Source organism: Helianthus annuus, chromosome 4 (genome assembly GCF_002127325.2).
Source record: "Helianthus annuus cultivar XRQ/B chromosome 4, HanXRQr2.0-SUNRISE, whole genome shotgun sequence".
Lineage (NCBI taxonomy): Eukaryota > Viridiplantae > Streptophyta > Magnoliopsida > Asterales > Asteraceae > Helianthus > Helianthus annuus.
The window spans coordinates 201,377,191-201,431,840 of record NC_035436.2 but is presented as its reverse complement, the minus strand read 5'-3'; the positions used below and the strand labels follow the sequence as shown (position 1 = coordinate 201,431,840).

The window sequence follows — 54,650 nt, the reverse complement described above, 5'->3', positions numbered from 1 at the left end:
GATTAATGATATATATGACATGCAACCTGATTGATCATTAAAAATAACTTGTAACACATATAAGAATGTGTTTTAATCATCATCAACTCGACATTCTATAGTATAGACACGAATCGGAACCGAAAGTCTTGTAAAACGATTATTTCGTAGACTATCGATTCGGATTCGTACATGCATGTTCAAGATCTGTATTGGAAAGTATTTTTGACTATTTTTATTTTAGTTAAACTTTCTGGAATTTTCTTTGATTGAGTCTATGCTTAGCCTATTCGAATGCATGTTTCCGGTTTATACATAAAGTTGACTATTTTGCCCTTTTTGAGTTAAAACGGGATTTTTGGAAAAGTAAAAGGATAGAAATCTTTATTTTTATTATATAAACTTGCACCGAAAGTTTCGGATCAGTTGGTGGTCCAGATTGTGAGTTATGGCCATTAGCGTAAAACTATATTATAAATTTACATAAACGGTCCTTTTCGCGTAGAACCCGTTTCTGGCCACATTTTGACACGAAACTTTTTACCAACTGATGTATTATAATATTCTGGGAATTTTGATGATTTTTAATTAATTTTTGGCTGAACGGATCCTAGGTCGCCTAGTCATTTCGGCTTATGTCGGTTTTGACCGTTTTAGCCATAAAATGAGTTTTACACCTCCTTTTGACCCGAAACCTTTTTCCACTGATTTTATATGATGAATAAATTATTTTAAGTATTCTGGAAATATAAAAATCTCAGATTTACTGCGAAAACCCGAAAACGCCCTTAAATCGTATTTTTAGCGTTTTAACGCATAGTAAGCGTTATACTTATTTTTAAACCTACAAGACTTATACCTACTGATGTAAATTACATATTTTCATATAATAACAGTAAGTATAATATTTTGAACTCAGGTTTCCAGTTTTGGCATTTTTAGCCCTTGTGAATTTACTAAAATACCCCTACGGTGCATAGTTTGGTTTTAAATGATATATTTGGTATATGGGTCATACCCTACTGATATAATATGTTATATTAAGTATATTTGCTGTATGATCCAGACCCGAAACTCAGATTTCAAATTTTATCCTTTTATTATATTTTAAATGACCAAAATGCCCTTCTAAGGCATAAATTGAGTTTAAAATTATCCCGGGCAATATAGAACATAACTTACTGATATAATATCATATTTTAAGCATATTATCTCAGGGAACTTGCATTTGAATCATTTGTCTACCCGTATCGCCCTTTTCGCGTTCGGTTCGGTTTACGTAACTAGTTTGCGTAAATTGACCAAAACGGGTCAAACGATATCGTTTTTACCTCAAAATCCAGAATGTATTTAGTATACCCATATTATACAAGTATTCAAACTTGTCGGGTCTAAATCACATTCTATCCGGTCTTTCGCTTAATCGTGCGTAAACCGTATCACTCCTAAAACTAACCGGTCAAAGCTTAGGCTTAAATAAAAGACCCGTTAGGAATCTAATAGGTTAATTATAAACCTTTGTTCCAGATTAGGAAGCCCGGTAAAAGCTATCAACACTTATCGTTTGTGACTTATACTTGCTCAGGTAAATACATTTTGACTTATTTTCCCTATACGGGCTTGGGGTACGGTATTTAAATTACCGCTTGATCGGGCGCACAAGTCCTGCTCCTTATAGGTGTTCAGTCTTGAATAGCTTGTGCGACTTCGTTTAAACAGTTTTGTCTTACTTAAAAGGCTTTGGGGGGTTGTTGACCGTGTCCCGGATATCCTTGGCATTTTCTTACGAGATGGCCACGACCAGAGCACGGGGTGTAGGCGTACACCCGTCGTGTATAACTCTTTAATGTGGTGTGTCAATTAAATCTCTAGCCCGGACAGTAGATCCCGGGCCACCAGAGATATAAGTGCATGTAATTCGTTCACAAGTTCATATTTTATGATTATCCCAAGTTAATAAAAATATTTATGCCTGGTGCATTTAAATAAATTTTCAATCATTTTCAAAATGAGTCAGTCGATTTGTATTTACCAGTGTAAACTGACGTATTTTTCCCAAAAGATTAAGTGCAGGTACTATACGGAAATAGGCTGGCTGTTTCCTAGAGAGCGTCCACAATAGTCTCGCAAACTCGGACGACATTTATCTGTTGAACTGTTTATTTCTATTTTATTTGATCCGCCTGTGGATCCATTTCAACTACTGTGATATTTATTATTACACTTTATTTAAAAGTTGAAATGTTTCTATTCTGCTTCCGTTGTGCATTATTATATTGTGTTGATTGTCTATGACGATGCCAACTACGTCACTGTACCCCACACCGGGCCCACCGGTGACACGTGGAATTGGGGGTGTGACAGGTTGGTATCAGAGCCAACGCTGAGTGAATTAAACACTATCCTAATGTGTTTAATCTCAGTTACACAATTGCACATTCCTCGATTTTCGAGTCTAGACAAAGAACTTAGGAAATGTTCAACATTTCGTTTAATTTATTTCTATTTATTATTGCATTGTCTTACATATATTGTTGTGCAACTTGTTTGATTTTTGACAGGATCACTATGCCGCCAAGAATGAGAGGTCGAGGAGGATTTGCTACTACCCACGACCATGAGGCAGGGCCCTCGCATAGGCGGGCTCCATCCGCTACACACCACACAGCCGCCAACGACCTTTGGAGGTCTATTGCCGAGCCTGCTAGGCATTCGGTTTCCGCGAGCACTTCTCCGTCATTACCCCACTCGTTCGGGCCCCATTCGGAGAACGGGCCCCATGGTTCGCATGGATCATACATACCATTGCACCAGTCACCGCACCAGTATCCAGCGCCAGCCTACCAGGGTTTGTATAACCCTAATGCTTATGTGGAGGAGCCAGTGGGCCACAACCCACTCGGGCCGGAGGACCATTTTCCGGGAGGGCACGAGATGGACGTAGACGAGGATACGGACCCCTCGCTACCTCCATCAGGTACGCCTAACCATCCGATTGAGATATCGGATGGGTCACCATACACAGGATCACCATTTAATGGTGTGGATAGTTACGAGGAGAGGTTTCGGCAGTATGATTGGTACCACACTCCTAGCCACAACTCTCCGATGCTTCAATCACTCCATGGTACTCCGATGCTCCAGTCGCTCCATGGTTCACCGGTGCACTCGCAGCACCACTCGCAGCAGCTTCAGCAGCAGCCGCCACTACCGCAGGACCTATCTGAGGCCCTGTGGCGTGACGTGATCACTCCGTCACCACCGCCGCCACCAGTCTTACCTCCTCCGCCTCAGAGGCCAAGGAGGAACGCGCGCATGTCTACGCGCGGAGGGATTCGCATAGGCACCCCTCCACGTGTTAGTAGCAGCCGCTACACGTCTCTACCCGGGGAGTCTGAGACAGGGGAGTCTCAGCATCCCGTATCGGAGGTTACTTCTGTTCCGATCCCGCCTCTGCCGCCGCAGAATTTCGGGGAGCCGATTCCAGCCTTCGCCAGCTCAGCGCCATTCGACCCATTCGCCCAGCTCTATCCTCAGGGCTACGACTACACGGGAGACCCTTATTGGCAAGCTGCCAACTTCAGCTCACTCCCACATAGTGGTCCACTTGGAGACCCTTGGGCTGCTGGCCCATCTACTTTTGGTTACCCTCCGGGTTACCAACAGCCACCGCAGCCGCAGCCTTACCAGCCGCCGCAGCCGCAGCACTACCAGCCACCACCACCGGCGCCTATGATGTCGCCGCCGCAGGTTCAGGAGATCCTGCAGGGGATTGATAGCATGCGACGCGAGTTTCAGCACAATATGCGAGAGGATCGCCGACGCACCAGTGGCATGTTTAAGAAGGTATTTGATTTGCTCAAGGGTAAGAGCAAGAAGGATCGTTGAATCCTTCGATTATCATTTCATGTACTCATGTCCCTGCGTGGACATTTATTCCAGTACTCTACCCCTGCGTGGGTATATCTATCTTTCTCCACCCCTGTGTGGGTATGTTATCCTGTTAACCCCTGCGTGGGTTTGTTTTATTTTATTTTGTTATTGTTGTACTTGTTTAGCCCCTGCGCGGGCATGTTATTCATGCTAGTTATGTTATTTCAAAGTCCCGTTTAGGGCAATTATGTACTGGTATTTTATTGGAAATTTAAATGGTTAATTTGAATTTATCATTTTATTTATATGCATGAATAATATTAAAATAATGGAAAATATCAATTTTTATTTGATTTGCCATTTTATAAGAATCTTAGTAAGGTATAACCTAGCCTGAATGCCTTATTAACAGGCCTGGCCCTGATGGTAAAACCTGGTTGAAAAGATTCAACTCCCTGTTAACATCTGAGAACATGTTAACATTCTGGGCTAAGCGTGATCTGTAGAATCACACGACCCACCTTTTAATAAATTATCTACAGATTTTATCTGTATACAAGTCTATTAATGACTTGATACCTACGGGTTATGACTATGTCATATGATGGCAGTTGTGGTCTATGACTCCCTGCCTAGTAAAGAATTATCTACAGATTTTATCTGTATACAAGTCTATTAATGACTTGATACCTACGGGTTATGACTATGTCATATGATGGCAGTTGTGGTCTATGACTCCCTGCCTAGTAAAGAATTATCTACAGATTTTATCTGTATACAAGTCTATTAATGACTTGATACCTACGGGTTATGACTATGTCATATAGTGGCAGTTGTGGTCTATGACTCCCTGCCTAGTAAAGAAATATCTACAGATTTTATCTGTACACAAGTCTATTAATGACTTGATACCTACGGGTTATGACTATGTCATATAGTGGCAGTTGTGGTCTATGACTCCCTGCCTAGTAAAGAAATATCTACAGATTTTATCTGTACACAAGTCTATTAATGGCTTGATACCTACGGGTTATAACTATGTTATATAGTGACAGTTGTGGTTTATGACTCTCTGTCTAGTAAAGGATTATTTGTTTAATTATACAATTTATAATCCTATAAAAATCTAAATTTATAATTTAGTGATTGTCCTTGTGACTAGGCCTATGGTGTCAATATATATATATTTTCATTCCTTGATTGCTAATAAGAGCCTGAATGAAATTTATTAAATTAACTGCTAAGGTTTTTGATACCATGGTTAATAAATCGTCTAGAACGATAATACTGTTAGGTTCTAAATAAGACCTTGTCCTTTATTGTAGCTTAAAGCTACGATGGCCAAATCGGAAGAAACCAACAGTCATTCTGGGGAACGCTCAGATAATGCAAAGATTCACGTTACCGGTGCAGAATTACAAGCACTGATTGATAATGCTGTCGCCAAGGCTATGGATAGGCAGTTCAAAGAATCTAGTGGTACTCAGAGTAGAACCCGCTCAGTGACGCATGTCAAGGCTAAGACTCATTCTGGGGCTCATAGTAAGCCGCCGTCTAAAAAGAGTGAGCCGAAGAAAGCTGAGGATGATAATCATTCCTCCAACCACAGCAGCGTCCCAAAGCAGGAGATTGAACTGAAACGTGACACGTACAGCAGGTCCTGTACGTACAAATACTTTGTATCTTGCAAGCCCAGAGATTTCACTGGGGAAAAAGGAGCCGTCGACTGCATGACGTGGATTGACGAAATGGACACTGTAGTTGATATCAGCGGGTGTGCTGATAGGGACGTCGTGAAGTACGTGTCCCAGTCATTCAAAGGAGATGCGTTAGCCTGGTGGAAGTCACTCCTACAAGCTGCCGGTAAGGCCACACTGTACGGTTTGTCATGGGAACAGTTTGTGGCCCTGATTAAAGAGAACTTCTGTCCGCAGCACGAGGTCGAGCGAATTGAATCGGACTTTGTATCCTTAGTCATGAAGAACCTCGATTGTCAAGCGTATCTTACTACGTTCAACACGCTGTCTCGTTTAGTGCCTTACTTGGTGACCCCAGAGCCGCGTAGGATTGCTCGATTCATTGGGGGTCTGGCACCGGAGATTAAAGCCAGCGTCAAAGCTTCAAGACCTACTACATTTAGATCCGTAGCGGATCTATCCCTCTCCCTCACTCAAGACGTGGTTAGATTGAGAGCTATGAAGAGCTCTGAGGAGAACAAACGGAAACGTGAGGATGACACCTCACGAAGATCTGAAAAGCGACATAGAGGGAACAACGACCACCGGAAAGGGTCGGGGTCTAGGAGGAGTGATCATCAGTCGGGTGAAAAACCCAGATGCAAGATCTGCAGGAGACACCACTTCGGGAGGTGTCGGTTGGAAACTAAATCCCAGTCTTTCGAGAAACGTTGTGGAATCTGCAAGTCCACAGATCATAAAGCTGTGGATTGCAAGAAGATGAAGGATGCAACGTGTTTTGGTTGCAACGAGAAAGGGCACATTCGGCCCAACTGCCCAAAGTTTGCAAAGAAGGCCGAGGAAGGGAAGAAGACTAATGCGAGAGTCTTCAAAATGGACGCAAAGGAAGCAGTCCTTGATGATAACGTCATTACCGGTACGTTTCTTGTAAATGATGTTTTTGCTAGAGTCTTGTTTGATTCGGGGGCTGATAAGTCGTTTGTAGATGATAAGTTTTGTAAACTGTTGAACCTTCTTGTTAAAACCTTAAGCGTGAAATATGAGGTGGAACTAGCCGATGGAACCATAGAAACCGCCTCGACTGTTCTAGATGGATGTGTTATATCCATTAGGAATCATTCCTTCCCGTTATCCTTGCTTCCCTTTAAGTTAGCTGGATTCGACATAGTAATAGGCATGGATTGGTTGTCAAGTAACCAAGCCCAGATTCTGTGCAATAGAAAACAAGTAATAGTTAAGACTCCGTCTGGTGAGTCGCTTACTATTCAAGGAGATACCCAGCATGGATTGCCCGAGCAAGTGTCCATGCTCAAAGCATCCAGATGCATGCAGAAGGGATGTGTCATTTATATGGCACAAGTTACCATAGATGAGCCAAAGCCGAAGATTGAAGATATTCCTGTTATCTCGGAATATCCTGAAGTGTTTCCTGAAGAACTACCCGGATTGCCACCGGATAGACAAGTAGAGTTTCGAATAGATATCATTCCAGGCACAACACCTGTAGCAAGAGCACCATACAGATTGGCACCAACAGAGATGAAGGAGTTGAGGACGCAGTTGGATGAGCTTTTAGCCAAAGGTTTTATTAGACCTAGCTCGTCTCCTTGGGGAGCGCCAATCTTGTTCGTTAAAAAGAAGGATGGTTCGATGCGTCTGTGCATCGATTACCGTGAGCTTAACAAAGTCACTATCAAGAATCGGTATCCGTTACCCAGGATCGACGATCTGTTCGATCAGTTACAAGGAGCAAGTTATTTCTCCAAGATTGACCTGAGGTCAGGTTATCATCAGTTGAAGGTCAAGGAGGAAGACGTACACAAGACCGCGTTTAGGACTCGTTATGGACATTACGAGTTCCTAGTGATGCCGTTTGGACTCACTAACGCACCAGCCGCGTTCATGGATCTCATGAATCGCGTCTGCAAACCTTATTTAGATAAGTTCGTTATCGTCTTTATTGACGACATTCTTATCTACTCGAAGAGCCAAGCTGACCATGAGAAACACCTTCGTTGTATTCTCAAACTTCTGTATCAAGAGAAGCTTTATGCCAAATTCTCGAAGTGTGAATTTTGGCTTCGGGAAGTCCAATTTCTTGGACATGTTGTAAGCGAGCGTGGTATCCAAGTAGATCCCGCTAAAGTCGAAGCAGTCATGAATTGGCAGGAGCCGAAGACGCCTACCGAGATTCGCAGTTTCCTCGGATTGGCAGGATATTATAGGAGATTCATCGAGAACTTCTCAAGGATTGCTGCGCCCCTAACCTCATTGACCCGTAAGAAGATTAAGTTTGATTGGGGCCCTAAGCAGCAGGAATCCTTTGACATTCTGAAGCAGAAGCTGAGCAATGCGCCAGTGTTGACATTGCCCGATGGTATAGATGAATTTGTGGTGTATTGTGATGCATCACATACTGGCATGGGCTGTGTACTCATGCAGAAAGGCAAAGTCATTGCCTACGCTTCTCGCCAGCTAAAGGTGCACGAGAAGAACTACACCACCCACGATTTGGAATTGGGTGCGGTTGTATTTGCATTGAAGCTATGGAGACATTACTTGTATGGAACCAAGTGTATCATTTATTCGGATCACAAGAGTCTTCAGCACTTGTTCAATCAGAAGGAATTGAACATGCGTCAAAGGCGATGGATGGAAACTCTCAATGACTATGATTGCGAGATACGATACCATCCAGGCAAGGCAAATGTGGTTGCCGACGCCTTAAGTAGAAAGGAAAGGGTTAAACCGATCAGAATCAATGCCAAGCGCATTGAAATAAGAAATAATTTGAATGAAAGGGTGTTAGCTGCACAGAAGGAAGCTGTGCTGGAAGCTAACTATCCTGCAGAAAAGTTGGGAGTAACTGAGGAGCAGTTATCCCACGACAAAGATGGAATGTTACGACTAAACGGACGAATATGGGTTCCAGTATATGGAGGACTTCGGGATGTTATCCTCCAGGAAGCCCACAGCTCTAAATATTCCGTTCATCCTGGGGCTGATAAGATGTACCAGGATTTGAAATCAAACTACTGGTGGATTGGTTTGAAAAAGTCCGTGGCCGAGTATGTGGCCAAATGTTTGACTTGTGCGCAAGTCAAGGCTGAGCATCAGAAGCCGTCAGGTTTGCTTCAACAACCTGAAATTCCCAAATGGAAGTGGGAAATGGTGACAATGGATTTTATCACCAAGTTGCCGAAGACGAAAAAGGGGAATGATACCATATGGGTCATAGTAGACAGACTGACTAAGTCAGCTCATTTTCTACCCATCAAAGAGACGTATAGCTCAGATATGTTGGCTCAATTATACGTCGATAAGATAGTAGCGCTACATGGTATACCTATATCTATTATCTCTGATAGGGATACTAGATATACGTCACATTTTTGGAAGAGTTTCCAACAGTCGTTGGGCACTCGTTTGAATTTTAGTACGGCTTACCATCCTCAGACTGATGGTCAGAGTGAGCGTACTATTCAAACCTTGGAAGACATGCTTCGTGCATGTGCGATCGACTTAGGTGGTAGTTGGGATAAGCACCTACCACTGATTGAATTCTCCTACAACAATAGCTACCATTCCAGCATAAAGGCTGCGCCTTTTGAGGCCCTATACGGTAGGAAGTGTAGATCGCCCATTTGTTGGGCAGAAGTTGGAGATGTCCAGTTGTCTGGACCAGATATCGTCTTTGAGACGACAGACAAGATCGTTCAGATCCGTGATCGTTTGAAAGCTGCCAGGGATAGGCAGAAAAGTTATGCGGATCCTAAGCGCAAAGATTTTCACTTTGATGTGGGTGAAAAAGTATTGCTAAAGGTATCACCTTGGAAAGGTGTAATGCGATTTGGAAAGAAAGGCAAGCTGAGCCCGAGATACATAGGACCTTTCGAGATAATCGAACGTGTCGGGGCAGTCGCTTACAAGTTAAACTTGCCTGAAGAGCTTAGTGCCATTCATAATGTGTTCCATATCTGTAACTTGAAGAGGTGTTTCGCTGACGATTCACTGGTTATACCACATACAGATATACACATAGACGAAAGTCTAAAATTTGTGGAATAACCTTTGTCGATCGAGGATCGACAGGTAAAGAAGCTTCGACGGAAGCACGTGCCTATTGTTAAGGTCAAGTGGGATGCCCGTAGAGGTCCCGAATACACGTGGGAAGTGGAATCCACGATGAAAGAAAAATATCCCCATTTGTTTGAATAAATCTCGGGGTCGAGATTTCTTTTAAGGGGGTGAGGATGTAACACCTCGAAAAATTTCGTCCAATAATGTCTTGACACGTGTCATAAGGTTCCGTTATGTGAAACAACACGTTTCTTTGTGTTCTTAGTCCATTGCGTTGTAGAAACAACATATTTTGTGTTTTTTGTCAATTGCGTTTTAAAAATAAGACATTTCTTTGTGTTTTTAATCCATTGCATTTTAGAAAAAATACATTTTTTTTGTTTTTAGTCCATTGCGTTTTATAAACAACATATATATATATATATATATATATATATATATATATATATATATATATATATATATATATATATATATATATATATATATATATATATATATTTGTGTTTTTAGTCCGTTGCGTTTCAGAAGCAACATATTTCTTTGTGTATATGTCCATCACGTTTTAGAAACAACGTATTTCTTTGTGTTTTTTTGTCCATTGCGTTTTAGAAACAAGACATTTTTTGTGTTTTTAGTCCATTACGTTTTAGAAAAAAAAACATTTCTTTGTGTTTTTAGTCCATTAAGTTCTAGAAACAACATATTTCTTTGTGTTTTTTTGTCCATTGAGTTTTAGAAACAACATATTTTTGTGTTTTTAGTCCATTGCGTTATAGAAAAAAGACATTTCTTGGTGTTTTTAGGCAATTGCGTTTTAGAAAAAAAGACATTTATTTGTGTTTTTAGGCCAGTACGTTTTAGAAACGACACATTTATTTTGTGTTTTTTGTCCATTGCATTTTAGAAACAAGACATTTCTTTGTGTGTTAGAACTGAGTTTCTTGTTTGTAAACAAATATATATATCAAACACAATAAAATCACAAATTGGAAGTCATCAACAACAATGATTGTTTTTCATTAAATTCAAAAGATTCAATTTTTACAACTCGATTGACTCTACAGACTCCCCCTCAGCTGATCACATAAGCAAATCAGTTCATACAGGAGAAAATGTGAAGTGTGTGATTAACAGATTACTAACGTGTGTGATCTATTTATACTAAGTACGAAAGCTCTGTTCAGTGATTGGCTGACATCACCCTGATAGTGACATCTAATATTCCTAACAGAAAAGATTCACAGATGTTACAAACATCTGTGCAAATCCTAACATCTGATATAGGCTAATTCTAAACACTGATAAGATAAGTACTGTTACATTGAGAAACCACTGTCTAAGCTATCCTGTGTTACAGTTGTCCAAACATCTGTTTGGCTAAACAGATGTTTGGTCTTCTTCATCAGACTTTAGGCTTGATCAGGGCTTTGGTCTTCAACAGACTTTAGCTTCAACAGATGTTGTATCCTATTGAACAACGGTTCCAAGTCTTGATCGGATGTTTGTCATGCTCTTGAACAGATGTTCTGATTAGGTGTTCAAGATTCATTATCTTTGGGGAGAGACTGGGTTAATCTTTTGCTTATTGCTTGATCAGTGGATCATGCTTTGGCTTTTGGATATAACCTGTTCTTTTATAGGTCCAACAATCTCCCCCTATAACAGATGATGCCAAAACAGATGTTTATTGGATCAACTTTTATTCCTCTTATTTAACATATTCTTGATTCGTGGTTTGAATTGCCTTTCAAATCTTTCAGATAGTGAATCATCAACATCCCTTTCGAGTGGAAGATTCAGTAAATCTTGTAGATCTTCAATTTTTAAGCTCATCACACTGTTCAATGAAGTCTTTTGCACTTCCCCATTAGCCCTAACAATTGTCACTTCGTGGCTCGCTTTGTCTGAGGACCACATTTGAATTTTAGTGGCAACAGGGTTTACTAGGAGTGATGTTATTGGAAGAGGTTAAGGACTTTGCATTCCCATGACTTACCCTAACAGATCTGCCGGATTGGTATCTGGGTGTTCATACATGATCATGTTCTTGATACCTTCCTTCATAATGTCTTCTTCAAATCTTTTCACATCCTCTGCAGACATATCCTTCTGTCTTTTGAGATGGCTTCTTACCAAGGAAGAGGCTTGTATTGCAGATGGAAGTTCATAAGTGACGACCTTTGAACTGATAGGTAAGTCTTCATAATTAGGCTTTCTGGGGACTGAGGGATGTATAGCTCTTAAAGCTTCTAGCTTCTTGTAAGTTGCCCTGATTGTTGACTCATCCCATTTAGCCATTGATTGCATAGAGCCATATTTGGCACCCACCAACTCTTCGTTCATTCTAGTAAGTTCAACTGCTTTTAAGACATCAGGTTTTCTTCCTGCAGCCCAGTTGGGAAAAGTGGGCTTAATTGCTAGATTGAGCTTTAACATCTCAATTCTAGCTATTTCTTCCAGAAGGGCCTCAACAGGGCATCCAGTGAATAGAGCTCTTGAAGCTCTGTAGGGCTTGTTTTTCATGATGAAATCTAGATAGTTTTCCCTAATTTCCTTTTTGAGGCTAGGGTTGCTAACTGGTCCTTGTGAAGCTCTCTGACTGACATTTTTGGCAAAATCTTCAAGTCTATTCACTTTGGTGAATTCTGCAGACAAGATTTGCCATGTCTCCTTATCACTCTTACCTTTGCTTTTATAAGCTGCAATATTTTCAGCCTGTTTGAGTGTCACACCCCGATATTTCCACGTATTATCGGTGGGCCTGGTGGGGAGTATCGTGACGTATTTGATATCATCATAGTCAAACAACACAAATTTAAATGCACAGCGGAAGCAAAAAGATAGATTTATTTCAACTGAATAAATTGTAATATTAAGTATCACAAAATAGTTGAAACAGATCCACAGACGGATCAAATAAAAAGGAAATTGTTCAACAGACTTTAAAGGCATCTAAAGCTTGCGAGACTTGAGTGATGATGTGTAACACCTCGAAAAATTTCGTCCAATAATGTCTTGACACGTGTCATAAGGTTCCGTTATGTGAAAACATACTTTAGAGGGACTAAAAGTGACAAACAGTGAAAACTATGGAACGTAAGGGTCCAAAGTGTCAACAATGGATAAGTAGGCTCTATGATAACCCCACATAATGTTTATAACCTTAAACGGATGGTTCATGGATCATACGACGCGGAAATTGCACAAAAGTGAAGTATTGTAAACTATAGGGGCCAAAAGTGTCAACATGTTTAATTTATACCTCTGAGTGAACTTTTGGCAGACCCGAAGCTTTGTATAGCTAAAATATACTCACTAGAATATGTGGTAAAAATTTCATGAAGTTTCGTCAACGTATGAGAAAGTTATGGCCAAAACCGTACTTAAGGGACTAGAAGCGTCAACGTCGAATTTCAGGGCTTTTCGGTTGAGCGCAAAGTTATCCGAGGGCATTACCATGTTGGTAAAAGTCCTAAGGTCCTTAAAAACCAAGTTTGGGGGTTTACGAGTCGAGAAAAATAGCCGAAACATCGCGTACAAGTTCAGGGGTCAAAGCTGCCAATGTATGAAAGTTGTTTGGCTGAAACAAGGGTCAGGCGACCCGCCTGGGAAAGCCCAAGCGGGCCGCGTGGGACTGCCAGCGACCAGAAATTCGGTTTTGGGTCGAATTGAGTCCGAATTTGAGTGGAATCCAGCTGGTTTCGCCTCCAATTGCACCAATTAAGAGCCATGCATGGCTACTACTACAGGAACCTCGAAATTATGGGTTTAAATCAGATTATTGATCATTTCTTGATCATTTTTCATAGTAACAAGTGCTCTCTCTATCAAGAACCTTCAAGGCAAGACTTCTGGAGCTAAACTGATCATCAAGGCCGACTTCTAGTGTCCACTAAACATCTTTAGGACTCTTGTAAGCCTTCAATTCGTTCTTTAATCCGTTTTTGCTTTGATTATTAGTAAAAGTCAAACTGGGTGTTCATAACCTTTGACTTTCTGATTAAACGGATTTCTTTCAGTAATTTCTCGAATTGAAACTTGTTATAGATTGGTATTTATGTGGGAAACAAACCCTCTAAAGGGTACTAACTGATTCCCACTACATGCATGCTTAATGTCGAGTCAAACCTGTTTCTAAAAAGTCAACAGAAGCGATTTTTGTGAAAAATGACATGATTAATGATATAGATGACATGCAACCTGATTGATCATTAAAAATAACTTGTAACACATATAAGAATGTGTTTTAATCATCATCAACTCGACATTCTATAGTATAGACACGAATCGGAACCGAAAGTCTTGTAAAACGATTATTTCGTAGACTATCGATTCGGATTCGTACATGCATGTTCAAGATCTGTATTGGAAAGTATTTTTGACTATTTTTATTTTAGTTAAACTTTCTGGAATTTTCTTTGATTGAGTCTATGCTTAGCCTATTCGAATGCATGTTTCCGGTTTATACATAAAGTTGACTATTTTGCCCTTTTTGAGTTAAAACGGGATTTTTGGAAAAGTAAAAGGATAGAAATCTTTATTTTTATTATATAAACTTGCACCGAAAGTTTCGGATCAGTTGGTGGTCCAGATTGTGAGTTATGGCCATTAGCGTAAAACTATATTATAAATTTACATAAACGGTCCTTTTCGCGTAGAACCCGTTTCTGGCCACATTTTGACACGAAACTTTTTACCAACTGATGTATTATAATATTCTGGGAATTTTGATGATTTTTAATTAATTTTTGGCTGAACGGATCCTAGGTCGCCTAGTCATTTCGGCTTATGTCGGTTTTGACCGTTTTAGCCATAAAATGAGTTTTACACCTCCTTTTGACCCGAAACCTTTTTCCACTGATTTTATATGATGAATAAATTATTTTAAGTATTCTGGAAATATAAAAATCTCAGATTTACTGCGAAAACCCGAAAACGCCCTTAAATCGTATTTTTAGCGTTTTAACGCATAGTAAGCGTTATACTTATTTTTAAACCTACAAGACTTATACCTACTGATGTAAATTACATATTTTCATATAATAACAGTAAGTATAATATTTTGAACTCAGGTTTCCAGTTTTGGCATTTTTAGCCCTTGTGAATTTACTAAAATACCCCTACGGTGCATAGTTTGGTTTTAAATGATATATTTGGTATATGGGTCATACCCTACTGATATAATATGTTATATTAAGTATATTTGCTGTATGATCCAGACCCGAAACTCAGATTTCAAATTTTATCCTTTTATTATATTTTAAATGACCAAAATGCCCTTCTAAGGCATAAATTGAGTTTAAAATTATCCCGGGCAATATAGAACATAACTTACTGATATAATATCATATTTTAAGCATATTATCTCAGGGAACTTGCATTTGAATCATTTGTCTACCCGTATCGCCCTTTTCGCGTTCGGTTCGGTTTACGTAACTAGTTTGCGTAAATTGACCAAAACGGGTCAAACGATATCGTTTTTACCTCAAAATCCAGAATGTATTTAGTATACCCATATTATACAAGTATTCAAACTTGTCGGGTCTAAATCACATTCTATCCGGTCTTTCGCTTAATCGTGCGTAAACCGTATCACTCCTAAAACTAACCGGTCAAAGCTTAGGCTTAAATAAAAGACCCGTTAGGAATCTAATAGGTTAATTATAAACCTTTGTTCCAGATTAGGAAGCCCGGTAAAAGCTATCAACACTTATCGTTTGTGACTTATACTTGCTCAGGTAAATACATTTTGACTTATTTTCCCTATACGGGCTTGGGGTACGGTATTTAAATTACCGCTTGATCGGGCGCACAAGTCCTGCTCCTTATAGGTGTTCAGTCTTGAATAGCTTGTGCGACTTCGTTTAAACAGTTTTGTCTTACTTAAAAGGCTTTGGGGGGTTGTTGACCGTGTCCCGGATATCCTTGGCATTTTCTTACGAGATGGCCACGACCAGAGCACGGGGTGTAGGCGTACACCCGTCGTGTATAACTCTTTAATGTGGTGTGTCAATTAAATCTCTAGCCCGGACAGTAGATCCCGGGCCACCAGAGATATAAGTGCATGTAATTCGTTCACAAGTTCATATTTTATGATTATCCCAAGTTAATAAAAATATTTATGCCTGGTGCATTTAAATAAATTTTCAATCATTTTCAAAATGAGTCAGTCGATTTGTATTTACCAGTGTAAACTGACGTATTTTTCCCAAAAGATTAAGTGCAGGTACTATACGGAAATAGGCTGGCTGTTTCCTAGAGAGCGTCCACAATAGTCTCGCAAACTCGGACGACATTTATCTGTTGAACTGTTTATTTCTATTTTATTTGATCCGCCTGTGGATCCATTTCAACTACTGTGATATTTATTATTACACTTTATTTAAAAGTTGAAATGTTTCTATTCTGCTTCCGCTGTGCATTATTATATTGTGTTGATTGTCTATGACGATGCCAACTACGTCACTGTACCCCACACCGGGCCCACCGGTGACACGTGGAATTGGGGGTGTGACATGATGCCTGGAGTAGCCAGCCTATTTTGTCTAGTATCTGCACTTAGCCTTTTTGGGAAAATACGTCAGTTTACACTGGTAAATACAACTTAACTGACTCATTTTGAAAAGAGTTTCAAAATTAATATGAATGCACTTAGGCAAAATATCTTTTATAACTTGGGACAATTATTTAAAAATAATCTTGTATACAGTTTTACTTATTTGTCGTCCATTAGGGCCGGTTTGTAGGGCCGGACTAGATTAACTGACACGCCACAGGTATAATACCCACAAGGTTGATTCCTTTAAGTGGACTACCAGTTTTTACATATGCAACTGTCAAGTGTACGCCTACACTCCATGCTTAGGTCGTGGCCATTTCTTTGAATGATGCCAAGGATATCCCGGACATGGTCATTTAACCCCCAAAGGCCATACACCAAATAATACATATTAACGGGTCATGTAAATACATAAATCACAATCCGATTTAAATGACTACACACCCGACCAAGCGGTACTTTTATAGTACCGTATCCCAAGCCCGTATAAGGAAATTAAGTTAAGAGTATTTACCAGTATAAACTGACGTATTTTCCCAAAAAGGCTAAGTGCAGGTACTAGACGAAATAGGCTGGCTACTCCAGGCATCATTACTCAAGTCTCGCAAGCTTTAGATGCCTTTAAAGTCTGTTGAACAATTTCATTTTTATTTGATCCGCCTGTGGATCTGTTTCAACTATTTTGTGATACTTAATATCACAATTTACTCAGTTGAAATAAATCTATCTTTTTGCTTCCGTTGTGCATTTAAATTTGTGTTGTTTGACTATGATGATATCAACTACGTCACGATACTCTCCACCGGGCCCACCGGTAATACGTGGAAATATCGGGGTGTGACAGGTTAGTATCAGAGCCAACACTGAGTGAATTAAACACTAGCCTTTTGTGTTTAATCTCAGTTACACAATTGCACATTCCTTGATTCTCGAGTCTAGACAAAGAACATAGGACTAATCTTAATTTGTTTATTTTATCCTTTATTTGTTTCCTTTGTTATTTTTCTGATTAGCCCCTGCATGGGCGAGTCATTTCAGTTAGAAGTCCCGTTTAGGGCAACCATGTACTTGTTTAAATTGTAATGGAACGGTTAGATTCTAAATAACGTTCCTATTATAAGATCTACCATTATAATAAAATGGCAAATATCTAAAAAGGACAAGACCTAGCCATATGTCACCTTAAGACAGGGCCAATATGGTAGTTCCACAATTAGATTCAGATCCTTGTTAACATCTCAATTTAGGATTGTTCTGCGTTAAATATTAAAAAGAATCTTAAAGGTAAAACCTAGCCTAAATGTCGTTGCAGACATAGCCAAGATGGTAAAACCTATTCAAAAGACTCAAATCCTTGTTAAACATCTGAAAGCATACTAACATGCTTGACAAATGTGATTCAATAAAATCACATAAGTCATTCTTAAATTGGGTTATTCTAAATTTTCTTATTTATATAATCATCCCTTAAGGATGAAGTGCCCACGGGCTATAATTGACGTCCTCTGGGACTAAAGACAGTCTACAACTCCCTGTCAAGAAAAGGTAATGAACTATGATTCAAACCTTAATGGCTCGATTCCATAAAATCTGGGCTTATAAATTAAACTTGTCTACGTGACTAGGCCTTTTGTGCTATTATTAACTTATAATTTAGGGTTATGATAAAGATCCTGAATAATTATATACTTAACAAATTAACTAAAATGGGTATTAAAAACCATGGTTAATAAATCGTCTAAAACGATAAAACTGTATAAGCTTCTGTATAAACCTTGTCCTTGTTTGATTTTATGTAGCAATTAAAGCTACATGGCTAGGTCGGAGGAAGTAAACAGTCATCCGGTAGAAAATCATGAAAATACTAAGATACATGTGACCGGAGCAGAACTGTAAGCATTAATAGATAATGTTGTTGCAAAAGCTATGGAGCGACAGTATAATGAATTTAGTGGGGCACATAGTAGAACATCATCTGTACCCCACTCTAAGTCTGTCCCTAAAACTCAATCAGAAGCTCACAGCAAGCCACCCTCTAAGAAAGATGAACCCAAGAAAGAGGATGTTCAACATTCCTCAAACCAACACAGTGTTCCATCTAAGAGGATAGTGTTTGATGATGGACCACGTACCAAGTCCTGTACCTATAAGTACTTTGTTTCCTGCAAACCCCAGGATTTCACTGGGGAGAAAGGGGCAATTGATTGTATGACTTGGTTAGATGAAATGGACACAGTTTTTGATATCAGCGGTTGTGCTGAAAGGGATATAGTGAAGTATGTATCCCAATCGTTCAAGGGAGAGGCATTAGCATGGTGGAAGATCCCACTCTACAATTTGTCATGGGATCAGTTCGTTGCTCTCATTAAAGAGAATTATTGCCCGCAACATGAGGTTGAAAGGATTGAGTCTGATTTCCTGTCGTTAGTTATGAAAAACTTAGATTGCCAAGCCTATCTTACAAGCTTCAACACCATGTCTAGATTGGTTCCTTACCTTGTGACACCAGAACCCAAAAGGATTGCTTGCTTCATTGGGGGTTTAGCCCCAGAAATCAAAGCCAGTGTTAAGGCTTCAAGACCTGCTACTTTTAGATCAGCAGCAGATCTATCTCTGTCTCTTACCTTAGATGCGGTCAGGTCGGGATTTCTGAAGAAGGTAAGAGAAAGCGTGAGGATGATAACTCACGAGGGTCGGAGAAGAAGCACAAGGGAAACACTGATTCTAAAAAGTTTGGGTCTGGAAAGAATAGTCAACGAACAGAGGAGAAGCCAAAGTGCACGACTTGCCAAAAACGCCACTTTGGAAAATGCAGGCTTGAGTCCAAATCTCAGACTGGACCGGCTGCATGTGGGTTATGCAAGTCTAAAGAACACAAGATTGTTGATTGCAAGAAGATTAAAGATGCCACATGCTACAATTGCATGAAAAAAGGGCACATTAAGACCAACTGCCCTAAATACGCCAAGAAGCCTGAAGAGGCCAAGAAGACCAATGCAAGGGTCTTCTGGATGGATGCAAAGGAAGCTGTTCAAGACGACAATGTGATCACAGGTACCTTCCTCATAAATGATGTATACACAAGAGTACTTTTTGATTCAGGAGCTGATAAGTCATTTGTAGATGATAAGTTTTGTAAGTTGCTGAATTTACCTGTTAAAACCCTAAGTGTGAAGTATGAGGTTGAATTAGCCGATGGAACCATAGAAACAGCCTCAACTATGTTAGATGGATGTGTTATATCCATTAGGAACCACTCCTTCCCGTTGTCCTTACTTCCCTTTAAGTTAGTCGGTTTTGATATAGTTATAGGCATGGACTGGTTATCGCATAACCAAGCCCAGATCGTCTGCAATAAGAAGCAAGTGGTGATCAAGACTCCGTCTGGTGAGCCACTTACCATTCAGGGAGATACCCAGTATGGACTGTCTGAGCAAGTGTCTATGCTCAAGGCATCTAGATGTTTGAAGAAGGGTTGTGTCATTTATATGGCACAGGTGACTATTGATGAGCAGAAGCCCAAGATTGAAGATATTCCCGTCATTTCTGAATACCCTGAAGTTTTTCCTAAAGAACTACCTGGTTTGCCACCAGATAGGTGATGTAGGGTAAAATACACATATTTGTCCCGTGTAAAGTGTATAATTATTGTGTAGGTTTTATTTATTTTTATTTAGTTTTAGTGTTATATTACATTATTTTGTGTTTTGGCAGGTCCTGGTGTAAATGGAGCGAAAATGAGTAATATGGAAATGACCAGTCAGTTGGACAGAATAGAATGCCAATGCCCGAAGGAAAATTGCCGCTATCTTCCTTGAGTGGACCGAGACCACCATCTCTATTTTACAATTTGATGGGCTAAATTAATTAAGTTCTGAGTTGTGCTATAAGTGACTTTGAAATTAATATATGTTGCATAAATTAACTGGGCATGTGCAAGAAGATGAGAATTACAAAAAAAAAATTAGTGGCAGCCCATTAACCCAAGGAATCACAACATGAATTAAAACTTAACATTAATGGCCGCAGCCATATATCAATTCGATGGATTTTAGTGAAGGTTATAAATTAAAGGGCCCATATGCACGTGAAGCTTTGGATTGGGCCCAATAGGGAGTCGCACGGATTGGAGAACACGGAAGGAAGGGGGGCGGCACATTAATTGAAAGAGGCTGCCATATTCAATAAAGGGGGTGACTTGGACGAAAAGAAAAAAAGGAGACATATAGATATATATATATATATATCATTCTAATCGAACAGAGGCTGGACATCACCTGGGGAATAATTCGAACGGCACATCAGAAGGCACGAAGGTGAGATATACGAAGACAGAAGGGGACGCACGATCACAGAAGGAACGAAGAATCGAAGATAATCAGGGACGAAATTTAAAGCTGGTTTTGTGGGAATCATCGGCATCAAGCGGGGAGCTTGGAGAGCAAGGGATTAACGGGTTTTGCTACTCAGTTTCTCTTATTTTCTAGTTTCTTTGTTTTCATTCGATGAATTCTTGTTCTAAACTTTGTTTGATTATTTTTGAGACCATGTTTCTTGGCTAAATTTAATTAACAACCTAGGCTAACGACAATAGTTAAATAAAGTTTGGTTCTTTATTCGATTTTTGGCGTGGTTGTGGATTTTTCTTGTATTGTAAAAGCTTCGGGAATTTAACTTGGTGCATATGCGTTCTTGTGATTGTTTGATTATTGTTTATTGCTTCGTTCGATTCTTGGTGACGGTCTTTATCACGGAATAGGGTCGGGCTAGGGTTTTAGGTTTTGGTGAGTGTCTATATTACATAATAAATCTCTAATCTTTTAGGGTGAAAATCACGTGAAGTAACCTTAGAAGTAATAATCGGTAATTAAATAAAATCAAGTGTTCTGCTAGACTCGTCGCTGAAAGGCTCGAGGATATTAATAGGTCTCGGTTTGGTTATAAGGACTTAACATTCCATTGTCTATTAAGCCAAGATTAAAACCCATTGTCGCTTTAGACGTTCGCGCTGAAAGGTAGAGCGTCTTACATAAGCACTTTCAAGAAACTAGAGGACGGAAAAGAAATCTAGAAAACCGGTGAGCGTAACAGCCTAGGTAGTGCCATAAGAATCGCCTTGAGAGTGTTTGAGGGGCTTAGTGGTGTCTTAATAGGTTTAGTATCCAAAGATCCCGGTTCCACACCACAAAATCATCGAATAGAGATCCATTCTGAGTTTAGCTTGCGTCTAGCCTAGGTAGTCTTCATCTCCACTGGTCAAAGTCTTCGTTCGAGTTCGTGTTAGTTATTTAGCTAATCTAGTTCGTTATTTGCATTCTTAGGATTTTTAGAAAACCCCCCATCGAATAAACAATTAGTTAAAGTCCGTGTCAGTCTAGGTCTAGATAGAGTCGTTAGCGTAATTTAGTAGAGTCTCTTGGGTTCGATACTCGGACTTCCTTAGGCTATACTGCATCGATCGGTACACTTGCCGGTCGTGTGGTTTAGGGTTTAGAGAGTCTTAGTTTTATAAATTTAAAACTTAGAGAGTCTAGTTTAGGGTTTAATTTAGTTAATTTAGTTAAACCACTTTTAGCACATCAATAGGCAAGTAGAATTCAGAATTGACATCATCCCTGGAGCAGCACCTGTTGCAAGAGCGCCTTATAGGTTGGCACCAACAGAGATGAAGGAATTGAGGACGCAACTAGATGATTTGCTAGCTAAAGGTTTCATTAGACCTAGTTCGTCTCCATGGGGAGCTCCAATCTTGTTTGTCAAAAAGAAGGATGGATCAATGCGTCTATGCATTGATTACCGTGAACTTAATAAGGTCACTATCAAGAATATGTATCCTTTGCCCAGGATCGACAATCTGTTCGATCAGTTACAAGGGGCAAGCTACTTTTCTAAGATTGATTTGAGGTCAGGCTATCATCAACTGAAGGTCAAAGATGAAGATGTACACAAGACTGCGTTTAGGACTCGCTATGGTCATTACGAGTTCCTAGTGATGCCTTTTGGGCTCACTAACGCACCTGCCGCATTCATGGATCTCATGAACCGCGTTTGCAAGCCTTACTTGGATAAATTTGTCATCGTCTTCATCGATGACATCCTCATTTACTCGAAAGGTCAAGCTGACCACGAGAAGCATCTCCGTTGCATTCTGAAACTGTTTAATCAAGAAAAGCTCTATGCCAAATTTTCAAAGTGTGAATTTTGGCTTCGTGAAGTCCAATTCCTTGGACATGTTGTTAGTGAGCGTGGTATCCAAGTAGATCCCGCTAAGGTTGAAGCTATTATGAACTGGCAAAAGCCAAAGACGCCTACGGAGATTCGCAGTTTTCTAGGACTGGCAGGATACTACAGGTGATTTATCGAAAACTTCTCAAGAATTGCAGCACCCCTGACTCTTCTCACCCACAAGAATAGCAAGTTTGATTGGGGGCCTAAGCAGCAGGAATCTTTCGATATTCTGAAGCAGAAGTTGAGCAACGCTCCAGTATTGACGTTGCCTGATGGAATTGATGAGTTTGTAGTATATTGTGATGCATCACACACCGGGATGGGATGTGTGCTTATGAAGAAAGGAAAAGTTATTGCCTATGCTTCACGTCAGTTAAAAGTGCACGAGAAGAATTACACACCCATGACTTGGAGCTGGGTGCTGTTGTATTCGCACTACAGCTGTGGAGGCATTATTTGTATGGAACTAAGTGTGATCTATTCTGATCACAAAAGCCTTCAACACTTGTTTAATCAGAAGGATTTAAACATGAGGCAGCGACGATGGATGGAAACTTTGAATGATTATGATTGTGAGATAAGATACCATCCTGGCAAGGCGAATGTAGTCGTCGATGCCTTAAGTTGAAAAGAAAGAGTGAAGCCTATAAGAATCAATGCCAAGAGCATTGAGATAAAGAATAGTTTGAATGAAAGGTTGTTAGCTGTGCAGAAGGAAGCTGTTTTGGAAGCTAACTATCCTGATGAAAAGCTAGGAGTAACTGAAGAGCAGTTATCCTATGGCTAGGATGGAATCCTAAGATTAAATGGACGAATATGGGTTCCAGTTTATGGAGGACTTCGGGATGTCATCCTCCAAGAAGCCCACAGTTCTAAATATTCCGTTCATCCTGGAGCTGATAAGATGTACCAGGATCAAAAGCCGCCAGGTTTGCTACAACAACCTGAAATCCCCACCTGGAAGTGGGAAATGGTGACAATGGATTTTATCACCAAGTTGCCAAATACAAAGAAAGGAAATGATACTATCTAGGTAATAGTTGATAGACTGACTAAGTCAGCACATTTCCTACCCATTAAGGAGACTTAAAGCTCCGACATGTTAGCCCAATTGTACGTAGATAAGATTGTATCTCTACATGGCGTACCAGTGTCTATTATCTCTGACAGAGACACCAGATACACATCACATTTTTGGAAAAGTTTCCAACACTCTGTGGGCACGCGCTTGAATTTTAGTACGGCTTACCATCCTCAGACGGATGGGCAGAGTGAGCGTACCATTCAAACTTTGGAAGACATGCTTCGTGCATGTGTGATTGACCTAGGTGGTAGTTGGGATAACCACCTGCCATTAATCGAGTTCTCCTATAACAACAGCTACCATACAAGCATTCAGGCTGCGCCTTTTGAGGCATTATATGGTAGGAAATGCAGAACGCCTATTTGTTGGGCAGAAGTAGGGGAAGCTCAATTATCAGGACCTGACATAGTCTTTGAAATGACGGACAAGATTGTCCAGATTCGTGACCGCCTGAAAGCTGCCAGGGATAGGCAGAAAAGTTATGCTGATAAAAGGCGAAAACCTCTAAAGTTTGAGGTTGGTGATAAAGTCTTGCTTAAAGTATCACCTTGGAAGGGGGTGATGCAATTTGGTAAGAAAGGTAAGTTAAGCTCGAGGTATATAGGTCCATTCGAGATCATCGAATGTGTTGGATCAGCGGCTTATAAGTTAAACTTACCTGAAGAGCTCAGTGGTATTCATAATGTATTCCACATCTGCAATCTGAAGAAATGTCTAGCTGATGAATCGCTAGTCATACCACATACAGATGTGCACATAGATGAGAGCTTGAAATTTATGGAAAAACCTTTGTCGATCGAGGATCGACAGGTTAAGAAGCTTCGAAGGAAGCATGTGTCTATTGTCAAGGTTAAATGGGATGCCTGCAGAGGTCCCGAGTACACGTGGGAGGTATAGTCCACAATGAAAGAAAAGTACCCTCATTTATTTCAGTAAATCTCGAGGTTGAGATTTCTTTTAAGGGGGTGAGGATGTAACACCTCGAAAATTCATGTCCAATATTATATCGACACGTGTCACGGACTTAAAACGTGTAAAGGATTGATTTAGAGGGACTAAAGTTGACAAAAAGGAATCTATGTGTGTAAAAGGATTCAAAGTGTCAACAATGAATAAATATATCTTTCACTAACCCTACATGATGTTTATACCCTTAAACGAATAAATCATGGATAATACGAAGCTAATTGTGAAAGAAAGTGAGAGATTACAAACTACATGGGTTAAATGTGTCAACATGTTTAAAGTATACCTCTAAGTGACCTTTTAGCAAACCCCGAAGCTTTGTAATGATTAATTATGCTCACTAGAATGCGTGATAAAAATTTCACAAGGTTTCGATTAAGTATGAGAAAGTTATGACAATATTCGTATACGAGGGGTTAAAAGCGTCAATGTTGAAATTTAAGACTTTTCGGTGATCGTATGAATAATCGGGGACTTAACAAAGTTGGTTTATGACTTGGGGTCCTTAAAAGTCAAGTTTGGGGGTTAAAAGTGCAAGAAACCATATTAAAATCAAGTTTGGAAGGACCAGGGGCCAAAATTGCAATATTTGAAACTTGCTGACCGGAGAGCCACCTTGACACGGGCCGCGTAAGGCCAGGCCCAATCCTTACGCGGGCCGCCTGAGTCCCCCAGCATCAGAAAAACTTGGCAGCTGCCTGTACAACCGGTTTAACCGACTTTAAAGCCTTGTTTTCGATTCTATGGGCTTGTTTGATGGTTTATAAGGGCCTAGGGACACTTGCGATGATCAGGAAACATTCATAGGCTTTGTTGGAATGATCTTGGAGCTCTAAGAAACCTATATAAGGGCCATGAGTTCATTTGTTCAAGTGCTCATTCACTTGCAACAATTCAAGCACTCAATTCTGGAGGTAGCTGACTTGGGAGAAGATTAAGAAGTGTAGAAAAGATAGCAAGGACCTTAAGTAAGAGTTCTAATCCTTGTTTAGTTCTTTTAATTAGCTTTTAAACCAAAAAGTCAAACTGTCGTAATTAAGATTTGACTTCGTCATTAATCTTAATTTGTCCAGTCAAATTTCAAATTGAAAGTATCTATGAGTTGGTAATTATGTGGGCAATAAACCCTTAAAAGCGCACCCTCTGATTCCCCCTCTATCTAGGTCAATTGTCGGGTCAAACTTGATTATAAAAAGTCGACAGGAAGCATATTTTCAAATTAATGCATAATTAGCAATGTAGAAGCTATGCAACCTGTTTTATCACTCATATAACTTGGTAATTAATGTAAGAACATGTCTAAACATGTTCAACCCGACAATTTTCAGTTTAAGCTCGGATTGAGACCGAAAGTCGCATACTTTGACTTCTGCTTTGACTTTCAGTTCTGACCCGTTTGAGCATAGTTTAGGAATGCCTTAGAGCTTTATTAGGACCAAGTTACCTATAAGTATAACCCTCTGAGATTATACAACTTGGTTCATTAGTTATCCGATTCATATGCATATTTCCATTAAATGCTTAAATGTTGACTATTATGCCCTTTTCACCTTAAAATGTGATTTTTGAAAAAGTGGAAGAATAGAAACCTTCACTACTAATTTATAAACTTGTCCCTAAAATTTGACATCAGTTTGAGGTCTAGATTAGGAGTTATGCTCATTAGCGTAAATAAGAAGCTTTTTGTTAATTAAACGGCATAATTAGCATATAGCCTATCTAAACCCAATTTTTGATATCAAACTTTTTACCTACTAATATAAAATAATATTTTGGGATTTTTGGAGATTTTTATTTATTTTTAGGCTGAGCATAACATAGAGTCCTAAGCTTGATTCAGTTATTGCCGGTTTTGCCCTTTTGGGCTATAAAATGAGTTTTACAAATCCTTTTGATACCAAACCTTTTCTACTGATCTAATATGATAAATAAAATATTTTGAGCCTTCTGGAATAATAAAAATATCAGCTTTCCTTTGAAAACCCGGAAATGGCTCCAAATCGCCTTTTTAAGCGTTTTTAACGCATAGTATGTATCAAAACTATTTTAAACATATAAGGTTTGATTCCTACTGATATGTTTAGTAAATATTTATATTCTAACAGTAAGCAAATGTTTTAAACTCAGATTTCCGGTTTTAACCTTTTAAGCTTATGTGAAATTACCAAAATGCCCCTACGGTGCATAGTTTGGTTATAATTGATAAATTTCACATATGTATGATACCCTACTGTTATAACTTATTAAATTAAGTATTTTTTACTGATTATATCAGACCTGTAACTCAGGTTAATATTTAAACTCTTTTATAACCCTTAAAATGACCAAAATGCCCTTACGGGGCATAGTTTGAGTTTGAATTCATTTTGGGCATAATAGAAGATATCTTACTGATGTCACAACATATTTAAGGCATATTAACTTAGGAAACTTGTATATAACTCATTTGGTTACTCGTTACGCACTTTTCGCGTTCGGATCGGCTTATGTAACTAGCTTGCATGTATTAGCCGAAACGGGCCAAACCATATCATTTTTGTCTCAAAATCCAGAATGTATTTAAGTTACCCATATTAAACAAGCATACAAGCTTGTCGGGTCAAAACCACATTCTAAACCGGTCTTCGCTTTATCATGCGTTTGAACCGTATCTTCCTTTTGAAAACTAACCGGTCTAAGTCTAAGCTTAATTAAAGACCCGTTAGGATTCTAATAGGTTATTAAAAAAAAACTTTCGTTCCAGATTAGGAGCCCAGTAAAAGCTACGTGTACTTGCTGTATTTGGTTTATACTTTGCTCAGGTAAATACTCTTAACTTATTTTCCTTATACGGGCTTGGGATACGGTACTATAAAAGTACCGCTTGGTCGGGTGTGTAGTCATTTAAATCGGATTGTGATTAATGTATTTACATGACCCGTTTAATATGTATTATTTGGTGTATGGCCTTTGGGGGTTAAATGACCATGTCCCGGATATCCTTGGCATCATTCAAAGAAATGGCCACGACCTAAGCACGGGGTGTAGGCGTACACCTGACAGTTGCATATGTAAAAACTGGTAGTCCACTTAAAGGAATCAACCTTGTGGGTATTATACATGTGGCGTGTCAGTTAATCTAGTCCGGCCCTACAAACCGACCCTAATGGACGACAAATAAGTAAAACTGTATACAAGATTATTTTTAAATAATTGTCCCAAGTTATAAAAGGTATTTTGCCTAAGTGCATTCAAATTAATTTTCAAACTCTTTTCAAAATGATTCAGTTAAGTTGTATTTACCAGTGTAAACTGACGTATTTTCCCAAAAAGGCTAAGTGCAGGTACTAGACGAAATAGGCTGGCTACTCCAGGCATCATTACTCAAGTCTCGCAAGCTTTAGATGCCTTTAAAGTCCGTTGAACAATTTCCTTTTTATTTGATCCGCATGTGGATCTGTTTCAACTATTTTGTGATACTTAATATTACAATTTATTCAGTTGAAATAAATCTATCTTTTTGTTTCGCTGTGCAATTAAATTTGTGTTGTTTGACTATGATGATATCAACTACGTCACGATACTCCCCACCGGGCCCACCGGTAATACGTGGAAATATCATGGTGTGACATTGAGCTTTTAAGTCCAGACACTCTTGTACATTTTTAGGCTTTTTATATCTTCTGAGGGAAGGAAAGATCACTTTGCTTATGTCAGTAGTGGAGTAGAAGGACTCTATCTCTTTTGAGACATGTTCCAACTCCAGTGGGTCAGGTATATTGGGTGGAGATGTGGTATGTGAATGGATGGGAGTAAGTACAGTGGTTGTAGTGGTGGATATATGAGATGTAGTGGTGGTTGTTTTGATAGGAGATGCATCAGTGGAGTAGAAGGACTCTATCTCTTTTGAGACATGTTCCAACTCCAGTGGGTCAGGTATATTGGGTGGAGATATGGTATGTGAATGGATGGAAGTAAGTACAGTGGTTGTAGTGGTGGATATATGAGATGTAGTGGTGGTTGTTTTGATAAGAGATGCATCAGGAGTTTCTTAATCATTATCTTTAGATAATGAATTTGGTTCTCCTGGTTCTAATTTGTGATTTTTATATTTTTGGTGATGGTTGTGGATGTGGTGTTGTGAGTTCTCTTTTCTGGATGTGATTTTTATATTTTCGATTAACCCTATTTACTAGTGTGAGTCAACCTACTCTATGTCACCCAACAAGCTACTATGTTTTGTCATCAACGAACAAGTTGTAAAGCAAGAACTCAAAACACATGCAAATAGTTCAAAGAAACCAACACATCAATGTATTCATACAAATTTGTCAAGGTCAAAAACACATCCAAATATGAGTATAAACTGAGAAATGTAAAACCTAAGCGAACCATCTGCCTGGAGGAAACCGTAGAGAGCCTACCCTTGCATCCCGTGTATGTCAAAAATCCCCGTCAAATTGTCTTGCGTCCCAAAAGAACAACTATCTGCCGTTATGATGTGCCTCTCTCTCTACAGTCGTCTAAAACCCTTACCCCAGCTCTGTTCTTTTTTTGTTTCCTTTATTATTCACCTAATACATCTTTCTTTTCACACAATCTAGCCAAGTCAACGTTTGAGCCCCTTAGTTGTATAAGTTGTTGGACTAATGATTTAGCTTTAATTCCATTTAAAGTCCATAACTAATTGTTTTGTGTTTTTTATCCTGTATGCACAAAATATCATGGAAACAATCTAAGAAGTTAGTTCATTATCTCATTATTCTTTTAGTTGCAATACATAACCCAAACAAAATTATTTATTCTTCTAACAAGCAGTTTAGAACCATCAACACTAATTGCAATTAAAATTTATTAACTTTGTTTGGTCACATTTACTTTTTAAATTTTATTTAATAAATCTATTGTTTAAGCTCATTTTCTTTTTAACCCACATGATAATTAAACCATACTAAATCATCTTACTTTATACTAGTGATCAATGCGTTTTTATTATTATTGATATAAAAATAAAGTGTACTTGAAATGCACTGATCATTAGAGTTTATGGGAATGAAGTGAAGAAAATGGCATATACATGGTGTAGCTAAGATAGTGGCATGTGATGATGGGTTTGTGAGTGCTATTACTAGTTATGTCATGATAAGTGAAGAAAATGGCATATATATGGTGTAGCTAAGATGGTGGCATGTGATGATGGGTTTGTGAGTGCTATTACTAATGATGAAAATGTTTATGTTAGTGCCTTAGCGGACTCTCACTCACTTGAGTCTTGTTAGGATGTCAAGCATACTCATAGACATACCAATTTATTAGGATGTATAAGTTTAAAAGTAATAAAATACTAAAGTATACATAAACTGATATGATACGAGGCATTTAATTATGGTTCCATTTTAACCCTTTACCTTAATCATTCACATAATAATTCATCTGGTTAGCTAAAACAAACGAACCATAGCTTTTGCAAAATGGTTCATTTATTTTGGGTTCGAAATTTTAGGTAATTTATTAATTATTTTTTTAACTGGTAATTTATTTATATATTTAACTAGGTTATAACCTCATGTATTATACGGGTTGAATAAATGAATTTTATATACCAAATAATAAAACATTATCTTTTTAAAAGCCTCCTTTATTGCAAGGGTTGAAGAAATGTAATTTTATATATTAAATAATAAAATAAGTTATATATATAAGAACCATATGTATTGTACGGGTTGAATAAATGTAATATTATATACCAAATAATAAAAAAAAATATATCTTTAAAACCATTGTATTACACGGGTTGAATAAATGTAACATTGTTTACCAAATAATAAAAAAAGTTATATTTTTAAAAAACCCCGTGTATTACATGGGTTGAATAAATATGATTTTATATACCAAATAATAAAAAAAATATTTAAAAAAACTAACGGTTTTTCTATATTTAAAGTAGGATAAGATTGAATATTAATCTGAACTAACGGATTTTTTTTATATTTAAAGTAGGATAAGATTGAATATTAATTTTTATTTATTTAGTTAATATAAGATTGAAAAATCATATGATTGAATAGGTGGGAGGTTGTATTATGATAAATTGGTTAACCGTACTGAATGATAAAGATAATAGTGATTGTTGAACAAATTAATTAATCGAATTTAACAGAAACATTTGTGATGTTAGGTGAATTTTTTTTTAATTATTTGAAAGTTAATATCAACTTTGGAATTCGTATGAATTCTTATCAGATTTGATTAAATATTATTGATAATAAAAATTTGTATTAGATTAGATTTTAGATTTGATTAAATATTATTAATAATAAGAATTTGTATTAATTTAGATTAAATATTATTATTTTTAGTATTATTAATAATTTTAATCAATTAAATGAGAGAATGATAAGTGTCCCAAAACAGGTTTCTTTTATTATATAGTATAGATTTCCGAAGTACAAAACTTGTTAGTAAACACGACTCAAACACCATCTTGATGGCTAATGTTAAATGGCAACCCCTTTGATTGTGAACGTTAGTGAACTAATCCTAGCCCTTGATTATCAATACACAGGTGTGAACACAACTGTAAATCAATCACCAGGATTTGATGATGAAAACACACTAGTACTGTATTTTACGATTTGATGATGTAAATCAATGGTCAAGATTTGTTAACTCAGTTCACAAATACAATAGTGTTCACTCTGGAACCCCACCCTATACACACATATACATAGATATAGAGAGAAAGTGTAAACTACAAGAGTGGTTATCGTGCGAAGCGTACGCGTCATTCCTTATCTTTTTATAACATGCGTGATTATGTATATAACATGCGTAATTAGGGTTTGAAACAACCCATGCGTAATTTTGAGTTTAACATGCGTAATTTTCATGTTTGGTGGCTTGCGGGTTTTGAGTTTTTTATAACGTGCGTAATTCAACATTATAACATGCGTAATTATGTAATAGCGTGCGTAATTATGCATTAACGTGTGCAATTATGCAAATAACGTGCATGATTTGGGTTTAACCCAACCCATACGTAATTATGCAATATCGAGTGTAATTATGTCAAGTTAATTACTATTGTGCTACCGCGTTCAATTGAAGATCTAGGTTAGGTTAGATGTGCGGTTGAGATGCTCGTGTACGCTTTGCACAATAGACACTCTTGTACGTTAACCAACCCCTCTCTCTCTCTCTCTCTATATATATATATATATATATATAAAATCTCTCTCATGCAAGCTCCAATAGAACTGTTGATACAAAAGGGAATCTGTGGAACAAGTACCAGAATGGTTTCATAGAGTTTAGTTTAATTTGTAACTCTTAGATCCATTTCATTCAATGATTTGTCACTTTCAACTTAATTTGTTCAAATATCAACCAATAAAATTTCATATTTCACACACAGCCGCCCTATATTATTAGAAAAGTAGAATAAGTGGACGGACCACACAGTAGTGGAAGACTAAAACATACAAAATCTTTTGAAATCAAAAAAGTAAAAATCTTTTGTGATAGTTGAACAATTATGAAATTATAATATGTGTTAAATGGAAAAGGTGATTTGTTTTTTTTTTTTTTTTTTTTTTTCTAATGCATTCTTGATTTGAATAAATAGAGAGGTTCCTACAAGTAGTTTCACTCGTTCAAAATCTTAAAATCTAGCTCTTCAAATCTTGAACACTTGTAACTATGTGCTCCTCATTCTTCTTAAAAGCAATCCTGCTATATCTTGCTATTCTTTTACAAATGAATGTTGTTGTGTCTGGTTTGAATCTTTCTACAGATGACGATGCATTACTGAAAATCAAAACCAGGATTACAGACGACCCTCGCGGTGTTCTCAGATCATGGAATAATTCTCTTCCTTTTTGCATGTGGCCTGGAGTGACATGTGGTCGCCGACACCAAAGAGTCACAAGCTTGAATCTAACAGACAAAGGTTTAGTAGGTTCTTTATCTCCTTTCATCGGAAACCTCAGCTTTCTCAGGTACATCATCTTAAATGACAACCAACTTCATGGAAGTATCCCTCCCGAAATAGGCCGTTTATCTCGATTAGAAATTCTATCCCTTCGAAACAATTTTTTCACGGGAGAAATCCCAACCAACTTATCAGGTTGCTCAAAACTAAGGTTTCTTCACTTATCTCCAAATAGGCTGTCTGGGAGAATTCCAAATATTTTTAGTTCTTTGCAGATGATTAGAACAATAGTCTTAGTGAAAAATAACTTCACAGGAGAAATTCCACCATCCATTAGCAATCTTACATATCTTGAAAGACTCTTTCTAGGTGACAATCCGTTAGGAGGTAGCATTCCTGATTCCTTCAATCAGTTGAAAAAATTGAGACAATTAGAGCTTGGAGCAAATGGCCTCGTTGGAGAGTTTCCGTTGTTTTTCTATAACCTTTCGATGTTAGAACTTTTAAGTGTTCCACAAAACCAACTTTATGGTAATCTACCCAAAAACTTATGTTTGAGCCAACCTCATCTTAAGATACTAGAAATAAGTGATAATCACTTCAGTGGATTCCTTACACCCTCGATATTAAATTGCTCAGAATTGGAAATTTTTGATGCTTCTATAAATGATTTTAAGGGGAGAATAAAGATTGATTTTGGAAAACTGTATAAACTTTAGATTCTGGGTCTTGCTGGCAATAATTTTGAAAGCAACCCTGTTGATTTCAAGAATTTCTTTGATTCTTTGTCTAACTGTAGCAATTTAGAGCAGTTGGAACTCTCTAGAAGCCGATTAATAGGGGTGTTACCGAATTCACTTGGAAACTTCTCATCCAAACTTAATTACATATCGCTTGATGATAATTATGTCTCAGGCAGCCTACCTTCATCTATAGGCAATTTGTTTGGCCTGACTCTAATTAATCTAGGACAAAACAACTTCACAGGCTTGATTCCTGAAAGCATAGGAAAGCTTCGAAACGTGGAAGGACTATATCTTCCTTTGAATGCCTTCTCTGGGATTATTCCTCCATCTATAGGCAACCTGTCATTTCTAACCCAACTATATTTGGACTGGAACAAATTGGAAGGCACTATACCGTCGACTTTAATCAATTGCAAAAATTTGTTATATCTAGACCTTTCCGTAAATAAACTCAGAGGAAGTGTACCCAAAGAAATATTCCAACTGTCTTCACTTTCCATTGTACTAGATCTGAGTCAAAACAATCTGTCTGGAGTTCTTCCACACGAGATTGGCAACCTGAAGAGCTTAGGATATCTTGATTTGTCCGAGAATAGTTTATCAGGCGAACTTCCAAGTAGTTTTAGCACCTGTGTCAACCTTCAAACCCTAAATCTTTCCAGAAATTTCTTTCATGGATCGATGCCAGAGGCATTGAGTTCTTTGAGAGGTCTCGAATATGTTAACATGTCCCGAAATAACTTTTCTGAGCCTATTCCAACATATTTGCAGGAAATGGATTTGAAGTATCTAGATCTTTCATATAATAACTTTGAGGGAGAGGTGTTTGTTAAAGGTGTTTTCGCCAATACAAGTATGATATCCATCCATGGAAACCGTAAACTTTGTGGTGGCATACCTGAACTTCACCTACCCAAATGCACAACTAGCGACTCCAAAAGAGGTTCCAGAAAGCTTTCGGCTCGTGTAGTTATAGCGATCTCACTATCTTCCACAATTGTAGGTTTAGCTCTCGTGTCATTTATCTTGTTTTACTTCTGTATAACAAGGAATAAAGATGAACCATTGGATACAATATCGACCAAGTCCTTTGAAAAGATTTCATACGGAAGACTTTTTAAAGCAACCAAAGGGTTCTCTGCAGAAAATCTGATTGGTACGGGTAGCTTTGCTTCGGTCTACAAAGGAGTTCTTGATGAAAGTGGCTTAATTGTGGCAATCAAAGTACTGAACCTTAATCTCCAAGGAGGGTTTAAGAGTTTTATGGCCGAGTGTGATGCCTTGAGAAATATTCGACATCGCAACCTGGTGAAGGTCATAACTTCGTGTTCAAGTATCGATTTCCAAGGCAATGATTTCAAAGCTTTAGTTTATGATTTCATGTCAAATGGGAGTTTGGAGAGTTGGCTGCATTCAATACACCAAATGCTAGATCTTGCTCAAAGAATAAACATTATCAAGGATGTGGCTTGTGCTCTTGAGTATCTACACTGTCACTGTGGAAACGTAGTTGTCCACTGTGATTTGAAGCCAAGCAACATTTTACTGGACACTGATATGGTCGCTCATGTTGGAGATTTTGGACTCGCGAAAATTCTTTCCCTAGAAGGAGTATCTAAAGCAAATAACAATAGCTCAAGTGTTTTTAGAGGAACCATTGGGTATGCACCTCCAGGTAAGCTACTGATCACTAGTCCATTTAACCGTTTTCTTTTCGTTTACATAATACTATACAATTAATTCTACACATGATGCAGAATATGGATTTGGAAGCGGGGTCTCAGCCAACGGGGACATATATAGCTATGGGACCCTATTGTTGGAGATGATGACAGGGAAGGAACCTGTTGATCTGGTGTTTGAAGGTGGTCTAACTTTGCATTCTTATGCTCGAAATGCCTTGGCTGATGGTTCGGTGCTTCAGATTCTAGATCCGGGGCTTCTAAATGAGAATACTGATGAACAGAGCTTGATTTCGTTAGTAAAAATTGGAGCGCAATGCTCTTTAGAGTCTCCACATGATAGAATGGATATTGAGACAGTTGTTCACGACCTCATCTCAATAACCGTTAAAACGTGCAACCAATCTTGATTTGTAAAAGGTCCAGTGCCGCAACCAAAAAGACTAGTATTTGATTGTGTTATAATGTTTGTTTACCATATTAAGTTAATGTTTGAATCTGAATGAAAGTTTCTTTTTTATGTCTATGATGATTTTGGCATGACTGTGGATACAGTGGCGAAGCTTGACAATGAAGACGGGGGTCAAAAAATGTATAGACACAAAAATCCATCCGTTATAAAGCAATTCAAAGTTTAAACAAAGTATCTTCTGTAACATATCATCAAGGTATAGAAATTACGTAATGTTGTTGTGCATATAAACACAATACAAGAATAAATTATCAAAACCGGAGTGTCGAAAACCTGAGACGATTTACACACTATGTTTATTGAGAGGAACCACTCTTCTTGGCAAGTAATCACTAGAAATCTTCACCTTCTTGTAATTACTGTTCGATGTCTCGACAGAATCGGGTAAAGCTAAGATCGATTTACGGGTCTTACCATCGTCTTTGTTTGCATCAAGAGGAAGAGAAGGGTGGTCTCTAATGGTGTCGAGGAAATCTGTAGGGAAGAAGTAGAATTGTTGCAGGCCAGCCATCAATTGTTTGTTTTGTTGATCGAAATTAAATTGTTGCGCAGAATCTGTGGTACGTAATTATTCTTGATGAATATATATGGGGTAAATTGGGGGTTTGATTCTTGTGCTTCACGAACAAGTAACGGCTGTAATCGTCTTCTAGAGGGTTTTTGTTGGCTTTTGTTTTGAGTTTTGACCGCCCTTTGGCTTCTAGAACATTCAAATATGTTTCGCATATTTAATTGTTATTTTATACATGGTCAGTTTTAGATGACATAAGTATAAAATTGTAACAAAGTTAACTTCGCGTGAACAAAAAGTATAAAAAAGTAAAATAAATCATCTTATACGGTAATTTTGTAAAATGATCTTATAGGATAATTTTATTAAAAATCATCATCATCTTCATCATCATACTTAGTAAATCCCACCAATAGCAAAGCTAAGGTAAGAGGTAGACAGCCTTACCCCGTAGGAATAGAGAGGCTGCTTCCAGTGAGACACCCGACTCGATAGTAGTTTTGCATCAAGTCTTGGACATAAGACACATAACACTCAGCAATCGGGACAAAGACCGATTAGTGCATGTACCCTTTTGTCTTTCAGCTATTTTTTTTTTTTTTTTTTGAAAATTTGTCTTTCAGCTATTAACGCCACCACATGATGCATGATTACCCGTCCTCAGCTTTTAACGTTATTTTCACGAAACTAGTAAAATGACGTTAAAATTGGTGCACTTTCACTTTTGCCCCCGGGAATGAGATCAAATACAAACACTTAAGTTTGTAAGAACCATAAGAACCAATACATAATTGACAAGTGTCCATCAATAAAAAATTAGTTTAGGGGTAATTTAGACTTTTTGACCATATTTATTTATAACTAATTAAAAATAATTACAAAAAATATAATCAGCACAACACTATATAATTAGCACAACATCATTAATCGTTCTTCATTATCAGCACATCGTCCTCGAATCGTTCTCCATTATCAACATAAACGACATTAGCACAACATCTTCAATCGTTCTCCATTATCAGCACACCAGATGTGCTGATTATATCTACTTTTGGTGTTTGTTTGTATTATTTTATAATTAACACATAATCAGCACCTTATTAGCACAAATATAAAACACCTTTTGTTAACTTTTTTTAAAAAACACTTTTATAAATACAAAAAGGTATAGCAATATGGTACTCATATTAAAGATAAAAAAATACTTGATTTTATGGTATATATTTTTAAAAAAAATAATGAAGTATATAAAAGTTATTTTAGTTTAAAAAACCTTGGTGGAATTTGTATTTAATAGAAAATGGTCAAATGACTAGCAATTTTACAAAATTACCCCTAATTTGTTAGTAGTAATTTTTAATTATAAGAGTTTTATTTATAATCAATATCAACCCTTGATTTAAATTAACAATGGTTCAGATCTGTTCTTACGGTTCTTATAATTAGCACTGTTTGTACAGGATCTCAACCCTTTGCCCCCGATGGCCCATACATATATACATTATATGCGCATACCGCAAGCAGGCGTTTTATCAAACAACATACAATTCAAAATTACTGTACAAGATCAAAATTACCCTACAAGACCATTTTACCAAATTACCTTACAAGATCATTTGTAGAGTAATTTTGATAATTACTCTACGAGTAATATAATTACAAAAATGTCACCACATTTATTCAGGAAAACCTTCGATTCGTACGTTTTGTACGTTAAAGGTATTTGTATTTGATCTTTTGTCTATAAAATTGTAACAACCATATTTTTACAATGGTAGGTGATTTTCAGTTAAACGAGAGTACAAAATAGTTGTACTTGTTTTTTTAGCTAATTCAGTTTTCAGTTAATTTAGTTTTAGGTTGATTTTGGTTCGGTTTCGTCTGCTTTCAGTTTAGTTTCGCTGTTTTTGGTTTGGTTTCAGTTAACAATTCAGTTGTTGCTCACCTATAAACATTGTTAGTCACATAACATATCAAGTTTTATTTGAAAAAACTACAGCTATATTACATTTAAAATTAAAGAGAATAAAATGTTTGTTTTTATAGTGTATACTTTTTAAAAAAAAACATCACGTATGGAAAAATTATGGTCGGTTAAAGATGAGTAAATTAAAGTGTAACTGAGATAAGCCGATTAAATTGTACTTATTGTTTGAAATACTAATTTACATTCATTTTAGAGTTATACATTATGCACTAAGTGAAAGTGTAAAATACAATATTCCTTGATGTACTAGATGAAATTACGAACGTTATAAACTCAAAACCCTAATCACGCATGTTGAAAAATAAATAATCACGTATGTTGAAAATTATAACCATGCGTGATTATGTTTTTTCAACATGTGTGATTAGGGTTTTGAGTTTTATAACATGCGTAATTTCATATCGTACGTTAAGTAATATTATACGTTAACCTTCCCATGCACTAAACTAAAAAAAAATCATTAACTTTTGGGCATTTTAAAATATTTTTCATTTATCCATTATAACTAGTGGGAAACCCGCGCGTTGCGGCGGAGTCAACGATACATCACTTGGAAAAGAGCAAAACATGGGAACTTGGGTTGTGCTCGAAACATGTTGAATTTGTAGGACCTTACAAGGGGCGGGGTCGTAAAAACAGATTGGAACAAACAAAAACCACCCAAATCATGGTATCCATGGTTTATATTATTGTTTGTAATGGTATTGTTTTTCCACATTAATAATGATAGAACAAAAATAAAAGAGGGTTAATGGATCAACCTATGCCAGGTTAAGAACCGAACACATTTAACCCTTTACGCAACTTATCTACCCCGCCCACCTTGCCACCACTACTTGCATCCAAATGTTGCAGGTCATGTCCCAGTTTTCGTAACATAAAATCAACTAAATGAGCACTCGAATATTACATATAGAAGAAGTGCAGATCTAAGACCACTACTTTGCCCGGTTTTATAAATTTTGCAGACCAAACATACTATTTAGATTTAAAAAAAAATCATATATACTCAGCAATAACAAATCTGTATGATGGTGCTATACTTTATAATTTTGTATATATGTAGAAGCATGAAGTATGCAAAAGATTGTAGTGCTACAGTTAATATGAAAACACTTAGGGTGCATTTGATTCGTAGGAATTCAATGGAATTTAAGGCAATTGAAATTTGAATTTCATCTCTTAAGATGTTTGGTTCACAGAATTTGATGAAATTGGAATCTTATTCTAATCTTTATGTGTTTGGTTGACAATGGAATTGGAATTGAAATTTGGTATGAATTCCTTCGAATTCCTTTAACTAAAGGAATTCAAAATCCTCCTATATGTGAAGGAATTAAAGTAAATTCATTGGAATCTCACCGTTTCGACTCGTACTGTTTCGACCCGAACGTTTCGACCCGTACCGATTCGATTTGAACCGTTGTGACACGTACCGTTTCATTCAACCCGAACTGTTTCGCCCAAAAACCTGTACAATTTCAACTCAAACGGTTTCCACCTGCACTGTTTCGATCCGAACCTTTTCGACCCGAACCGGGGGTTGTGGGTGTCGAGCGATGGATTCCAATTCATTTGACAACCAAACACATAAAAAATGGAATTGAGATTCCAATTCCAACAATTTCCAATTCCAATTGGAATGTTTAAATTCCAAATCCAAATCCTTCAAATTCTAATTAGAATACAAATTCCAATTCCAAAACATTACGCGAACCAAATGCCCCCTTATTGTGTATTATTTAAAAAGGTTACAAAATGTTGGATTACGATTAGACAACTATATTATGTGAGGTGCGTGTCAATGTACTACAAAATAATAAGCTTTATTTAACTATCGGGAACTGCATCTTTCTCAACTGTTTTACATGTACGCATATTTATCTAGTAAACCTTTCATTTTTTACTAAAGAAAATTAAAACAATCAACAAAATCAGTACTTTTGCCTTTGCGAAGAGGTCTAAGCTTATTCGGTGGTAGCCATGTGGCTAGCAAGCGGTCCCACCACCGTATACATCTTCACTCTATCAATGAAGGTCGACTTCAGGTTACCTCCTCCTTGGTACGCCATCTCGCCTATCCTTGATCTTCCCTAGCCTCAAGAGCCGTGATACCAAATCAAAGAATTAATGATAAACTAATAATCAACATAACCAGACATGTAAATTTCAACAGTAAAAATTTATCAGTTGATTTTAAACCAGCAACCAGACATGTAAATTTGAATAGTTTAAACTTATAAGTTAATTTTAAACCAGCAACAACAAAAGGTCGGGTTAAATTTCAAAATCCACACATTTGGGAGCAAAATAAGTTGGAACAAAATCAAATTAGAAGTATAGAGTAAATATTCAGCAAAAGGGAACGACTCGCTACAATATGGCTACTCAATTCTCTAGTTACATAACAAAAATGAAGAGTTCATAGTTTACCAATAGAGGGGCTGGGGACCGGAAGCGAAGGGCGTGTAGAAAAATATCACGATCATATCAACATAAATATTACCTGCAAACTATAATTTTTTTCAGTAGTTTTAGTTTTTTTAAGGAAATGTGATTTTGTATAAATGTCTCGTCGGACCGTCACCGTTACCGCCACCACCAGCTTGATAGTTTTTTTTTAAACCGACCTGTATGGACTCAAAATTCATTTTTGCAAGTTTACCCATGTTGCTTGCATTCTCTCAATATATGAATCCATTAAGGGATCCATTGCACCACTTCTGAACAAACTTGAGCAAATGATTCAACAACTCCAGGTGCACTTAATCATTTCAAGACCATTTGGGACATAAGGCACCTACATCAGTAATAAATATTAACCAATTATGCATCTATCACATTTATAATAGATATGAAGAATGGATAGAAACTTATTATTTACACAAATAAATAACATTATCCCCATCGATCAAAACAAAACATTTTTTTTTTTTGCAGTAGCACAAATAATAACCTTTTTAGCATCAACCACGACCTTGGGAAACCGTACAAGCGCACACTTACTCTGGATGAGCTCGGTTATTTTAGAAGATGTGTTGCATGCAAGAGCAAAGCGAGTAGAGTTTGAATATGTTTTCAATGTTTTCCTAAGTTGAAAAATGCACTTGTGGCCTTCCTTGCATCGCCAGTTAATTGAAAGTCAACATCGGAAACAAATAGACTACTTTAATCGGAAACAAATAGACTACTTTAAAAATGACTCATTTTACCCGTATCTAATTTAATCAAAACCCGTTTCGTTTCGACCTGAATGAGAGTGGGTCAATTTTACCCGTATTCTAGGTCAAAACAATTTTGACCCATTTACTTATGAATGGGTCAATTTGAGTTGTGTATATCCCAACCGGAACAATTTAAAGGGCTGGGACTTGAAAGTTGGCTACAGTCTATATTTAATACTAAAAACCCCTTAAATCATTATGTTCTTATATTCAGTTTATTATTGTATATCATAGAAGTATTATGGTTTAATTCAGTCAAACACGTTTTGACATGTACCAAAAGACAGTTTTTATGCATATACAAAAAAACGTAAAAAAAATCTTACCTTTTGCGCACTTTGCGTAAGGTAGAGAGCACATGTCCATTCCAACCCTTTGATCATTTTCTCCATATAACTTGGTAAATAAGCCTACAATTAAGATTAACCAAGAGAAAAATATGAAAAAATTAAAAATTATAAATTTAGAAATAAAAGCAATTAAGCAAATATATAGAAAAACCACGTAAAAGCATCTTCGGCCTTTCCTTGTTTTATTAAAAGACTGCCAAGAGTTTTGACCCGTAACCTAGCCGACCAATAGAAAGCAGTCCAAAAAATGGTAATGTAAGAGTTGACATCTCAACAACAACATGACCCCTCAGCCCCTCGTTTACTCAAGTAGGGCTAAGCACAACCCTCAACGCACGTGCATTACTCTGATGATGTCAAGAATTTGGGTATAAAAACAATTTAAGCGGAAAAGAAAATCTATAAGTATGACATACCTGATCTACATTTTCATCTGCTGCGAGTACAATTATAGCTTGTGCCTTCGAAACCAAAACTACTTCTGCATATAACTAAAGTGCCCGTGAATCTATATTCAAGTTTTACTATATCCATACCTCTCAGCCAGAACAACAACAACGCTACCAATGCTCTTATTTGCTGTTTCAAGCTGCTTTAAAAGTGAACACTATAACCCAAACAAGCTAAAATGTAAATGAAACTCCAGAATAAAGGAAACGCACAAAACAACTAAAAACTAACCAATTTGTCACTCCATCCAGGAAAGAGTATGTGGTTGCTTTCAATCACTTAACTATTCCTTTTTTTCGCAATGAATCTACCTTGTCCGAGAAAACATTTGAACCAAGCCCTAGTATCATTGCAAATATCACTACAAAAGAATATATTCAAAAAACCCTGCATCATCAGTACACACAAAAACATATATAAAAAGTAAGAATTAGATAAAACCATCGGTTGCTTTAGAAACCAACAGCTGCTTCCCTACTTTTCTCTGTCTCTACTTCTAACCTCCCACTCTTTCAATTCAAAGGGAAACAAAGAGACATCGGTTTCAACGGATTTAATTTGGGCATTCACTGGATTGAAAATTAAACTCATGAATGGAATTGAGGTCTTGCAACTGATAATGGATGATGTCGCAGGTGTGTGTTGAGCGATGAAAAGAGAGCAGGGGTAGAAATGGGAGCGAGCGGGAATGAATTAATTAGTGAAACAAGGCATGATTTGGGATGAGCGGAGGAACGATTATATTGAAGAATCTAATTATTATCGCATTGAAGAGAACGATTGAGTTGAAGAAATTGATGATAACATTCAATTTCAAAGGACGGTTTCATATCTGATAGGGGGATTTAGGGAGAGCAGGGTAGAATGGGGAGAAAAATGTAAAAATATAGGGTTTTGTTTGAGACTTTTAGTATGCCATCTTAAAAAATTGATGTTAAATTACTATTTTGTACATATGAAATGTTTTATATAGATATATAGATATATAGATATAGTAGTATACATCCATAGTTTTTTGTAAACTAGAGTTACAACTCCTTACGAAACACTTTGATACGAGTAAACCATACTTCATTGCTTCAATTAATACCTCGTAGTTTCATGATGAACTTTAATTTGTTGGTAAATATGTGGCCCAAAAGATACTGGCCTACAAAAATCATTTCACTAATAAAAGTACCCTCTAATAACAAAAATGAATATAGAAATAGAATTGTTGGTTGGTTTCGTGAGTTTTGGTTGGTTTCTAGAATTGTTTTTGTTTTTTTAAGTTTCTAGAATTGTTATTGATTTATAATTATAATTGTAAGTCAAAAGTCAATTTTGTATTTATTTTTACTTTGGTCGTTTGAGGGGTTTTCTTGAGAAAATAGAAGTTCCATATCTAGATACATTTTACCAAATGATTAAATATAGATCCAAATGATTTTTTTAAAGTTGTTCTAACTATTACAATTTAGGAGCTGTTTGGCAACATCTGAATGGTTAAGTGCTGAACCAGTAAGAGGTCTGAATCATTAAGTGCTGAACCAATAAGAGGTCTGAACCATTAAGAGCCTGTATAATGCTTAACCGTTCAGAGGCAAATGTCCGACTAATTCAGATTATAGGTCTTAACCATTCAGACTCTGTATAAATCTTAACCATTCAGAGACAAATGTCTGAACCATTCAGAGACAAATGTCTGAACCATTCAGACATCTGTTCGTGAAACAAACAGTCTGAACCATTAAGTGTTGAACCAGTAAGAGGTCTGAACCATTAAGAGCCTCATTAAGAGGTAAACAAACAGCCCGTTAGCCTTTATTATATATATACTATTTTAAGTTGTTACAAAGTAACCGATACATCAACTAAAGACAAGTGACATAGAAATCATAATAAAAATACCATTTTTGGTCAAAATAATAACTCTAAATTATAAAAAAAGATTTTTTTGAGTTATTAGATCATTTATACACTCTTTTTCACGTTCACATTGATCATGTATACCATTGTTTTCATGTGTTTTTCGCGCATCTAACAGTTAAGTGAATAAGTAATACTGATTCATCAAGCATTTTCGAACAGTAACACAGTAAAAAAAATCTTAGACGCGCCACTGACTTTTCAACTTCACGTTGACCAAAATAAAACTTGTTTTCATATTTTTTAGAAAAAATCTTCGACTTAGGTACTCCGAAAAGTATCCTTTTCGTTATTTATACAGTTGTAACAAAACGACTGAAAAACATTGCTTTGTATTGCGAAAACATACGTATCATATTGATGAGACTACAAAAGTATACGGATGCAGTACATGTATTATGTTTACGCTCAGCTTAGTTGTATAATTTAGTCTGCAAACACCTAAAATCGCTCGTACAAAACCGAGTCAAATTACTTGAACCCAAGATATACTTGAACACGCAGAAAAACTGACTTACGGATTCATATTGCTACTTCTTTCGCGAGTTTTGGAGTGATCATTTCAAAAGATTTAACAAGCAAAGCAACCTTCCTTTTCTGAGTTGGAGCTAGTTCAGCAACAACCTGTTGAAGAGCATAATCAAGCATCCATTCATTCGAGTTTTTCTTCTCAACGCTTGTTTGACTCCTTAAAGACACAGTCTCCGCTTCTGGTTCTGGTTCTGGTTCTGGTTCTGGTTCAGGTACTAATGGAACATGTCCTCGCTTGTCGGGATCTAGTGTCTTCTTCGCCTTTTCTAGTTCTGTAATAAACCTCCTCATAAGTACAACTTCCTTTACATGATTCCACTCGTTTGGTTTATCCTTTTTGGTACCAAACAGATCGTTAGCTGTCTGATTCGGATCTGTTTGATCATCATCCCCTTGATTCTTTTCTGAACCGTCTTCTTCTGGAAGAAGAATCTTCTCAACCGCTTCTCGTACAATCTTGACTGCAAACGTCTTTTGGGTTTCCTTTCCTTGATTCATAACATCATCGTCGTCTAAACAAGATTGTTTTTCTTCTTGTAGTTGTTGCTCTATAAGACCAGACTCCATATGCCGATGAATTAATCGCCACATACTCATTTGAATGTCATTGTTGAAACTCAGTTTCTTACTTTTAACGTCAGCAAGCCGATCTTGATCGTCCATCTGAAGGTTTCGGTTTCGAACATCATTTTGATCATCACCATTAACACCAAACATAATATCAGCCAGGTGCACGTCATCTCGACTGCAGTTTGGTTCAGAACTAGGCTCGGGTCTCGTTTTTGCGTAGAACTCTATAGAAAAATCAACTTCTTTTTCCTTCCCGTATTCGTTAGAAACCTTTTTGGCTACCTTAGCTTCTTTTTTCTTAGCGGGATGTTTATCTGTGGCTCGAACTTGAGGACTAATGCTTTTTCGATCCTTTGAAGAACGATGCCTTAGATATGAAAACCGTTTAAGTGGCGTCTCATGATGATAATGATTACCATGAAGGGAACAATGCTCGTATGAACAGAGTTTAGCGGCTGAGAGTACTTCTTCAGATTCTTTTACACCCACCTGAGGCTCAAGTTCAACCTGCTCGGGGAACTTTGAGTCCTTTAGAATAGAAGAAAATGTAGCTTTCTTTGAGTGCAAATCATTGACAGTTGAAGGTTTCTTCGATTCAGACGATGAAGTGTTCTTTTTTCTTAATATTTTTAAGGATTTCAAACTACCCGATCGCGTGAACTTTTGCCGGGATTTCTGCACAGAGGGAAAGATAATGATGACTAACAGATAAAACTTGAAGCAGTCTTAGATTTGACCACGGTTTTTAACTTGCCTGGAGATCAGGTGATGCATCTGATGGTTCAATCCGAAATGCAGCGGCTGGCGTGATGCTCCCATAACCAGTGACTTTCTGTGAATTCGACGTATCAAGTGTTTTACTTTGATGCTTTCCTCCTTTGATAGCACTGCTATATCTAACGGTAGAGGAAGTTCGACTTGATGTTGACCCATGCACCGATGAACTGAATGAGGTAGCCTCTGAATCACTATCCCCCTGTCGTACAACGTATAAAACAGTTAACTGCCATTTTCGTGACCCAAAAAGCTCGCGGCTCGGAGCTCTCGCTCAGATTTAGCTCGGAAAAAGCTCGCTCGAAATGGCTCTGTTTGAAACTGAGCCAAGCCGGCTCGGCTCGATTAGAAAGTGAGCCTAGCTCGGCTCGTAACAAGCTGGATTGGCTCGCTTGGTAGCTCGGCTCGGCCTAGCTTGAACTATTTTACTTATAATATATTTTATTTTTATATATAATATATTACAAAAAACGGATTATTATTTACATGTATTCAGGAGTGTAATTTGATATCTTTGATATATTTGGAGGTTGATTATCATACTAAAGAACTAATATTGTATTTTATTGATATTTAAATTTTATTTTGTATTGTTGAACTTGATTTTAATTTGTAATGTATTAGGTTGAACTTATTTTGGATATGGTCTTTTGAAGTACTGAAGAATATTTTAGACTACTAAGACCGAACGTAGTGGGGCGTTTTTTGCCCGGAATCTCGCCCGAAAACGCCCGATCACGCCCTGGTGCCGCCCCCTAGGCGTTTTCCGGCGTTATTTGCGAAAAAATGGACGTTGGCGTGATTTGAAAAACGCCGGAGGTTGATTCCTTTGCCCAATTGAACCTTGCCACGTGTGTATACTTAGTTTTAATTAAAAAAACAAAAGAAATTAGTTTTAATTAGAATGTGATTTAAAAACAAAAGTTGCATGTGGTTGTTGTGGGTGAAAGGAAGAAGATGATGATTTTTCATTTAAGTCCCTACATTTTGATTGTATTTAAAAAAAGGATTTAAACTTCAAAAGTCCTTAAAAAAGGATTTTGCATTTCAGTCTCTAAAGTTTTAATTAGATTTTGGCAATGTAATTTTTTTTTACTTTTTTCTGGTTTTTTATTTCTAATATTGTAATTTTTTTAATTTAATAAAGTATTTTAAGTTTTTAATTAAAAAAAATAATTGTGTAATGATTGGAAGGGGCGTTATTGGGGGTTCACCGAAGAGAGGGGGAGGAGAGAGGGAGGAGAGAGGATGAGTGAACCAATCAAAACTTTTTTTTTTTTAATAAAAACCAAGTTACCTAAGAGGGGAGTGCCGCCATCAATTTAGGGTGTTAGGGGAGTTTAAGAGGGGAGTTGACATGGCACACGAGGATTGGTTGGGCGTAAGAGAGGGGACTCACCTCTTAGGTGAGCACCCCTTACACCCTTATACTCTTTATATTATAAAAACTCCACACACAGAATTCAGTGGAATGGATGTGAATGCTCTAAATTTTGAGAGTTATTTATTTATTTATCTTTTTAAAATCGAGCTAAACCAAGCCGAACCCAAGCTTTGATATTCAGCTCGGTTTCAAATCCGAGCCGAGCTAGCTCGGTTTATAGCTGAGCCCGAGCTTGGGCTGGCTCGGCTCATGAACAGTCCTATTTTCGTCCCTATGGTGTCCATGCCAAATTTCAAATTTATACCATTTATGTCCCTGAAATTTTTGAAACATAGCAGTTTTATCCAAAAAGTTAATGGTCGTTAACTTTAACCGTTAAATAAAGGGTAAAAAGGTAATTTTCCATTTTTATTTTCTTTTTGCCCAAACTTTGACTGTTAAATGAGGGGTAAAAAGATAATTTTCCAACCACATTTAACAGTCAAAGTTACCTTTTTACCCCTCATTTAACATTTAACTTTTTGGATTTTCCGGCACATTTCAAGAATATTATGAACGAGAATAATACAAATTTGAAATTTGACTTAAATTGACCTAACGAAAATGACAGTTAACTCTATATATATATAAAAAAAAATAGTCTGATTCACAAAATATGGATAGCAATGACAAAAACAAACCTGATTACTTCCTGCTGTGAAACAGAAACTGGATTTTGATGAAAGAGATGAAGGACACTTGAGTTGGGGTGTATTATTTCCCCCTGTTCTTCTCTTACCCTTGGTCAAAGTTGATCTAATCCCCATTTCTCGATGGTCCAGATGAATTTGTGGCAATCAGTTGAAGAACAGATGAGTTGAAGAAACGGCGATTTGTAGCCGGTTTGGTGATAGATGATCGGTATTCATAAATGGTGTGCCGAAATAGACGGTGGAATTGATTTGATGACGCCGGTTTGAATATATGTTAGTTATTATAGAATGTGTTGCATGTGGACTTGGTATAAAATGTATTTATTTGGGTTGGTATTTATTATTTCAAGATTCCTTTTTTAAAGGTGTTGGATTTATCTCGACGTAAATGGGTGTGATTAGGAAAAAAAGTAAAATGTACCAACTGTACTCTGTTTGGTTCATGGAATTTGCATGAATTGAAATTGAAAATAAAATTAATTCCATAAGAAATTATATTTGGTTGACAACAACAGAATTACATTTAGAATTAATTCCACCATTTAATGGATTTCAACTTTTCAACCATCCAGTGATGGAATTTAAATTAATTCCAGCATTTAATTGATTTTCAGATTTCAACTTTGCATTCATCCAGTGATGGAATTTAAACAATGTTTCAAAGTTTAACAAAAAGTCAATGTTTTAAATAATGGTATGAACCGGCCGCTTATACTGGTTAAACCGAATATCGGACCTAAGTTCGGTACGGTAAAGGCCGGTAAAAACCGAATACGCTATGTCTTATATACAGGTGGTAAATCCGGTTCTACCGGTTCAAATCATTTAACCGGTTTGCATTATCTTAAGATTTGATTTCTTAATTTTAATAAAATACGATATTAAGGTAATATTGATATTCCATGTTTCCGATAATTAACCTACTGCCTTCTATTCCAATATTTCATCGTTGTTGAAACTGTTACTCACATTGTACAATGCAATATTGTTTATAACTAATAAAATATTCTTAAAATGCTTAATAGTTTACAATAAAAATAGTTATTTTTAGATAACACTATGATCAATTACATAAATCCTAGTTGAGATTGAATTGTTTTTTAGATGAATATGTATTTTATGGAATTTATAGGGTTAACTAGTAACCCGGTTCAACCGACCGATACAACCTGGTTCAACCGGTTGAACCATTTAAGAGCCCAACCCGGTATGACTTAAAAACCGGTTTTTAAAATATTGCAAAAGTTATTATCTATTTCATAAATGAGAGATGGATGAGGGTAGTTTTGAAATATGGTCTTTTTTTACTTTTCGAATTCTTTTTTCATGGGGTCAAGTTATTCTAAAAAGGCTCCTAATTGTAAGAAGTGTAAGAAGGATTTATAGAGTGACAAGTGTTCAATAACCTAAAATTAAACCCACTACATCATCACCTGTAACACCTCGAAATTTTTGTGTCCAATAATGTGTTAACACGTGTCATTTGTTTACACGTGGCATTGATATTAAATAAAGGACTAATTTTGACAAACCTTGAAAGTATGTAAATTCGAGGGTTATAAATGTCAACAAGGGTAGATATACTGTATAGTAACCCTAAATAAATGCTTGAACCTTCAAACGAATGAATCTTAGATCGTACGGAATCGAAACGCGAAAGAAAGTGAGAGATTACAAGCTACAGGGGTTAACCGTGTCAACATGTTTAATTATACCTCTGAGTGACCCTTTGACGTTCCCAAGGCTTGTAACGGTATTATACACTCACTAAAATATAATATATAAATTTCGCAAAGTTTCGTTATGAAACGAGAAAGTTACGATCGAATTCGTAGGAGAAGGGTTAAAAGCGTCAATAATGAAAGTTAAGGCTTTCTGAATAATTAATAAACTAATCGGGGACTTAATAATGCGGGTAAATAACACGAGGCCCCTATCGGTAAATAACCGAGGGCCAAACCGCAAAGTTACTGTCACACCCCCAAAAATCCACACGCGGAGTATCACCGCTTGGGAGCGTGACTGACCAGGATCAAGCCACCAATCATATTGAACATGTAATTAATATTAAGTAAAACAAATGTAAACCATCCATTCAATACGATAGGTGTTCAAAACATAACCATAGTTTCAAAGTGTAGCGGAAGCATAGTAAATAAACCAACAATAGTTAATAGTTTTAAATGTCATAATAGTTCAACGTAGAAACCACGATCCTTGCCCACAACGACCCGCTTCTCCAGTGCAAGCTCCAAGTACCTAACGATCTGCAAGGCATGTAACAGAATGATCAACAAACTAGTTGAGCGAGTTCACAGTAAGTAAATGCGTAACAGTAAGTAACGGGTGGCTCTACAGGGCCAATAGTAAGTTATACAGGTGGGGGCTTCCCATGTTATGTGACCACTAGACTATTCGTATTATCCTTGTTCTTCGTCCGAGAACAGTAGCGCGTATGGGGTGTGCGTAGGTTTTACGCACGTATCCTTCATAACCGAGGATAGAAGTAAGTAATGCGTACACGTAGGTTTTACGTGCGTGCCTGACATCCGAGGCAGTAATTGGCATGTGACCACGTAGGTGTTATCCCAACCTACGGAACCGTCCTGACATCCGAGGACCATGATAGGTGATAGTCTAGGAAAAGCATATATACGTTCTTAGTCAATGATAACCTTTAACCCATTCCCACGACCCGGGAATCCCATGCCTTAGTAGGTGTGTGAACTCACCTTGGTTTGCTCGGTATGCTAGGTTATGCACTCACAAGTAATTAATCACGTCCTATTGTATGCACGTATAACAAATCAGTTCATGTTCGCAATGATACGCATGCAATCTAGTGTCACATAGTGCTTGATAGCCAATATCATGCATCAATCATGTATCACATAACAGTCAGTTTGCATATCGGCACAACACGTATCATTTCACATTTAATCATCAGCTAGTGTACACGAATACAAATGTTAACATTCATCACCAAGCATGGCATGCCAAATAAATCAAGCATACATTCCATCATTCAAAGTATGTTTATAACCCCCCATTATCTTTCGACCCAACTGTTATCTTTCGACATATTAGTTATCACAGTTATCTTTCGGACCAATTGTTATGCTTCGAACCAAATGTCATCTTTCGACCAAATGTCATCTTTCGACCACGCTGTTATCTTTCGGTCAACACTACTATGGTTCGGTCAATGCTATCCTTCGGTCAACACTACTATGGTTCGAAGGACAAGTATCTTTCGGTCACAACAACTATGTTTCGACTAACAAGTATCTTTCGGTCACAACTATGTTTCGAATAACTAATATCTTTCGATAAATATCAGTTACATTTACTCAAAGTTTCCAAGTTTATCCGTGATTATCAATTAACACAAATTCAAGTATTCGGTTACCTCAGAATCGATCAAACAGGGAGTTTCATATTAAACCTCATGAACCCTAATTTAACCATATGAACAATAATAACACTTAATCATATTATGTTCCGGTTCCATGAACAATAAAAATTCCGAATTGCATAATATCACAGCCGATCCACAAAACATTATCATTAAACATCATCACAACAGATCCGATTAACATACACATCCGATTAACATCCATATCCGATTAACATACATATCCGATTAACATCCATATCCGATTAACATACATATCCGGTTAACATACAAACAACATATTGCAAGACAATTGATAAATCATGAAATCATATACACTCAAAGCATCATCTATTAACATAAACAACATCACACACTAACCGGAAAAATCTGGATTACGGAACGAGATCTTCGAACAGAGAATGGGTCTGCTATGCCGTCACACACACACAATGGAACTAGGGTTTTTGAAATAACTGTCGACTTACATGCATTCACGTATATAAAACGTATCACAGGAATGGGCCAAGCCCATTAGAAAGACTGGGCCGAAAGATGTCGAAGGATCCTATCTTTGTTCGAAGGATAGAGTCCTTGGTCGAAGGATATGTTTCGTGATCCTTCGAATCGAAAGTTGATCCTTCGAATCGAAGGTTATCTTTCGTGATCCTTCGATCTGTAAGTCATGTTTCGTGATCCTTCGAAGGTTGGACCTATCCTTCGAAGGATCTTTGTGTTTCACACTAACAAGTTCACACATTTGACAAGTTTCACAAATACAACCAAACAATCAAACCATAAATAACTTCATGGTAATCAATACATGATCGTGCAATAAATACGAAATAGAAATTTTGGAAATTTGAGTTGTCACATTATCCCCAACTTAAAAGAAATTTCGTCCCGAAATTTGGTACGCACTCACTGAGGAAGCTGGGTAAGTTACATCGTTCACTGGTTTTCCTGGGGTGTCACAGTTACCCCTTCAAACCCGAAAGGTCAGGCAAATCATTACGAAAGATTTCTTTATTAATTACCAGATTCTGATAATCATTTCAAAAGATTTAAAATTTCTGGAAACCAAGCCTCTCGCGACCCGCGTTAAGTAATAGCCTAAGTGTAGGCGGGCCGCGAGCCTCCTGTTTTACGCGCCTGTTATTTGAATCCCAGGCGACCCGCATTAAACAAGCATGGAACTCCCATGCGGGCCGCGTAAAACGCCCAGATGCAGAAAGTTGTAACTTCTTGCCTTTTGAGCATTATGAACGACCAAATCTCCAATAAATGAGGCATGGGCACCCTACACTTGACCCATAGCTCCAGGGGACACATGCCCATCATCCATAATCAGCTGTAGGCTGAGTTGTGATGATCTTGAGGCTTTTTGAACATTATAAATAGCCACATTGTGAGCATATGTTCACCACACCTCAAACAACTCATCTCCTGATCATTCTAAGCTCCCAAGCATCCATCTCTGCTCTATAAGCAAGAAACAACTTCTGTAAGTCGTTCACAATGAATATGGTCTTGCATTTCCATAGTTATAGCTTATAAACACAACCATCGTAACTAACGGTTGTCATTACAATAACTTGCAAATGGTTCAGTCTTATGACGAATCAAAAGTGGTTTTGAGTTGGTATTTATGTGGGTAATAAACCTCTAAAAGGGTTCCCCCTGATCACCACTCTAACTATGTCAAATATCGAGTCAAACGCGCACTTAAAAAGTCAACAGAAAGTCATTTTGCCGTTTTCTACATAATCTGTAATGTATACGTTATGAAACTTGTTTTGATGTTCATAAAACATGATATTAAGCATATAAACTTGTTTGCGCTCGTTTGAATCGACCATTTGCTATATTGACCCGGTTCGGAGCCGAATGTCGCAAAAGTTTGACTTTTGCATTGACTTCAGTTCTGACCCGTTTTAGTGAGGTATAGATATACCTTAGGACTCTCTTAGGACCAGGTTACATGATGGTATAAACCTCTGTGATCGGTTCATGAGTTATCCGAGTCTTTTACGCATTTCCGTTAATCGCCTAAAAGTTGACGGTAACGCCATTTTGAAAATAAAACGAGTATTTCGGACACGTGAATGGACCAGAACCTTGCTTATTAAATTATAAGCATGTCCTTAAAGTTTCACGTCAATCCGAGGTCTAGAATGAGAGTTATGCTAAATGGCGCATTTAAAGTAAACTTTAGTAAGTAACGGCGCAATTAGCATAACACCTATCTAAACCAAGATTTCGTCACCAAAACTTTTACCCACTGTATTAAAATAATATTTTGGGAATTTTAAAGATTTTTAATAATTTTTACCTCGCTCATAACCTGCGGTTATGGCTACGGTTCGGTAAATACCGAATATGCCCTTTTCGGCCAAAACATGAGTTCTACAAGGTCTTTTGACCCGATTCCAGTTGCTACTGGTTCCAAATAATAAATAAAGTATTTTAAGCTTTATAAGCTGTTCGGAAAACTCAGATTTCCTGTAGAACTCGAAAAGCCCTTTAAAAGTCTTTAAAATGACCGAAAAGCCCCTACGGGGCGTAATATTAACTTAAACTCGTTACGGGCATCACGGAAGGTATCCTACTGATACCACAACCTCTTTAAGGCATATTGACTTAGGAAATAAGCGTACGACTCTCATGGTTAACCGTTTCGCCTATTGCGCGCACGGTTCGGCTTATGAAACTAGTTTTCATAAATTAGCCGATACGGGTCAAATTATATTATTTGGACCCCAAAATCCAGAGTGTGAACTATAAACCCATATAAAACAAGTCTCTGAACTTGTTGGGTCAGAATCGCACTCCATTCTCGGTTTTCGCCTTTTCACGCGATTAAACCGTATTCACATATCGGAACCAACCGGTCTAGGCTACGGCCATTATAACGACTCGTTAGGATTCTAAGAGGTTAATTAAAACCTTCGTTCCAGATTAGGAGCCCCAGTAAAAGCTATCGGTGATTTAACCCAAATTAAGGAAATATACTTGCAAAGGTAAATACTTTAACTTATTTCCCCTATATGGGCTTGGGTTACGGTATATTAATACCGCTTGATTGAGCATTATATTCTTCCATCGCTTAGGTGGTTAATTAAATAATATGATCGGCTCATTTAAACAGTTTTGTTTCTTAAAAGCCTTTGGGGGGTTTAATGACCGTTGTCCCGGATATCCTTGGCATCATTTTACGAAATGGCCACGACCATCGACATCCCGGTGTAGGCGTACACCCGGTATATATTGTCGACATTAAATTAAAAGACGTAGCCGTTGGTTTTTATACTACGGTTTTACGCAATGTGGTGTGTCTATAAATCTTTAACCCGGCACGACCCGGGCTACTGAACGCATAAAAGAACATGTAAAACGTTCACAAGATTTTAATAATTTTCCCAAGTTATAAAAGAGTTTGTGCCTTGTGCATTCAAATCAATTTTAATAAACATTTTCAAATGTGTCAGTTGAATGTATTTACCAGTGTAAACTGACGTATTTTCCCCAAAAAGATTAAGTGCAGGTACTATACGAAATGGGCTGGTATAGGCGTCCTAAGCATCGTACATAGTCTCG

General features: G+C 37.4%; 2 protein-coding genes and 1 long non-coding RNA gene across 6 annotated transcripts; 1 reads left to right on the top strand and 2 right to left on the bottom strand.

The window, feature by feature from the left end:
* The first annotated feature begins 32,109 nt into the window (after positions 1-32,109).
* Positions 32,110-35,330, top strand: LOC110937950 (probable LRR receptor-like serine/threonine-protein kinase At3g47570). Its single transcript, XM_022180419.2, has 3 exons — positions 32,110-32,445; positions 33,896-34,799; positions 34,882-35,330. Exons 1-3 carry the CDS (start codon positions 32,347-32,349, stop codon positions 35,214-35,216), a joined length of 1,338 nt encoding a protein of 445 aa, XP_022036111.1. The 5' UTR covers positions 32,110-32,346; the 3' UTR covers positions 35,217-35,330.
* Positions 35,331-39,583: 4,253 nt separating this feature from the next.
* On the bottom strand, positions 39,584-42,709 carry LOC110937951. Of its 4 annotated transcripts, none has more exons than XR_002591131.2 (4): positions 41,767-42,709; positions 41,327-41,410; positions 40,733-40,890; positions 39,584-40,576 (listed from the first exon to the last, which is right to left on the bottom strand). It is a non-coding gene; the product is annotated as an uncharacterized LOC110937951 (long non-coding RNA). The 4 variants fall into 4 exon arrangements; XR_002591130.2 differs by having other exon boundaries at positions 40,733-41,410; positions 41,767-41,957; positions 42,032-42,708; XR_002591129.2 differs by having other exon boundaries at positions 40,733-41,410; positions 41,767-42,708.
* Positions 42,710-44,018: 1,309 nt separating this feature from the next.
* Positions 44,019-47,929, bottom strand: LOC110937952 (calmodulin binding protein PICBP-like). The gene is made up of 3 exons (XM_022180420.2): positions 47,648-47,929; positions 45,564-45,785; positions 44,019-45,484 (listed from the first exon to the last, which is right to left on the bottom strand). Exons 1-3 carry the CDS (start codon positions 47,771-47,773, stop codon positions 44,231-44,233), a joined length of 1,602 nt encoding a protein of 533 aa, XP_022036112.2. The 5' UTR covers positions 47,774-47,929; the 3' UTR covers positions 44,019-44,230.
* Between the last annotated feature and the right edge of the window lie 6,721 nt (positions 47,930-54,650).

Coding starts and splice junctions, on each gene's coding strand:
- LOC110937950 (XM_022180419.2), top strand. CDS start 32,347: ATGTGGTCGCCGACACCAAAGAGTCACAAGCTTGAATCTAACAGACAA. Junction 32,446..33,895: donor GGAAACCTCAGCTTTCTCAG/GTACATCATCTT, acceptor ACATATTTGCAG/GAAATGGATTTGAAGTATCT. Junction 34,800..34,881: donor CATTGGGTATGCACCTCCAG/GTAAGCTACTGA, acceptor CACATGATGCAG/AATATGGATTTGGAAGCGGG.
- LOC110937952 (XM_022180420.2), bottom strand. CDS start 47,773: ATGGGGATTAGATCAACTTTGACCAAGGGTAAGAGAAGAACAGGGGGA. Junction 45,786..47,647: donor TCACAGCAGGAAGTAATCAG/GTTTGTTTTTGT, acceptor GTTGTACGACAG/GGGGATAGTGATTCAGAGGC. Junction 45,485..45,563: donor ATGCATCACCTGATCTCCAG/GCAAGTTAAAAA, acceptor CCCTCTGTGCAG/AAATCCCGGCAAAAGTTCAC.